This window comes from Ipomoea nil, unplaced genomic scaffold (assembly GCF_001879475.1).
Source record: "Ipomoea nil cultivar Tokyo-kokei standard unplaced genomic scaffold, Asagao_1.1 scaffold1034, whole genome shotgun sequence".
NCBI classification, from domain to species: domain Eukaryota; kingdom Viridiplantae; phylum Streptophyta; class Magnoliopsida; order Solanales; family Convolvulaceae; genus Ipomoea; species Ipomoea nil.
This window is the reverse complement of record NW_017617462.1, coordinates 1,365,490-1,437,578: the sequence shown is the minus strand read 5'-3', so window position 1 is coordinate 1,437,578 and position 72,089 is coordinate 1,365,490. Positions and strand designations below refer to the sequence as shown.

The window sequence follows — 72,089 nt, the reverse complement described above, 5'->3', positions numbered from 1 at the left end:
CCTATTCGGGTCTCTTCTGACCTCGTGGAATCTATGAATCGGGTTTGTTACCCCGCGGATACCTAATCTAACTGATTGCACTAGAGCCCACCACACTGATCCACTATGGTAACGAGTCGTTGCGATGACTCCGCGGTGTATGGCTTGGTTTAGCTATGTCCTTTGAGGACGTAACATGATGAGAACCACCTTGTTAATGATTGTGATTACCCTATCTTGCTTGTTATCCTTATTTCATTATCATTGTCTTATTGGGTTGATTCTATTGATATTCTTGTGTAATGATTGGTATTGTCGAGTGCAACACTCGATGAGTCGAGTACTGCTTCTATTCCTCATGATTTATAAAGCTAGTGTTGCTTAGTGATATACTTATGTACTCCAAAGCCTCAAAATGGTTTTTATCTATAAAATATATGATTATGTATTTCAACGCGTTGGAGTTGGGTTGCTTAGTATTATCGCTAACGGTTGTCTAACCTTATGTTTTCATGTGCAGTTAGTGACCCGAGAGCGCGTTAGATGGAGCCCCAACTTAGACTAGCTTATCTTTCTAGTTCTAGATGTTCTGGCCTGTGAGCCATTTGGATAATGACAACTTTGGATTTGTAGTTAACCTTGTTTTAGCCTGTGCATCTAGGTTGATGGCCTAGATGTGGCATGACATCCCCTTACACTTATGTTAGCTTCCACAGTTTTTATATATTGATGGTTAGACTTTATATTATTTCCCTAAGTTTGAATGCTTTAAATTATGTCTAGTTTTGGTGGTGTTACAAAAACTAACGAAAACACCTTTCAAATCGGTTGAAAGGCAGAGTGAACCACTAGAATTAATCCTTAGTGATTTGTGCGATTTTAGATCGATACAAACGAGAGGTGGTAATGCGTATTTTATCACATTTATCGACAATCGCACTCGATACTGCTATGTGTATTTGCTTAAGAGCAAAAATGAAGTCGTTCATAAATTTCATTCTTTATAAGAATGAAGTGGAAAACCAACTTAATCGGAGAATTAAGAAGGTTAGAAGCGATAGAGGTGATGAGTACGAAGCACCTATGGGTGACTTCTGTGCAAGTGTAGGTATCATACATGAGCGTACGACATCTTATTCACCTCAATCGAACGGTGTTGTCGAACGAAAGAATCGTACATTTAAAGATATGATGAATGTGATGCTTATAAGTTTGGACCTACCTCAAAGTATATGGGGCGATGCGATTTTGAAAAGTAATTACCTTTTAAATAACGTACCCCGCGAAAAGCTCGATAAGACTCCTTATGAGCTGTGGAACGGTAGGAAACCTTCCTACCAGTACTTGAAAGTGTGGGGGTGTCTTGCCAAAGTTTTGGTGTCAACACCTAAGAAAGTAAAGATGGTCCTAAGACGGTGGACAGTATCTTTATTGGCTATGCTCATAACAGTAGTACTTATCGGTTCTTAGTACACGAGTCTCATAATCCAGACGTACATAAGAACACGATAATAGAATCAAAGAGTGCATCTTTCTTTCAAAATGTATTTCCTTGTAGGTCCAACGAGCGACTGAGCACGTCAAAAACGAATGTTTGACGAAACTATGGATAATGATAGTGGGAAAACTGAGAAAAAACCCAAGCTTGAGCCGAGACGCAGTAAGCGGGCAAGAGTTGAAAAATCATTTGGTCCTGATTTTCTAACTTACTTGTTAGAGTATGATTCGGGTACTCTAACTTGTTAGTTTATTAGAAAACGAACCCGATTTTCTATCTTGTTTGATAGAAAATGAGCCTCGAACATATGTAGAAGTTGTGACTTCTACGGAAGGACCAATGTGGAAAGAGGCTATAAAGAGTGAAGTGGATTCCATTCTACAAAATCACACTTGGGAACTTGTTGATCTTCCTCCATGTAGTAAACCCTTAGGATCCAAGTGGGTCTTTAAAAGGAAGATGAAACCGGATGGTTCCATCAAGAAGTATAAGGCTAGGCTTGTAATCAAGGGTTACAGGCAACACGAGGTCCTTGATTACTTCGACGCGTATTCTCCCGTGACGAGAATAAACTCCATTAGGATGATACTTGTCATAGCCCGTTGCGGAACTTGGAAGTTCATCAAATGGACATTAAAACTGCTTTCCGAAATGGCAAATTAGATGAGGAAATCTATATGGAACAACTCGAAGGGTTCGTGGTTCTGGGTCAAGAAAGGAAAGTGTGTAAGTTAGTTAAATTGCTATATGGTTTAAAACAAGCGCCTAAGCAGTGGCACGAGAAGTTTGACCACGCGATGTTAACCAATGGGTTTTAAATAAATGAAAGTGACAAATGTGTCTACGTTAAGGAAATGATAGCCGGCTATGTCATTCTTTGTTTATACGTAGATGATATGCTCATCGCTGGTAGTAATGATCGGATGATCAAGTCTACCAAAAACATGTTAAATGCGAAATTTGACATGAATGATATGGGTTTGGCTGATTAATCCTCGGGATTAAAATCATTAGAAGACCTGATGGTCTTGTGCTGGTCCAATAACATTATATTGACAAAATCCTTGAAAAGTTTAACAAGGATGATGATCAATTGGCTAGAACACCATTTGATACAAACGTTCATCTAACCAAGAACCACGGAGGAGGTATTTCACAAGTGGAATATGCTTGGGTTATTGGTAGTTTGATGTATCTTATGAGCTGTACTAGGCCAAATATTGCCTTTGCGGTTAGTAAACTCAGTAGATATACGAGTAACCCCGGTGTTATGCACTGGAAGGCAATAGTAAAGGTTATGAGATACTTGAGGTATACTCGTGACCTTGGACTGCACTACGAGAGATATCCTACTGTACTTGAAGGGTATAGCGACGCTAACTGGATATCTTATATTAAGGACTCTAAGTCCACGAGTGGCTACGTGTTTACACTAGCTGGTGCAGCCGTTGCATGGAAATCCTCTAAGCAAACCGTGATAGCTAGATCCACGATGAAATCTGAGCTGATAGCCTTGGACAAAGGTTGTGAAGAGGCTGAATGGCTACGCCATTTTCTAGAGGATATTCCTAATTGGGAAAAGACCTGTACTTCCAATATGTGTGCATTACAATAGTCAAGCCACAAGTGGGAGAGTACAGAGTCATATGTATAATGGTAAGTCTAGACATGTGCGTCATAGGCATAATACCATTAGACAACTTCTCACAGCTGGTGTTGTCTTGATTAACTACATAAAGTCAAAAGACAATATAGCGGATCTGCTAACCAAAGGGTTAGGCAAAGACGTTGTGGAGAAGTTGACACGAGGAATGGATCTAAAGCCCTTGGACTAAAAAGTTCTATAGTGGATACCCAACCTAGCTGGCACCTAGGTTCAATGGGAGAACTAAATTATGGAACGGAGCATGTCACTGTAGGGGTCTCGGACTCCCTACCACTCCTCGTTAAAACAGTGACTCCCGCACGAGGCTAGCACGCTGATGCTTTAATGATTCGAATGTCGGTTGACATATGTGAGTATGTGGGATACCCGGGAAAGAATCACCTATGTAAGAGAGAAGTAGGGGTCGCTTCAAAGGAGAATTGATGAGCACAATTCTTTAGAAACTCTCGCAGAACCAGGAATGGTGACCCACGACCAAAATGGCCACAGTCATGAGAACAGAGCAGGGTTGGGAGGTTCATGTGTGAAATATGTTATCGTGTACACAAACGGCAGTCGGTTCAAAGACATCGCGTTCTACCGTACATCCAGTACATCCAGAAGGCTCAAAGGGTGCGGTAACCCCTACCTATCCTATGTAGGGATCGACCGTTGAACACAATTGTTTCCGATTTCAAAATACCCTGAAAATCAATTTTTCATTCATGTGAGGTATTTTTGGAAAAAAATAGCTCAAAAGGCATAAAATGACATATTAAGTGGTTATTTTGTGGTACAATTATCTGTGGGGTCCACTTCCAATTTGGCTCGGGTCAAAGTGGATTCGGGTTCTTCGTAGTGAGACGAAGAGATTGATATATTGTATGCTCAAAATCGATAATGGGTGAATGAGATATTGATTCTCAAAGTAGACCCATTTGACTTGGAAAAGTGAAGGGAAAAAGCTTGGGAGTAGCTTTTGTCCCACATTGATTTGGGAAGTGGATTTGCACCACTATTTATACAAAAGCTCTTTTAACGCTTATTGAATTGTATAGCATAGATGCTCTCTCGCGTAAGGGGGGTGCAAATCAAATCTCAAAATGAGACTGGAAATGCTTGATTCAAGCTTGAATTCGTGTATGCCAGCACGAATGTCGTCTCTTTTCTTGCTACTGTGTTCTAAGCCTTGCTCTTGTTCGCCGGGTTCAAAGTTTGGGTGCTCAAACGTTGAATCATAGCACATTTTATCTTGGAAAACCTAGGCTACAATGCTCCTAGCACTTGTGGGAGGTAACAAATAAGGTTTTAAGGAAAGAGTGATTCACTCGACTCGTGCTAACAACCTACACCAAACCCGAGCCATATCTCTTCACTCTTTCCTTCCCAATTTTCCCATAAAATAATAATTTTTTTTTGTAGGATTATTATTGGGTTTTACCAACGAAATATCCAACAGGTACTTTGACCTAGTATTTTCTATGCACAATGCGCAAAAAATAAGTGTCCAATATTAATATTTTATATTAAAATTTTAGATTTATTTAGATTTTAGATATTTAAATTATTGTAAATAATAATAATAATAATAATAATAATAATAATAATAATAATAATGTAAAACATTTTAATAAATTTGATATTTATATTTTAGGAAATAACTAACATGTAACTTCAATATATAATGTGTATATATTATTATTATTATTATTATTATTATTATTATTATTATTATTATTATTATTATTGAAGAAGAAGAAGAAGAAGAAGAAGAAGATTAGAAAATATATATATGGTAGATGCATGTGCATGATAATAATAATGGAAAAGATAATAGAAGTTATAACTTATAACGGTGGGGGTATGTTTGTCTAAAATATTGTATAGTACAATTTTTATAGCATAATGTATTAAAAAGCATAACAAAAAAACGGACATAAATAAAGGGTATAACCTTCATTCACTATTATTATGTTTTTAGATTTTGGATAATGCTCCAATAATATTCTATGCATAAAACAAAAAGGAAAAATTATATTTAAAAAAATAATGACTGCAAATAATAGGTATTTTAAATTTCAAATAAGCATATTAAAAACTGAATTAAACTAAGTATAAATAATTTACTCCCCACAAATTAATTTCCAATCTGATAATAATATTATTATATATAAAATATAACCCTTAATATTAGTAGTAAAAAAAATCAGGCCCAATGCAGAATTCGTAATTCATTCAATCGTTATACCCTACACCACGGTGCGCGTAGCACTGTGCGTCGCGCACCTCCCAAAATGACGTCATTTTGGGAGGCGCGGTAGGGAGTTGCTATGATTATGTATATTTGTTCATACAATTATGTATATTTGTTCATACAATTATGTATATTTTTTATTATGTGCATTTTTTTTACAATTATATACATTTTTTTATACAATTATGTACATGTGAAGCAGGAAATTTGTGTGTATTATGTTAAGAGTTGATGTGTATTATGTTAAAAGTTTATGTTTATTATGTATTATGTTAGATTATGTGTATTATCTTTTAAAAAATAGTATGTATATTTTGTTATACAATTATGTACATTCATGTATACAATTATGTACATTCATGTATAACATTATGTACATTTTTGAACATGAGATTTTTTTTTTAAGGAAAATTAACCGCCAAACACTGGGTAGCGAAATTTCAAAAAATAAAAAATAAAAATCGAAACGACGTCGTTTTGCATCTGGGCGCACAATGCAACGCGCGCTGTGGCGCAGGATATAAATTGCCTAATTCATTGGAGCGTTATACGGTTATGCCCAGGACCCGTGTCCATCATATACATGGTGGACACACTGTATATTCATAATTTCTATACTGTAGATTCATAATTTCTATACTGTAGATTCATAATTTCTATATTATTGATTTATAATTTCTATACTGTAGATTCATAAAATTTATAATGTAGATTCATAATTTCTATACTACACATTCATAATTACTGTTAGATTCATAATTTCTATACTCCACATTTATAATTTCTGTACTATAGATTCATAATTTCTATAATGTAGATTCATAATTTTTATACTGTAGATTCATAAAATTTATAATGTAAATTCATAATTTCTATACTGCACATTCATAATTTCTGTACTATAGATTCATAATTTGATAACTATGTGTTCATAATTTGATAACTATACAGTTTAGAAATTATGAATCTATAGTACAGAAATTATGAATCTACATTAGAAATTATGAATCTACAGTATAGAAATTATGAATCTACATTATAGAAATTATGAATGTATAACGTGTCCACCATGCACATGGTGGACACGGGTCCACAACATAATTTGCCGTAATTCATTCCCTCTGTATTGTATCTACATTATCTACATCTATAATGTTAGGCCCTTTAACTGGAACAAAAAAAAATGTTGGTGTAATTGTTTCTTGAAATGAATGGTTCATATTATTTTAATTTTAATATTTTTTTATGATTTTTCTTATTTACCCTCTATTATATTATTTTCTTCCCTTAAATAATCCTGGATTCCGTTAGTATAAACTTTATTAGCAACAGAATATTTCGTTAACTATTTATTATTCTTAACTTACTCATTAGTTTCTATAAAAAGGTCTTAGGTTCGAACCTCATCCCAAACAGAGTTGGCATAATTATTAAATATATACTACGAATATGTTAAAATATACAGAATATTAAAAAATAAATACAATATAAAATTTAACATAAACTTTGGTCAAATAATGAATCCAACTAAATACAAAACATTCAAAGTTGAGCATCAAAGATTATAAATCATGAACTTTGAAAATTATTTTCTTGTATTTAAAAAAAAAATTAGATTAAGATTTTTTTTTTCGTTTAAAATTAATCTTCTTTTGATTATTTAGAACAAAACTAAATATTTCAATTATGCTTTTGCATTATTGAAATGATTTAGGTCATTATGGTATTAATATTTTTTATATGTATTTTTATAACGGTACAATTGTACATTACTTTACAAATATTATACTATTATTTTTTTTATCGGGCAAAATTGTTCTTACATCTTTGTCAGACTTGCGCGACCTAATTACAAAGTTGTTGATCATAAATACAATTACACCTATATTCTAAAATGATAGGACCATTTTTCGAAGAATTGACAATGTTACATCCCACTCGCTCAAATAATTGAACAAGTTTACACATTATTCTTAGAATTTTATCAATGTATGAAAGCTTATAAAAAAAAATTTGTAAGTTAATTTTTATTATATCATTATAACAATATCTATTGTAACCATATATTTCAAATTATATATTATCATCTTCTATTGACATCAATTGTAGCAATTATCATTGACAAACACCCAAAACAATTTGTCTCAACAACAAATGAAATTGAAAAAAATCAATAACTTTAATATTGTGGATAAAAAGTATGTACGCCACTTTTTTACTCTTATTAAATTACTAGTTTCTTTTACGCACTTTGCGCGAATGAAATAATGCGCAATGATTATTTTTAAATAAGTATTTCAAAGTATATCAATGCAATATTATATCGGAGATCAGATGTTCATGCACAGGTAAATAAATATTATATTTTTTTATTTAAATCGGTAATTTAAAGTATATAAATGCAAGATAATATATGAGAGATTGATTTTATCGTCACTAAAATAAATGTTTGCAACTTTGTAATAACGTCAGTCTAAATACTTAATCTAAAAACGATAGTCTAAATAAATACTACTTTTGGTTTAAATTTTTCTAATTTTTCTTAATTCTCTTTTGGGTAGCATTGTCATTGCCTTCATCTGCAGTACCCGAGTGTTGCAAAAATCGGGTCTAGGCGCCGATTAATCGGCGCCTAGGCGCTAGGCGGTTGGCCACCTAGGCGCCGATGTATCGCTCTAGGCGCCCTAGGCAGTCCCAGGCGCCTAGCGATTTTTTCAACCTTGGCAGTACATGTCCTTTTTTTTTTATTGGTAGTGTGTTATGTGCAATTGGGTTACTGGTGGTAGCATATTATGGTGTAGGAAGCTTTAGATTTGTCTTGTTGTGTATATGATGAGATCTTAGTTGTACTATTAACTCTTTATCTCAAGCACATATTGATATTTGGTAGTGGTAGTTTTTCCCCTACATGTTTCATGCGTTGTGAGATGTGTGTGGTAGGTTATCATGTGAAAATATTGCACAAAATATTAATATTTATTATATTTGTATAAAATACTTAGTAAATAAATATATATTAGATATTTTGTATTATAACTTTGATATTTAATTACAAGATAAGGTAAAAATTAAAGAAGACAACGGACAATGTAGTGAATATAATAAATTAATAAATTTGAAAGTAATGAATCTTTGAATTGTAGAAAATAAAGATAATATAACTAATGAAAATATACCTCTTTTTAATTTTTTTTTATAATGAATAATTTTTTAAATAAAGACATTATAGACATCTAATTCTAAATTAATTAAATGCATATGTATTATTTTTTGTTGTAGCTACTACTTTATTTATAATTTAATAAGAGTAATAAAGTGGCGTACATACTTTTCATCAACAATAATGAAATCATTGATTTTTTTTATATATATTTACATTCGTTGTTGAGACAAATTGATTTGAGAGTTTGTCAATGACAATTGTTACAATTCCTGTCAATAGAGGATGATAATAAATAATTCAAAATATATAGTTACAATAGATATTGTTATAATGATATAGTAAAAATTAACTTACAAAATTATTTTAATGTTTTCATGCATTGATAAAATTCTAATGTGTAAACTTGTTCAATTGGAGCTAGTGGGATGTCAACATTGTCAATTCGTTAGAAAATGGTCCTACCGTTTTAGAGTACAGGTGTAATTGTATTTATGATCAACAACTTTGTAGTTAGGTCGCGCAGGCCTGACAATGATGTAAGAACAATTTTGTGCGATAAAAAAATAGTATAATATTTGTAAAGTAATGTACAATTGTATCATTATAAAATATATACAGAAAATATTAATAACATAACGACATAAATCATACCAATAATGCAAAAGTATAATTTAAATATTAAGCTTTGTTCTAATCTAAATAATCAAAAGATGATTAATTAAACGAAAAAAAAAACCAGGACTATGTGGTCTAATGGTACCCGGGTTGGACTTCCATTTGGAAGGTTGTAAGTTCGAGCCTCAATGAAGGCGTTATTAGCTCGTTGTGTTTCAGTAGGTTGAGAAAGTATATGAACAGATACATTACAATGTAATAGAGCTAGTAGCATTCAAAAAAAAAAACTGAACCTAAATTTGTTTTTTTTTTTTAAATGCATAAAAATCAAATGATTTTTAAAGTTTTTGATTTATAATATTTGATGCTTAACTTTGAATGTTATGTATTTAGCCAGACTAATTATTTGAACAAAGTTTATGTTAAATTTTATATTTTATATATATATATATATATATATATATATATATATATATATATATATATTAACATATTCGTAGTATATGTTTAACAATTATGCCAAATCTAATTGGGATGATGTTAGAATCTAAGACCTTTCTTATAGAAATTAATGAGTAAGTTAAAAATAAAAAATACTTAACCGAATATTCCGTTACTAAAGTTTATACTAACCGAATTTATGTTATTTAAGGGAAGAAAATAATATAATAGAGGGTAAATAAAAAAATCATAAAAAAAAATACTAAAATCGAAATAATATGAACCATTCATTTTAAAAAAGAATAGCATCGATATTTTTTTTTTATTTCAATTAAGGGCCTAACATTATTGCGTAGATAATGGTAGATAGATTATAGATAGATACAAAATATGGTCCACGCGGCTTGTTTGCAATCATTATTGTGTGGACCATGGTCTACACAAGTTGTGTAGACCATATTTTGTCTACTGTAAAATAATGTACATTTAATACAATAATAATGTACATTCAATACAAAAATAATGTACATTGTATTCAGGGGATGTACATTATTTTTGTTCTGAGTGTACATTATATTGTATAATGTATATTCAGTACAAAAATAATGTACATTTAGTATAATAAAAATGTACTTTTTGTTATGGTGCACATAACACTGTGTGGACCATGGTCCATACAATAATTTGCCGCTTGCTTGTGTAGACAATGGTCAACACAATAACGATTGCACTATAAATCCCTTTGACAAATCCCCAATTCAACACTTCAACCCAGAAAAATCCCTAGATTCAGTCTCTCTGTTCCAGGCTTCATCGGTATCTCATTCTCACAATCAACCTTCGCCACCCGCTCTTGGCTCTTGGTCAGTCGGCGGCTCGGCCCATTGGCGTCTTCCCCTTGCTCTTCACCCTCTTCAAACTTCATTTTGCTGTTCTGCCCAAGTCACTTCCTCACAGACTCGCTCCAAGGTAAGGTATTTTGTTTTGGTGACTGCACTCATAGCCGTCTTCTCTTTGATCTTGGAAATGGTTGGAACTTGGAATTTTAGAGTTTTGATTTTGGATATTGATACTGCTAATTATACGTAAGCAATATGAAATAACTCGAGACCAACTAAAGCAAGTAAATGTCTTTATTGATCACGGTAGAGGCCCTAAGTACAATCTACTTGGTTGCTCTGAGTGCCGACTGGCTGCGGTCGAGATTCTCTAGCAACAACCTATCGATCGTCCAAAAGTCCCCTACACTGTAGCTACTGTGGGTATTTATAGCCATTATGCCGGGGACAGGATTCCAGCCGTTCGGCATGTCCTCCACGTAGCCACCACGTGTCATCCTCCCGAGTGCCCTGTCTGTCGTCGTAGAGAGTCGCCACGTGTCTTTCATCAGCTCTCTCGCCAAAGGGCTACCGCTCGGCGGTCGACACCGTCGCTCGGGCAACTCCCGGTCGGACCCCGACCGGGTTCTTCACAAGGAGCCCGACCTGTTACCTGCAAAAACAAAGAGAAAAGGACAAAGGCATCTCGGTCGTGGTGAAGCTATGTCGGTCGGGATATTCCCTACCAAGAGCCCCCCAGCCGGGCCTTTTTGATCGTCCGGGAAAAAATGGGACGGGATGAAGAAGCCCAACCGTCGGCCACTAAACCGACCGGCCAGCTGTCATTCCCCTCCTTGCCACGTGTCGGCCACTGCCGGCCTCGGAATCAGTGCGGGTCGTGTCACGCAAGTGGATTGGTTTCCCGCCTAAATGCTTTCCTATAAATAGGCCCTTGAGGCCTCCATTTGAACTTTCCTCAATCCACTGAAGCAGTCGGTACCCTCGGAGAGTCCCGAGCAGAGCACCTTAACAAGGCAGTCGAGCAAGGAAACCTTCAAGCTTTCAACCGCAAAGTTCCTCCATTCGGTAAATTCTCAACCCCTCCCTTTACTTTGCGCTTTCATTTATAAGTAGAACTGATAGGCCAACTAACTGTCCTAGACGTCTCAAGTCCCTTACTAACCCCGACCGACCTTTAGGTAGATCGAAATGACGGATTCTGACAGCCAGAACGCCTCGATCGCGGACTATGACGAGGAGGTCGAGTACCTCAGCGAGGAGGTGGACATCATGTCCTACTCCCCAGAGGTCGAACGACGACCACAGCCCACTCCCGACCAAGCCCACGAGCCAGCAGGGTCATCAAGCTCGTCAGGGACCTCGGGGTCGAGCTCCAGCGGGTCGGGGAGCGAAGAAACGTCCACGAGCGGACGAAACCTCCCGGACGAAGGCGTTAGGGAAACGCCCACGAGGGTAATAGGGGATTACCCTCGAGCCGAGCATGAGGCCGGAGACCGGGCCATCGAGGCCGAAGGGGACGAAGAGGACCCGACCGGGCCGGCGCCGCTGGGCGGGGACGGGTTTGCGTTCCTCAATAACGAGAGCGTTGAAGGCCAGAAGAGCTTGCTGACAAAAGGAGAAGCAAGCAAAATTGCGGCAACTCTTGCTGGTCGGGTCGAATTTGATACCAGCAGACAGCTCGGAAATATCATCGAGCGGCACCAAGGGAAATGGATCGGGCTGCATTACGATTCGCTAATGGCCCCGATCACATTCCCCTTTTCCAGCCTTCTCACAGCATTCTTGGGCTATTACCAAGTTATGCCCGGGCAGATTTGCCCGAACGCGCACCGAATAATCGCGTGCTTCCCCCAGATCTGCCGTTGACACGACGTGGCCTGCACCATGGAACTCTTCAACTTCGTCTACCAAGTGAAGGTGCTAGCGGCCGCGTACGGGGGAGGTTTTCTGATGATACAATCCCGAGCGGATAGATGCTCGATCGAAGGGCTGCCCGGGAACAACCGGGGGTGGAAGAACCGGATCTTCTCCGTAAAATACGATCCGTGGATCCTCCCGGTCGAGAGGGTTTGGAGTCAGCGTTTTCGAAAGCAAGTCACGCCAGTCGAGACCCCGACCCTCATCGATGCCGTGACCAAGATCTCGGGCGAGATCTACGAATACCACATCTTCAAATCGCCCGAGTGCTATGAAGCGGCCCGGCTACCCGATCCGGTCTACGACCAGACCGAGAAGTACAAGCCCGAGCCGGCAGGTGTAACGATCGCTCGGATGCCCGCTCGGGGCAAGAGGAAGGGTAAAAGCTTGAAGCTAACTTCTTTCCCGATCCTTAGCATTCTGTGCGTACATTCTCTATCGTCCCGAGTTGACTAACTTTCTTCTTTGTTTGCAGCCATGGCGGAGTTCGGAGACGAAGATGCCCCCCTTCCCCCGCCCGCCAAGATCTCCCTTGGCGGCAAGAAGAAAGCGAAGGTGAAGACAGCCGGGGAAAAGGAGATCCCGACGGCCCGACCACTAAGTACCTCGACCGTGATGACGGGCGAGGGCTTTATCGTCGAGCCCTCCGACGTTCTGATCACCCGGGTGGAAGTCGCCCGGGGCAAGGAGAAGGTCCCCGACCGAGGCGTGACCGAGGTGGGCGGCATGAAACATCGCCGCGAACAACGCAGCCCGAGCCCTTCGGTCGGGCGAGAAAGGGACGCTACGTCCATACTGGCCCGGATCGGCAACGCCGGGCCAGCTAAGGAGGATTTGGGGAAGATGACCCCGACCCAAGTGGCCGAGAAGATTGGCTACGATCTGGCCGAGGTAAGCTCTCTTCCATTAACTCTCTTTTATATGCAAGTTTCTTCGACCGGGCTAACGCCGAACGTCTTCTTGTACTGCAGATTTCCCGAGCGGCCCAACTCCTTCAAGGTCGGGCCATGCTGGCCGAATAAGCCGACCACCACAAGAAAACGGCCGCTCGTCGCTTGAAGGAAATCAAGGACATCCAGGCCGAGCTGGAGAAGGCCCAAAAGGGCCTGAAAAAGAGCGAGGAGGACCGGGCCCTCGCAGAGAAAGTCGCCCAACGGGCGATCGGGGAGGCGAAAGAGCTGAAGGCCCGGCTCGATAACCCGAGCGAGCTGGTGCAGACTGTCTTCAAGGACAGCGAGTCGGGCTCAGCGTTTCTCACGGCGGCCCGGGGAACTAAGGTCGGAGAGGACCTGATCGTCTCCTTCGGCCGATGGGCGTTCAAGTCCGGGCAACGCAAAATGCTGGAGCGGGCCCGTACCCGGTTGGAGCAAGCTCTCGACGGAGAGGATCTTCAGCTGGTCCTGTCGGCTTTACCCCCGGACCTAGCCGACCCCGGCCCCTCCCCCTTCGCTCCCAAGGAAAAGGCGGCCGAGCCTGGGGCATCGTCGGCGGCCACTTCGAGCGGGAAGGAGGCAGCTGCCGGAGCTCGGGAATTGAAGAAGTAGAATAGGCTTCTTCTTTTTTGTAGAAACACTGATCGGGAGCCCGGTCCCGAATTTGTACCGGGCACTCTTTTTTCAATCAATGAAACTCGTTTTGTTGCACTTATACTGTTCGTCTTTCTTTCTGCTTTTTTACTTTTAGTCGTGCACATGCCGACCCTTAATGCTCGACCTCATGGCCTTTTGGCCCGGCCCTGCACTACTCGATCCGTTCGACGCCCGACCTTATGGCTTTATGGCCCGGTCGTGCATCCGAGATTTCGACATCAAACTGGCCAACCTGATCGGGTTTACCCGGTCTCCAGGCCTTGTCAAAATTCTTGAAAATAAGTAAGCCTCTACGGTCGGGATACTTCCGAACGACGGGCCTGTAAATACTTCCTTCATCCCAGCCCCCACACTATTGTGCTCTCGTGGCACGAGTGAGTGCAATAGTGGACAAGAAGTGATCAGGTCGGGGTATTATGCTATGTGCTCCTGGCTTCCACGACCGGTGGCGTGACTCGAATGTCCGCCGATGTGGAGCGCATCTGACCGGTCGATAAATTCGCCCGGTCGGTGTAGCTTGATAAATTGATCTGCGTGCACCGAAGGTAAAGAAAATGACCGACCGGGCCGCCGCATGCAAGCGGTCGAGCAATCACCGATCGTATATACATTAAAACCTTCCCGCTCGCAGGCGGTTAAACAAGTATTTACAATCATAAAGCTTAATTACAACCGACGACCGGGACCTACTCGCAGGTCAAGCCCCCACTTCGTCAAAAGTTACAAAAAATAAGCTTAATGCCTAAACATAACGAGGTGCTCGGAATTCCAAGTTCCCTCGATTACCCGACCAGTTGTCGTCTCCAGTCGGTATGTACTCGGCCGTATGATCGCGCTGATGATGTACGGCCCTTCCCAGTTTTGAGCTAGCTTTCCGCCCTCCAAAGGTTGACTGGCCTCCCTTCGTCGCAGAACATAATCTCCTACTTGAAAATAACGAGGGTTGACCCGAACGTCCTTCGAACTCTTCACACGCTTCTGGTACTCAGCTATACGCCGAGCGGCTAGCTCTCTTTTTTCTTCGACCCCATCGAGATCCACTGCCATAGCATGTTCATTCTCCTTGGCATTGTAGGTTCTTTCTCGATCGGTCGGGATCCAAGCCTCGATCGGGAGTCGGGCTTCAGCTCCGTAAACCAGGGCGAAAGGGGTCTCCAAAGTAGCTTCCCTCTGGGTCGTCCGATAAGTCCATAAGACATATGGCAACTCATCGGCCCAACTACGACCAGCCGAGTGTAACTTCTTTTTCAGACCTTCCAAAATCGTCCGGTTCGCGTTCTCTACTTGACCGTTTCCCTGCGGGTAAGCCACCGACGACCGAACGTGAGTTGTCCCGATCGTGGCCAAAAAGTTCTGGAAATACTGGCTTACGAATTGGCGGCCGTTGTCGCTGATGAGATGCACGGGCACACCAAAGCGGGAAACCACATTGCGCCAAAGAAAACGAGCACATTGCTGAGAGGTAATCGTGGCTAAGGGCTCGGCTTCTATCCACTTGGAGAAGTAATCGATGGCGACGATCACAAATTTTCTCCGACCGGAAAGCTGAGGGAAGGGGCCCAATATGTCTACCCCCCACCTAGCGAAAGGAATTGTGGTCGTGACTGGCTGATAGAAGGTTGCCGGTCGTCCAGGCATCCGGGCGAACAGTTGGCAAGTCTCACATTCCCGAGCTAACTTTTCACAGTCTAGCTGGAGGGACGGCCAATAGTACCCGATTAGCATGATACAACGGGCAAGCGATCGGCCTCCTTGGTGCGAAGAACAAATTCCCGAGTGAAGCTCCTTCATGACTAAATCTGCCTCAAATGCGGTCAAGCAACGCATGAGGGGGCCTCCATACGATCGCCGATATAGACGACCGTCCAAGACTTGGAACCTCGGGGCTCTCAACTTAGCTTTTCGAGCACGCTGGGGGTCGTCTGGGAGTCGACCGTGCTCGAGGAATTCTTTCAGATCGGTGATCCAGTTGTCTTCCACCGGTTGGATTGGATTGATCGGTAGGCGATGGATACTGTGTCTCGGGATCACCAAGATCCGAACTATCTTCGACATGTGTTCCGGGGCGTCTTGAGCTAATTTGGACAAGATATCTGCATCGGCGTTATCCAATCGGGGTATGTGCCGGACGGTATATCCCCGGAACTGAGCGAGCTTCTCCATGGCAAGGTCTCGGTATAGCTGCAAGCGCTCACCATTGACTTCATAATCTCCGAGAACCTGCCCAACCACGAGGGCGGAATCGGTTTGAGCCCGGATGTATTCAGCCCCCAAGTCCCGAGCGCACTGTAAGCCGTTAATGAACGCTTCGTACTCGGCTTCGTTGTTGGTCGGGTGGAACTGGTACATGAGAGCAAAATAGACCTTGAATCCTTCCGGGCTTGTGACCATCACTCCTCCTCCTGCCCCTTTCTTGCTACTTGACCCATCAGTAGCCACCGACCACCACTCAGCCTCGGGATCCGCAACCTCAGGAGGTCGGGTATCCCGGGCGGTGCACTCGACCAAGAAGTCAGCAAGAGCTTGACCTTTAATAGCCGGTCTCGGTCGGTATTCGATCGCTTATTGGGTCAACATTAACGCCCACTTGACGAGGCGGCCGGATGATGAAGCGGTTCGGAGGACTGGCCCGATCGGCTGATCTGTCAACACGCGAATTGCTCGACCTTGGAAGTAGGGAGCCAACTTCTTCGCGGCAATGTACAAGGCGTAGACAACCTTCTCTAGCCGGGAGTACCGGAGCTCGGGACCATGTAGCGCGTGGCTTACATAGTACACCGGTCGCTGGACCCCTTCCGGATCGGTTCGGCACAACACTGCGCTTACTGCACGATCGGAGACGGCGAGGTACACGTCTAGCTCTTCTCCGGGCTCGGGCTTTGAGAGCACGATCGGTGACATGAGATATTCCCTTCAGCTCATCAAAAGCCGCTCGACACTCTTCGTCCCAGACGAATCCATTAACCTTCCGCAATACCTTGAAGAAAGGTAAAGCGCGCTCGGCTAGCTTGGAGAGGAACCGGCTGAGGGCTGCCAACCGACCGGTCAATTGCTGGACTTCGCGAACGGTGGAAGGTGGTTGCATGTCCAGAATCGCTTTTACTTTGGCCGGGTTGGGCTCAATTCCTCTCTTGGTCATCATATAGCCGAGGAACTTGCCGGTTTGAACCGCGAACGTGCACTTGGTCGGGTTCAACCGTAACTGGTACTTCCTCATGATCTGGAAGCACTCCTGGAGGTCTCGAGTGTGGTCGGATCGGTCCCGACTCTTGACCAGCATATCATCGATGTAAGCTTCCATCGTTCGGCCCAATAGATCGGCAAAGAGCATGTTGACCATCCTTTGATAGGTCGCTCCTGCGTTCCGGAGGCCGAATGGCATCACTCGGTAACAATACAGCCCGTCCGGGGTTACGAAGGCTGTCTTGCTCTCATCTTCATGGTGCATCATGATCTGATGGTACCCCTTGAAGGCATCCATGAAGCTCATTAGTTCGGCCCCGGACGTCTCGTCGACCATCTGGTGAATGCTCGGTAGAGGATACGGGTCGAGCGGACAGGCCTTGTTGAGGTCCGTGAAATCGATGCACATCCTCCATGCTGGGGGCTTAGGAACAAGAACGATATTTGCCACCCATTCGGGATAGACCACCGGACGGATGTGCTCGATCGCCGCCATCTTTTTGACTTCTTCTCTGACAAATTCGCGGCGATCGGAGGAAAGGTGTCGTGTCTTCTGCACGACCGGCTTTGCTGCGGGATCGACGGCTAACTTGTGACAGATGACCGACCGATCGATTCCGGGCATGTCTTCGGGCCCCCACGCAAAGATATCAGCATACTCCCTGAGTATGGCCAAAACTTCCGCTCGAAGCTCGGGGGTGTGGGCTCGGCCAATCTTGATCTTCCTATCCGGGCGGTCCTCGGATTGGGGAACTTCTTCTATTTCTTCGGAAGGCTCAGGCTGCTCCTTCCGTTCCTTAGCCTCCTCTTTGGCTATGGTGTTCACCCGGGAAGACAGACCGGAGTCACGTCTATTAACCGCTCGGGTGTAACACTTCCGGGCGGATTGGACATCGCCACGGACCACGCCGACCCCATTAGGGGTGGGGAATTTCATGCAGAGGTGGGGCATAGAAATTATCCCACCGATCTTCATAATGGCGGGTCGGCCCAAGATAATGTTGTGGACGCAATGGAGGTTGACCACAACAAATTCCAGCTCCGTCTTGATTGACTTTGGTGGTGTGCCGATCTCGACCGGGAGCGTTATCTTTCCCTCGGGGTAAATGAGAGCCCCGGTAAATCCTGACAGTGGTACACCGACCGGAGTCAGCTCCTTCCTGTCGAGGCCAAGCTTCTCAAAGACGTCCAAGTATAGGACGTTCACACTGCTGCCCGTATCAACCATAACCCTCTGGACGTCTGTCCCCTTAACGTCAATCGTGACCACGAGCGCCTCCATGCCGTGGTCACTGCTGCTAGGTTGATCTTCGAGGGTGAAGGTTATGGGCTCCATCTTCTGCCTCTTCCCGGTCTCCCGGGAATCCACTATTGCGACCGGGCAATTAGTCCGCGGTCGGGAAGCATCTTCCAGTCCACCAAAAATGACATGGATGGTAGGCTTTCCGGACGGGCGGCTACCAGACGGAGGGTCAGGGCCCCGTCGGTCATCATGACGATCGTCCCTTCGATCGTCCCTTCTGTCTTGCCCTGACCGATCAGAGCGGTGATGGGAACGTCTATGATCCCTCCGATCGGTGTTCCTCTTGTTGTCCTCTCTCTTCCCCACACACTTGTCCAATTTTCCCATGTTAAGCAGATCTTCCAACAATTGGCGTAAGTGGGTACACTCCTCGGTGTCATGCCCGGCACATCGATGGTAAGCACAGTGCTTACTCTTGTCAGGGCCGTCTCGATCGGGATGGGGGAGTTTAATGAGATTGCAGGACTGGGCGTATTGCATGGCCTCCGCTGCGGATCGGTTCAAGGCCGTAAACTCGCCAGGCCTGGTGCGGGATCGGGGATTGTCATCTCCCGACCGATGTTCCGCCCGGCCGGCCGGTTTACGGGACGAAGAGCCGACTTCCTGCAAGCGCTTTACGGCGTTCGCCTCGCCGGCGTTGGCATAATCTGTGACCCTCCGAAGGGCCTCCTCGTAACTGGTCGGGGGGTGTAAGATGAAGTCTTGATACAAATGTCCCGCCCGGAGAGATATGTGAAGCATATGGGTGGCGGTCGCATCGTCCATAGGCTCGACCTCCCCGACCGCTGCTTTCCATTTGATGAGGAAATCGGTCAAGCTTTCCCCTTCTAGCTGCTTGGCCTTCTCGAGATACATGTAGGACTTCCTCACCACTTTGGAAGTGATGAACTTCCTCACAAATTTGATCGCCAGGGTCTCAAATTTATCGATCGACCCCGGTTGCAGGGTACGGAACCAATCTGCCGCCCGACCGGTGAGGGTCGAGTAGAAAGCCCTGCACATCACGGCGTCTGAAACGCCCTTCAGCATCATGTTGCTGAAAAAATCATTCACGTGGGCCTCAGGGTCTGCCCGTCCGTCATAACTCTTCTCTCCAAAGACCTTTAAATCGAGCGGGTAGGGCTGGGCCATTACCGCTGCTGTGAAAGGCGTCTGGTGCAGGGTCGATTGGTTGACCGGGGGTGTTGCAGGGTACGCATTCCTGAGCTGCGCAACTTTCGCCTGGAGGTTATAGAGCAATCCTCGGGTTTCGTTGAGCTCGGCAGCTTGAGCGGCTTGGGCTGTATCCCGAGCACGTCGCCGTCGGTGAGATCTCGACCCGCTATACCCAGATGAAGCCTCCTGACTAGCCTCCTGCATCTGTACGTCTTCTTGCCCGCGGTTCGGGTCTTGGGGTCCCAAACGCTGGCGCATCTCCGGTCGAAGACGATCAAAAGCTACCGCTCGGGCAACTTCTTCAGGGTCCTCCGCTTGGACGGCCTGAGCTGGTGCCTCCATCGCATCAGCACCCCCCGACCCCAACCGCGAATGAGCCGAGCGTCGAGCCCGGGATGCGGACTGACGCTGCGGCTCTACCTGTGCGGTCGGTTGTACTGGAGGGGCGGCGGCTGGAGCTGTATAAGCAGGCGTATATGGTGGATAACCAACCGGGGGAGTGTAGCACATCGGTTGGCCTGGCCAATACCCATACGGCGGAGGTGGGACCGGGTACGGATACTGGGCGGGATACATCATCGGCTGCTGTTGGTATGGCAGACCGGGTGTTGGGTATCCCGGTTGTATGTAATTCACCGGCTGTTGGGCGGCCGGGTATGCATTTGATGGATGCGGTGGTGAGAGGTTGAGGTTGAGGTCCATCGTCTGACCCTGCTGTTGGGTAGCATAGTGGTCGGAGGAGCTCGCCGCATCCGCCTGGTCGTCGGCAAAGTTGTTGTGTGCCCACAGATACATGTTGATATAGAGACCGGGTGCTCGTCAAGACGTTGGTTTCTTGAACGGGTCCCCACAGACGGCGCCAAAATGATACTGCTAATTATACGTAAGCAATATGAAATAACTCGAGACCAACTAAAGCAAGTAAATGTCTTTATTGATCACGGTAGAGGCCCTAAGTACAATCTACTTGGTTGCTCTGAGTGCCGACTGGCTGCGGTCGGGATTCTCTAGCAACAACCTATCGATCGTCCAAAAGTCCCCTACACTGTAGCTACTGTGGGTATTTATAGCCGTTATGCCGGGGACAGGATTCCAGCCGTTCGGCATGTCCTCCACGTAGCCACCACGTGTCATCCTCCCGGGTGCCCTGTCTGTCGTCGTAGAGAGTCGCCACGTGTCTTTCATCAGCTCTCTCGCCAAAGGGCTACCGCTCGGCGGTCGACACCGTCGCTCGGGCAACTCCCGACCGGGTTCTTCACAAGGAGCCCGACCTGTTACCTGCAAAAACAAAGAGAAAAGGACAAAGACATCTCGGTCGTGGTGAAGCTATGTCGATCGGGATATTCTCTACCAGATATAAATATGAAATAGAGATTGTAATGGGGATTATGCTTGGAAATTAATCAATTGTTATCTCTTTACTTTCAATTCTCTCTCCACCCTCTCTGCACTTATTCTTCCTTCTGCATATTCTTTTTTTCTTCTTCTTTCTCTTGCAATTCTGTTTGCTATTCCCTTTTCTCTGCTTTTGTTCAGAGCCCTCATCCATGGCAACTCAAAACCCTACCACCATGGAAGCTGGAACAGACAAGGTGGAAGCTCAGAGGGTGGAGTTGAACCGCATAATTGATACACGATTTCAAGCTATTCAGGAGCACTTAAGGGTTGAGCTGTCCAGTTTCAAAGACGAGGTGATGGAGGCTCTTGATCCCCGCAGATCCGCTCCTATGGTGGATCAAACCCCAGGGTTATCTTCAATCCATGGACAAGACGTTCAAATTCCAAGCGAGGAGGAGCATGTGAAGATCGCTGGAGATTCCGATGGAGTAAAGACGGCCCCAAAAGTTGAGGTAAGTGACTGGGCTGCTCCTTGCTTAGTTGCTAATGACATGCATAAGAATAGATAAATTGGAGGAACTTAGTGATATTAAAGGAAAAATTGAAGCTATTCTCAAATTGTAGAATTACCAGCCCTTGTTCATTGAACTGCGATACAATTGTTGGGGTGGATTACGTGGTTTTTGAGTGGAAAATTCCCAGGAGTGACATTGACTATGCATCTGTTGTAGGAATAGTGAGAGTTGATTTGGAACAGTATGTTTTACATGTTGGTCCTAGAATGCCATTGTGCAATGGAACCACTCTTGATCCGGGAGGAATGCTTAAGATTATAGTTCCAGGGTTGGTAATCTCCTTAAATCCTAAAGATATTGATGAAATAAAACATGAAGCATTGCTTGAAGATGGAACATTTGTTTATGAATCTCATAAGGAAGCTTTCAAGAGGAGAGAAATCTGTGGGTCAAATGAATTTGAGAAGCATGAGGGGTTGTTGTGATACACTAGTGAGGATTTTGCTGTTGAAACTGGTAGAAGTAAAAAAACAAGTAGTAAGAACACCCCGAGGAAATGGAAGTAAAAAAACAAGAGGCAGAAGAGGATTGGAACCGGTAGAAGTAGTAATAATAAGAACAACATCGTTTCACTCCCTGAACTGTTAAGTTTGTTGTTGAGTTGTTATCAGATATTTTCCTTCATAGTATAAATATGAAATAGGGATTGTAATGGGGATTGTGCTTGGAAATTAATCATTCAGAAATAAGAGAGATGTAATTGTGTAGGTTGAAATCAATCAAGTGCCTGCTGATACAAGTGATGAAGACGAGATTCCTGAGAGCGACTTCTTTGATAGCTTTTGTCAAGGAAACCATTACCAATACGATACTGCTCCTGCATCTGTGACAATATGCAACATATGCCATCTTGATATTGAAGCTGGTCAAGGCTGGCAATGTGAGGTTTGCCCAGAATATGATGTCTGTATTGCTTGTTATCAGAAGGACGGTGGAGTTGATCATCCTCATAAGTTGACTAATCATCCATCCATCGCTGCACAAAATAAAAAAGCTCGGCTGCGCCTGCTACGTGCTTTACAGGTAATAATACTTGGATTACATTTAAGCTCAGCTCATGAAATCTTCAATTTCTATTTCATTTATGTTTCTTTTGGCCAAACTTATTAAAGCGAAAAAGCGCACTAAAGCGACATGGCCGGGCTTTGCTTTAAAGCGAAAGCGCAAAGCGAAGCGTTGCTTTTTCATGAAAAGTGACACTATATATAGTGAAAGGTTCCCGTGCGGTTGTGCGGTTGTGCGGCATATTAAGCATAACACTCACGCACATTAAGTATAAACCTCACGCACATTAATCCACCGCACGGGAAGCAACAAATGCACCTGATCCCTTCCCTATATATTTATATATATATATATATATATATATATATATATATATATATATATTATAGTTAAAAACTCCCATTTAATTATTTGAGAATTAAGATTGAATACAATGTAAATATGTAATTGAATTTAAAATTTTAGTTATAATAATAATAATTTTATAAGTAACAAGTCAACTTAATTTATGAAGAGGAAAAAAAAAAAAAATTGCCTCACTGGACAACTGGAGTCACATAAAAAAAAATAACTCTTAAAGTCAGCTGTCAGCTAGCTACTGCCTTCAAGTTCAACAATGATAATGAACAATCAACTTATCAACCATTCAACAATATGTTATAAGTCAAAAGTCAAGGCTTCAACAATATTTTCCTTCTTTATGGAAGAGAAAATGAAAAAAAAAAAAAAACAGAGAAGAAGAAGTGAACGGCTGATTCCAGCGAGGAGGAGGACAGGGAGCTGGGCTGGGGCCTGCGGTCGACGAGCAGCGAGCAGGGAGAGGCGGTCGGAGTCCGGCAGTCCGCTATCAGCGATGGTCCATGGTCGGAGTCGCGTAGAGAGAGGTAGAGAACAGAAGCGGCGAAGATGGTTTGCGAGTGTCGGCTGCTCCCAAGTCGCGATATTAGCTTAGGTTTTTGTTTTTGTTTTTGTTTTTTTTTTTAAAGTTATGACCGTTCCCATGCGCTTAAGGTGACAAAGCTGCGCCTTTATCCGCTTCACCGCTTCACTGCTTTGACCTAAAAGCGCGATTATGCGCTCGCTTTCTCACAACCCTTGGCGAGGCGATACAGCATCGCTTTTGCGCTTACCGCTTTTAACAAGTTTGCTTTTGGCTTATGTATTTTCTCTGCCATTCTAATTTTCTTTTAATTGAAGTTGAGTCCATGTTAGACTTTGTCTCTGACTTGTAAGGTCTGATGTTATTTTCATTTTGACTCTGCAGCTTAGGAAAGTGCTTGAACTTCTGGTGCATGCTTCACGATGCCGTACTCCTAAATGCCTGTATCCTAATTGTCGCAAGGTTAAAGGGCTTTTCCGACATGGGATCCAGTGCAAAAGAGGAGCTTCTGGGGGTTGTCTTCTCCGTAAGAAGATGTGGTATCTTCTTCAGCTTCATGCCCGGGCATGTCAAGAATCTGTTGGATGTCATGTTCCACGGTGCAGGTTGCTGTCTAATGTCCCTCACAAACCTAATTGCTTTGTCTTGAATTTCCTAACTAGTACATCTTATTCATGTCTCAACAATGACTTTCAAACAGGGAAGTGAAAGAACATCTAAGGCGGCTACAACAACAGGCTGAATCACGGCGCCGGGCTGCTGTAATGGAGATGATGCGACAGAATGCTGCTGGAAATTCAGCATGATGAAGTTATATATAGTGCAAGTGTGAGTGAGGTACGTGGTAAGCTCTGGTAATGGAGAAAACTGGGTGTGAAGGCTGTAGGGGCATAAGAATTTAGTTTTTGTTGTCTATCCATGGGCATGGATATGAAACATGTCTGGTCAAAAGAAAAACAAAAAATAGGAAAAGAAAAGAAAATGGTTTCACTGTCCATGGATACCTTTCCTCCTCAATCTGGTTGTTTTTGTAGATGGATCCCTCATTCTATTTATGCTTGTTGGAAAGCAAGGTCAGAATGCATGAATCTGAATTTTACTAATAGAATGACAATCACATGAATTAAATAGTTTTCATTATTCTATTGCTGTTTAGCCATAATTTGGCCATAAAGAAAAAGGCTTAATTGGGGCATACATCCTTAGTGAAGTTTTATCAATCCTTTTAACTCTGGAGTCCCAACACAGCTTGTTTGGTGTCAACAAATGCCATACATCTGTTTGGCTGAGAAACAACAGTAGATAATAAAATCATCAACCAATTTATATGTTTGATTATTCTATACTCATGAACAAGGGCAAATTTGGAAACCACAAATATGGCACTTGAGCAGATTCTTCAACTGATATATATATATAACTTTATTTCTTTTATGTAACCTGTTTTATGATGGATATCCATTCTCTAGTTTTGGGCACTGTTGCAAAAATTGATCTAAGCGCCCGCACCCTAGGCCGTGAAATAGGCCAGGTCCCTTGTAGGGGCCTATGTCCGGGCTTAATTAAGGCCTAGTTAGGCCTAGTTCGTTTAGTAAAAAGGCTAGGCTTGAGTCAATTTTAAAAGCCTATTAAACTAAACAGGCTAGACTTATATATACTAGACTCGGCCTTCAGGCTTACAGGCCTGGCCTATATATGTGTGTGTGTATATATATATATATATATATATATATATATATATATATATATATATATATTCTATTTTATACCTAATATATATTTTTATATTTACAATATAACCCCAAGTATATATAATTATTACACCCCAACCCCCCACTTCCAAAATTTCATTCTAAATTATGATTCAAATATAAAATTGCTGCTAATCTTGCTGTAAGTGTTTTTATTGTTTAAGTTTTTTATTAACTGTTCTTACGTCATAATATTTAATGAAATGTTGCAACTTAATTATGTGAGTTGATTGTTAATTATTTATGAGATTATATAGGATAACAAACAATAATACAATTGAATTTAATTCTAAATAAGTTAATGAGCATGCTGAAGTCGTGAATTGTTTTATTTTATTTTATATTATATTTTAATGCTATTATTTTTGCATTATGGTGATATACTTATGTAATTATGTATTAGTTTTGTATTAGGTATATTTCTTAAATTATTTAGATATACTTATTAAATTTTTTAAAAAGTCTTAACATGTAGGTTTTAAATAGGTTCAAAGTAGAATTTACTTTGAAGCCTTTTTAATGGCCTAAATATTAAACAGGCTTTTAAAAAGGCTTCAGGCCAGGCTAGACCAATTGTACCGTCGTTATATCGTGGACCGCGGTCAAAATGGCGCCGTTTCTTTAAGTAAAGAAACGGCGCGCCGTTAATTTTAACGGAATGCGCATTTTTTTTGTATGTTAATTACCAACTGACACTACAGTATATCTAAACCGGCACTGTCTCACGTATTATTTTTATATTATCAAATGAAACTGCCGTTATATCAAAATGATACTGTAGTTGTAGTGAAATGAAACTGCAGTGTATATACAATGAAACTGAATACCATTTCACATATTTGAGTGTATATTGTACGATGAAGCTGTAATTATATCAAAATGATCATGTAGTTGTGTTTTAATAAAACTATGGTGTATATATATAAAATTAAATTAAATAACATTTTCACATATTTGAGTCTATAAATATCGAATGAAACTGTAGTTATATCGAAATAAAACTGTAGTTGTATTGAACTGAAACTGCAGTGTATACAAAATGAAACTGAATAACAGAGTTACTTTTTACGGAAGGGTGCGGAACAGCAGGAAACGGATGCCGCAAAATGAAACTGAATAACATAATTACTTTTTGCGGAAGGGTGCGGAACAGCAGGAAATGGATGCCGTTTCTTTTCATTAAACAAAGCGACGTCATTTTGATGCGCGGTGCATAATTGATTATGCACCGCGGTGCACGATATAATTTGCCCCAATAGTAGGCTCAGGCTTGAGCCTAACAAAAAGCCTATGTACACGCTCAGGCCGAGGCCTAATTTTCTAAATCTCGGCTCGGCCCGGCTCGGCCTATTTCCAGCCCTAGCTGTGGCGACCAACCGCCTAGCGCCTAACTTGGCCGAATTTGGCCAAGTTAACTCGTCCATTTCGATTCAGTTAGCTAAATTAACTTGGCCGATTCAGTCTTGTTAATTGTTTTCATTATATATATATATATATATATATATATATATATATATACACTCACACACGTGTACTGACTTTTTTTTAGTTAACCACTTAGACCGCCTAAGCACCGTCTGGACCGCTCGATTAGCGCCTAAAGTCTACTATAACTATGATTTTGGGTGAGATTTTTTGCTTAGCGTAAACCTCTATCTTCCAATGATGACCTCTCCATTCTAGAAATTGGTTATTTCGGCATTTACCTTATTTCCACGCCATTTGGTGGCATAGGGAACATTGGGCTTACTTGGACAACTATTGAGGAACCTTTAGGTGGCATATTTGTTTTAATTTTAATTGGTATATCCTTTTCCTCTTTCATGTGGATTAAATTGTATATTTGTTGTCATTTTCTGCATCCAAATGGTACAACAAATAACATGTGCATGTATTAAAGGACAACCTAATGTGGTCTATACATTTTCCATGTGGTCTAATGGTATTCAAATCGACTTCCATTTAAAAGATTGTGAGTTCGAGCCTCAATAAAAGTGTTATTGGCTCTTTGTGAGAAAATATATGAACAGATACTACATTGTAATAGAGTCATAGTTAGTGTTTGGTTGACAATTTTTTAAAACACAACTATGAGATTTGATTACCCCTCCAATTAAAAAGTCTATTCCCTAATTAAAAAATGTATGGTATTGGTAATATGATTTTTAAGTTTGGATTAATATTTTTAGATTTTTGTTTTGATTTTTTTGTTCATATTGGTGCTTTGGATGTCATTATATTATGACCAATTGCCTTATTTTTTTGTTTTTGTATTTTTAAAACCTTTATTCCCACTATAAGGTCATACATAACCAAACATCAATATTGGTAATCATTTCAATTCCATCCTATTACCAAACATGCAAAATACTTTCACCAAAACTCATACCCATGGTTGCAGTAGGCGCTGGGCGCTAGTCGAGCGCCCGGGCAGCGCCTAGCGCCTAAGCGGCCTAGTCGGCGCCTAGGCAGAATCTAGGCGGTGCTAGGCGGTCGCGAAAAAAACAGTAGCAGACTTGCAATTTGACAATTTTAATGAGGCTGTTTTCAACATTCAATCAAATAACACATCCAAATAAATGACATAATGACAATTCATAAGTCATAACATCAAAAGAATATTAAAAAAATAAAAACTCAAATGAAATACCCAAATACTTCAATCATCCAAAGATTGAAAGTATCAAACTAGTCTACGAGTATATATATGTCATATTATATGTATTTGTAATATAAATGGAAAAAAATTAGCAAGGTCGAGTTGGTCGGGTTAACTCGACTAACTCGACAGAAATTGACGAGTTAACTCGGCGTAATCGGACGAGTTAGGCGCTAGGCGGCTGAATTAGGCGCTAGGCGGGCGCCTAGGCGGCCGGTCTCCTAGGCGGGAGCCTAGGGCGGAAATCGCCACGGCCTATGGGCGCCCAGCGCCTAGGCGCCGATTACTCGGTGCCTAGGCGGGATTTTTACAACCCTGCTCATACCATTACCAAGTATTTGATTCTCATTCCCATTTCGATTATCATGTGCGAACCAAAACACTCTAAGAATCTTTTACTGCCAATTCACATTTTTTTAAAACTTGATAACAGGTAATTAACTGTAAATGTTTGTAGTGTTTATAGAAATTGAAAGCTTATCTCTATCACTACAAGAATGAAGACATTTAGTGACAAATCTTTTGTGACACTTCATAATTTAGTCACAAATAATACGCTTTTTGTGACCAAAAAAATAAGTTGACACTATTCTGTGAGATAATTGTGATAACTTTTTTTTTTTGGCACGGATAGTATGGTAATTGTGACAAAAAAGTATTTGTTACGAATAAGTTGTCACTATTACTAGAATAATAGTGTCATAACATACGTTGTCACTATTTGTTGTCACTAAATGTATGTGCATTTTGGCTGCATTATAATTATGGCGGAACGAATGTAATTGTGACAAAATATAATGTGGACACAAATGTTTGTAGTTTTTGTGACAAATAATTGTGGGTCACTCTTGTTTATAATATTTGTGACAACTTTTTTTGTCAATAAAAATAAAATTGGTCAGTACCATTAAAAATGAGAAACAATTGTGAGAAAAAATATTATTGGCACTAATAGTATCACTTTTTGTGATGAAATTGTTAAAAATATTTGTGACGCTCTATAATTCCGTAACAAAAATTACTAAATTGAGACAATATTTATGTTGATTTCAAATTTTGTCACTAATTTATGATAATTGTGACGAGTAATGTGTTGTTACAATGACTTTGTCTCTATAATTAAATAGATGAATATTATGTGAAATTATGTTGTAATCAATGTTTGCCACTACAATTGCATTCAAGTTGGTGTCAAGTAATTTGGGGTGAACTAGGTATTAAATATTGTGGGCACTTAAAATGCAACTATTTAGTGCCTCTTAAAATGAATATAATTGTGAAAATACATTTTATATAGGGGTGACTGCGGTTCCGTTCTGGTTCGGAACCGCCGGTTCCAGTTCCGCAAATGGTCAAACTTGAACCGGAACATTATAGTAAGGTTTCGGTTTCGGTTCCAACCGGATTTATTTATTTTTTAAAAAAAGCTATATATTTTTAATTTTTTTCGGTTAGGAACCGGAACCAGCGGTTAGAAACCGGAACCGAAACCGTACGGATGGTTCGGTTTTGATTCCGGTTCAACAGTGTATGGTTCGGTTCGAACCGAACCGTGGTCATGCCTAATTTTATAATCACACATTTTTAAACTTTTTTGTGACAAATAAATTCACTATCATTTATTTTACTAACTAGTATTTGTCCCGTGTGATGCACGAAAAATATGTTATAAAAAATACCCTATATGAGGTTTATTCATATATAAAATTTTTGTTATTTAATAATTATTATGTGTGAATTCCTATGATAAAATTATGAACATAAATATATTTACAATTAAAATAATATTTAAGGTGAGTGATTACTACAAATCTTAAACTATATTAAAAATTTAGTACATAGTATTTAATATTACAAATTTTTAAGAACTTAGTAAACTACAATAGTAATTGAATTACAATTTTAGAGTCACCATGGATCAAATATTTTAGACCTTTGAGATTTCTAACTCTAGATGTAGCAACATACAATTGACCTTTAAAGACCAAACAATCACAATCTTAGTTCGAACATTGATTTTTTCTTCCAAATACTATCGAATTAAGTGTGTAATCAATAAAAGATGAGAACTAATAATTCGATAATATAATCTTAATGTTACTAATCATACTTCACGTCAATTAAGTTGGAGAGTGTTGTTGGATAGTATCCGATAAATCCACGAATAACGCATCTTTGTCTCCGTAGTCCTCGATATGCACATCAACAATCTTAAATATTAGGCCGCCTAGTTATGCTATATATTAATTTCAAACTTATGGACTTTGGGGTTGCACGTGTGGTGTGCATGCATGCTTCTTAAAGCCATATGGTCTTGTGAAAATTAAATGTTGTTAATACCAACATTTAACCATTAATATCAACATTTAATTTTCACAAGATCATATGACTTTATTATAATTAAGATTTGTCACATCAATTCCTATGAATTGCTTGTTCTGCTATCAATGTGGCATCTTCATCCCAAAGTTTGATTCAAAATTAATCAAAGAGTTAATACCCAAAATAGTCCCTCGACTATGTCGTAATTACCAATTTGGTCCTCGACTATCATTCTTACCCAATTAAGTCCTCAACTATACAATTTTTACCCAATTTAGTCCTTTGTCAATTTGACTGTTTGTTGACTGTCAAAAGTGGAAATCAAGTTGTAATTTTACAAGTTTTCTCCTTCCTCATCATTTAGCGGCGCCAAACCATGTAGCAATAAGCTCCGGTTGGGTTCTAAACCTGTCAGTATCGAAGTAGTGGTTATGCATCGGATAGCCCATGAATTTGATTTCCAACGATTTTTTGACGATCGAAATCTGATCGGAGTGTATTGCTGCATGGTTTGGCGCTGCTAAATGGAGAGGAAGGAGAAATCTTGTAAAATTATAATTTTATCCCGACTTTTGACAGTCAACAAACAGTCAAATTAATACAGAGGACTAAATTGGGTAAGAATTGTATAGTTGAGGACTAAATTGGGTAAGAATTGTATAGTTGAGGACTTAATTGAGTAAAAGTTACATAGTTGAGGACTTAATTGGGTAAGAATAGTAGTTGAGGACCAAATTGGTAATTATGGCATAGTCGAGGGATCATTTTGGGTATTAACTCTTAATCAAATTAATCGAATGACTATCCTAACGACATTAGTCTACTATTTGTACATTAAGAGATATCCAATGTAACGTAGTACAATTTTTACAATATGGTTGTATCACATATATAATATAAAATAAATTATATATAATAAAAATTATAGTTATTTAGACAAATTAATCAAATTAGTTAAAGTATAATTTAGTTTAGTTGATTAGATAACAATTTCTCAAAATGAAAATTCAATTAGTTTGAATCAAACTATGAAAGAGTGTGATACCCGTTTTTTTCTAGCCTTTCTACATTTTTTTTTTCCAATTGATCACCCATTTCCTTTCTGATCAAGCCTTTTTAAAAATAAAATTACATCATCTTTATCCTATTATTATTATTGTTGTTGTTATAAATAAATATATAATAAAGTATGTATAATTATAAGTTTAATTATAAGTATATGTGCATTATTTTGAAATACAAAATAATTATTTTAATATAAAATGTGTACATATTATTTTGGGTCATATAATTGTATATGTATATTTTTCATACTTATGTATTATATTATATGTGTAACGACGTATGCACATATATTAATTATTTGTATGTAACATATATTATTTGTATGTAAGTAAAAAATATATATAGTATAATAATTAAGTATATATGTGTGTGACGTGTTATATATATATATATATATATATATATATATATATATATATATATATATATATATATATATATATATATATATATAAGGATGCACTCAGGTGCGAATAAGTGCTCAGGAGGGAAATGCGAACGAATCAGTGCGCGACACGTGTCCAGATCTAATAACTTAAAAAAAACGCGGTGGCATTTTCGTAAATAATTGAACATCGAAATGCAAGTAAAATCACTTACAAGTGCACCTACTTTCAACTATAAGTGCATGTAATTTTACCTTGTTAGCATTCACTTTCCGCAAACATTAATGCACCTGGGTGTGCTTATAACTATATATGCAACTATTTATAACTATAGGTGCAACTATTTATAACTATAGGTGCACCTACTTTCACCTATAAGTGCATGTAATTTTGCCTTGTTAGCATTCACTTTCCGCAAACATTCATGCACCTGGGTGTGCTTATAACTATATGTGCAACTATTTATAACTATAGGTGGACCTACTTTCACCTATAAGTGCATGTAATTTTGCCTTGTACATTCATTGATCTAAGTTCAGAGGGTAGTAATACCCCTGAAAACCACTCGCAAACATTCATACACCTAGGTGCAACTATTTATAACTATGTGTGCAACTACTTAGAACTATAGGTGCAACTACTTATAACTATAGGTGCAACTAAGTATTGATGCTCAGTGTAAATTTTTACTTGCACCGATAATACATTTTACATGCACTTGTAATACATTTTACTTGCACTGCGATGTTCAATTATTTACGAAAATGCCACCGCGTTTTTAAAAAAAATCAGTATTTCTCATCCATTAGATCTGGACACGTGGACGGATAGAATCCATTCCTATATATATATATATATATATATATATAATATGTAGGATAATATTTGATATAAATATATGATGGATTTAATTACCCGGGGTAGACCCGAATCACTAAATCTAATAAATGATAAATAGGAAAAGACAATGAATGTGTGTGTCATGGGGACAACCGTTGCATTAATGATCTTTTGTAGGGGAATTACAAGGAATGTAGTAGTGATATGGAATGTAGATGTACTAACAAGACAAGGATATGTCCTTTTATACTAAATAATCCTCCCAACCGACCCCAAGAGAATAGGGCGGGCGGTTGAATCTTAGTTGACCGAGTCACGTGGGGAGGCCCCGCGTGACCGCCTAACCTCGACTGGCTGAGGTCGTCCCCCAACTGGGGTCCACGTAGTAGGCCTCGCCTGAGGTCCACGCCGGAGACCCCGTTGGGGTCTCCAAGGCCTCTCGTATCACGCCGCGACCCCCGGGTCGGATTGCCCTGAATCCATTCTCCTAATATATCCATCATGAGTCCCCCACTCTCTGAGTTGCGAGTCTTCGTCAACAAAAGAGAGTAGTTTGAGTCGAAGGTCCCCTTCTCAGCCGCAACAACACCATGCAGGTGGCTCCCCATGAGTGCCTCGGAGACCCCACGCGTCACGTCCCCTCTCTCCCATGTCACACCCATCAACTTTCCATCTTCCCCATGTTTGACTTTTCTCTTCCCTTATCCCATTTTCAAATTCAAATCCCATCAAATCCTCATAAATCCCTTCAAATCCCCATAAATCCCTTCAAATCCTCACCCCAAATCCTTATCCAATATCTTTTTCCCTACTTAAACCCTTTCCCCTTCTCATTCTCTTCATCTTTCACTCACAATCCTCTCACTCTCCCATTCTCTCTCGCCGGCCCTACCCCACACACACGGCCCTCCGAAGACGCCATTAACCTCCCTCACGCACTCGGCAACCCCGAGGACGTCGCCGCCCCGAGCACCACGACCACACCGCAAGGCCACGGTCCCCCTCGCCGTCCCCTTCCATCTTGCATGTCCATTGAGCTCGAAGCCCTACTTGACTCCCTCGACGACGAGACGCTTTCCATGGACCTCGACGATGATAGCCTTTTCGGCCTCCCCCCATCGACAGCCGAGGCCCGTGCCGGCTCCGTCCACCCGGTTGAGGTCCAATCTCTACAAGTCGTGCCCGCGTCCGTCGCCTCTTCATACCGTAAGTTAATTCGTACCAAGCTTGACCCCGCTATCCCCCTTTCTACTTATCCAAATATAACCGAAAATGATATGGCCTTCGTGAGGGCACACGTGGGGCCGGACGTGGAGATCCGTGCACCACTCCCTCACGAGAACGTCACCGAACCCCCGGAGGGTCGGTTCTTCGACATCCACATTCTCTCCCTTATTTTGGGTTTACAGTTTCCCCTCCACCCCTTCGTAGTTGAGGTGCTAAACTACCATGAGATCACCCCGGGTCAACTAGTCCCCCACTCCCATTCCATACTAGTAGCTTTTCTCCTCCATTGTGAGGACGTTGGGTTTAGGCCTACCCTCGACCTCTTCCACCATATTTTCCAAGCCGGTCACTCCTCGGGGATCAAGAGCAAGGGGTTCGTGTCCTTCTCAGCCCGCTCCGGTATGAAAATTTTCAAGGACCCTAAGTGTGGAGAATGGATAACGAAGTTCGTGTTTCTTTCTACTGGCCCCACGCTTCCTTTCAATGCCCCCGCGTGGAGTGCCCACTTCCTTAAGTGCCCATCACCCCCTACCTCCCGTCCCTAGTTGCTAGTGCCCGAAAGTTCATAGGCAATAAGGACGAGATTAGTGTGGGGACCTTGATGACCACGTAGATAATGGCGGCTTTGGGCTTCACGGGTGGGTCCCCCACACCTCGGGGCGCGTCATTGTCTTCGGCCGAGGTCGGGTCCGAAGAGTCCCCCGGGCATGCTGGGGTCCTCTCGGATGAGGCCGAGCCCGTAGGGGGGGGGGGGGCGATTTTGAGTCCGTATTATCCGCCACCGAGTCTGAGGTCGAGGCCATCCCGTCAGAAGTTGAGGTCCTCCCGCCCGAGGTTGACGTTGGCCCCCACCCTGCCGAGCTAGGAGGTTGTCCCACCTTTTTTCTTCCTTCTTTAAATACATACGTTCCCGTTACGTTGTTTTTTTTCTTTTGTGGGTACTTACTTGGACATTCGTCAATTGTAATAATCTTGCCTTAACCGCAGGGGGTCCGACCGCGATGGTTTCTCGTGGGGAGTTGATACGTCGTGCTGCCGCCGCCCGGGCCCCGCATCCAATAGAAAGAGGGTCGCGCCGGGGGCCTCCTCCAGCCGGGCTCCTCGCGCGCCGCCCGTTGATACACGAGCCGGGGCTGCCCGGACTTCCGCCAACGTCAGCGTTGTGGGGACCTCCGCCCCTCCACATCTTGCTCCCCCTGGCGATCCGGCCCCGGTTTCTCTCGGCGAGGCGGCCCATCTTCGTGACACTATCTTGGGCATGCTCGGCCGTGGGGCGACGTAGTCTTTCCAGGCGAGCGGGTTGCCCTCACTTCTCCGTGATACCCTCGCGGTAATTCCCGCGCCTTGTCCTCTAAGTGTTTGCCCGTGATATTGTCATGTGTTTCTTACCCTCCTTTTTTGCAGGCTTTTCTCTGGAGTTCTCTTGCACTTGAGGAGCTCGGGTTCGCGAGGTCGCAGTCGCAAGAGGCCAACAAGCAGGCGAATGAGTTGAAGAGGGCCTGCGAGGCTAACCAAGAGGAAAATCGCAAGATGGCGCAAGACTCCGAGGCTCTGAAGAGGAGGCATTCGGAGGAGATCATCCATGCCGTCCGCAACTACAAGAGGTCTGAGGGCTTTCGTCGCGACTTGAAGGCCTACACCAATGAGCATTTGGAGACCATGGTGACTACGTGGCTTGCCTCGGGCCCGGGCCAGGTGAGGTTAGTAGAGGAGGGGGCGTTCTCCTACAACCTGGGTTATTATACCGCGCAGCGCGATATCTATGATGTTCTTCGTCAGCGGGATGAGGCCTTTGCTCCCGAGGCGTGGGGCTTACCAGCTGAGCTTATGGACCCCGAGGCCGAGGAGCCCAGGTCGGACTCCCAGGGGCAGGTACGAGCTGAGGTTGATGTCCCTCCGGACCCTGTGCAGACTTCCATGGCCGCCGGATCTTCTCACACGGGGGACCCCTCGGAGGCCCTAGGGGCAGAGCGCTCAGAGGCCACTCACACCGAGGATGCTCCTTAGTCGGGGTGTAGATCCTTCTTTATTTTGAGTTTTTGCTATGTACGCCGAACTTCTTCGTTTTAGGCATGGGACCGTCACTTTGTGGATTTAATTTGCTTGCTTGGGATATACATATTGTGTTCGCATATATATATTGTTGTTTTTTTTTTTTTTTTTGTGAGAGGGGTGGGGGGAGGGGACTCCATCGAGGGAACCCCTCGGTCGGGTGGTACGCGAGGCCAGGCCTCGTGCCCCCCAAAGGGCAGCCCGTCGGCCCCAAATCATCGGACTTGGGCTGTTGGACTCTTCCGTTGGGGTTATTACGCGAGGTCGGGCTTCGTGACCCCTTAGGGCCGTCTGTCGGCCTCAAATCACCGGACTTGGGCCGTTGGACCCTTCCGTCGGGGTTAGTACCGAGGTCGGGCCTCGTGACCCCTTAGGGCCGTTCGTTGGCCTCAAGTCACCGGACTTGGGCTGTTGGACTCTTTCGTCGGGGTTAGTATGCGAGGTCGGGCCTTGTGACCCCTTATGGTCGTCCATCGGCCTCAAGTCACGGGACTTGGGCTGTTGGACTCTTCCGTCGGGGTTAGTACGCGAGGTCGGGCCTCGTGACCCCTAAGGGTGGTTGGAGAGACCGGATGGGTACCCCCGCCCCTCCCCGGATAGCAGGGTACGTTCATGGCGAAACATTTATTGCATTTATTGATGAAAAAAATAGGGGGGGGGGGTGCGCCTTACATAATAAAGGAATTACTGAAAATACTTGAGTAGGTGCTCGGAGTTCCAGACTCTATCTATCGCCTTGCCTTTTCGTGTCTTGAGTTTGTAGCTGTCGGGACGGACCACGATTGCCACCACATATGGGCCTTCCCATTTTTGGCGAACTTGCATCCCTCGAGGGGCTGACTTGCCTCGCGCCTCCTCAGGACGTAGTTTCCAACCTGGAAAGTAACGGGGTCGGACTCGTTTGTCATGATAGGTCTTGGCCTGACGTTGGTAATTTTCGGCACGGATAGTCGCGGCTTCCCTTCTCTCATGAATGAAGTGGAGCTCTGTTCTGTGGTTGTCCTCATTTTGGGCGGGGTCATACACCTAGGCTCGATATGATGGTATGGCTACCTCGGAGGGGGCCCGGGCTTCGAAATCGTAGGATAAGGAGAATGGGGTCTCCCCCGAGGCCCTCTTCGGGGTAGTGCGGTAGGTCTACAGGACGACATCAACTCATCTACCCACGCGCCTTTCGCTGATTCGAGATTTTTTTGGAGACCGTCTACAATGGTGCGGTTGACATTCTCGACCTGTCCGTTGGCATGGGGGTAGGAGACAGCCACACGGGTGTGCGTTATGTGCCATTGGGCGCAAAACTCACTGAACTCTTTACTCTCGAACTGGTGACCGTTGTCCGTGATGATCTATATCGGGACTCCGAAGCGGCACAATATGTTCTTATATATGAACTGCTTGCACTTGGCACTTGTGATGCTAGCTAAGGGTTCGGCCACTATCAGGTACTTCCTCTTTCCGGAACCCATGGGGAGGGCTCCGACCAGCTCGACCCCCCACCTGGAGAAGGGGATGACTGAGCTGATCGGGGTATAGTTGGTGGCCGGTCGGCCCGGGCCACTCTGCCATTGTTGACAGGTTTGGCAACTCCTAGCATAATCCGCGCACTCCTTGCCCATCTTGGGTCAAAAGTAACCTTGTAGGATCGCTCTCCGGGCCATGGTGTAGGGCCCCTGGTGGGCGGCGCAGGTACTCTCGTGGATTTCCTCCATGACCGACCTTGCGTCGTCGAGGTACAAACAGCGAAGTAAGGTGCCATTGTAAGACCGCTTGTAGAGTATGTCCCCGACGAGTAGGTAGGGTGGGGCCCTCTTTTGCACACACTTGACATCCACCTCGTCTGGGGTAGGGCGCCCGTCTTCTTGTATTCCTTGAGGTGGTCTAACCAACAAGCAGGTCGGGCCTGCACGGGAAGGACCGGGTAGGCCTCCAGGCTGGACTTCGTGAGGTCCTCCACTCGGGCAATCCTGGAGACGTGCTCGGGGACCCCCTGGCCGAGCTTGGAGAGCATGTCCGCGTCTGTGTTCTGCTCTCTCGGCACCTGTAGGACCTCATGGTGTATCAGATGTCCCAGGAGTTGTAAAACCACGTCCCGGTACCTTCTCATCCTGTCCTCGTTGGCCTCGAACTCGCCTGTAACCTGGCCCACCACAAGCCTGGAATCACACTTTACTTTTAGCTTCTCAGCCCTCATGCTTAGTGCGAGCCGAAGGCCCCCCAGGAGGGCCTTGTACTCGGCCTCGTTGTTCGACAATTTGAAGTGCAAACGGAGCGCATAGTAGGCCCTGAAGCCCTCGGGGGTTATGAGGACGACCACGCCTCCGCATCCTTTGGCACTAGAGGACCCGTCTGTGGATAGGGTCCACCACTCTTCTTCTTCGTTTCGGGCCTGCTCTGTGGCCTCCAAGGCGGTGTACTCTACTATGAAGTCGGCAAGTGCCTGCCCTTTGATAGCAAGTCGTGGATTGAACTGGATGTTGTACTGGCTTAAGTGCATAGACCACCTCACTAACCTGCTAGATGTAGAGGTGACCACGGTTCCGGTTCCATTTCGGTGCTCGGAGTTCCGCCTTACATAATAAAGGAATTACTGAAAATACTTGAGTAGGTGCTCGGAGTTCCAAACTCTATCTATCGCCTTGCCTTTTGGTGTCTTGAGTTTGTAGCTGCCGGGGCGGACCACGATTGCCACCACATATGGGCCTTCCCATCTTTTGGCGAACTTGCCTTCCTCGAGGGGCTGACTTGCCTCGCGCCTCCTCAGGACGTAGTTTCCAACCTGGAAGTAACGGGGTCAGACTCGTTTGTCATGGTAGGTCTTGGCCTGACGTTGGTAATTTTCGGCACGGATAGTCGCGGCTTCCCTTCTCTCATGAATGAAGTAGAGCTCTGTTCTGTGGTTGTCCTCATTTTGGGCGGGGTCATACACCTAGGCTCGATATGATGGTATGGCTACATCGGAGGGGGCCCGGGCTTCGAAACCGTAGGATAAGGAGAATGGGGTCTCCCCGGTGGCCCTCTTCGGGGTAGTGCGGTAGGTCTATAGGACGACATCAACTCCTCTACCCACGCGCCTTTCGCTGATTCGAGATTTTTTTGGAGACCGTCTACAATGGTGCGGTTGACATTCTCGACCTGTCCGTTGGCATGGGGGTAGGAGACAGCCACACGGGTGTGCGTTATGTGCCATTGGGCGCAAAACTCACTGAACTCTTTATTCTCGAACTGGTGACCGTTGTCCGTGATGATCTATATCGGGACTCCGAAGCGGCACAATATGTTCTTATATTTGAACTGCTTGCACCTGGCACTTGTGATGCTGGCTAAGGGTTCGGCCACTATCAGGTACTTCCTCTTTCCGGAACCCATGGGGAGGGCTCCGACCAGCTCGACCCCCCACCTGGAGAAGGGGATGACTGAGCTGATCGGAGTATAGTTGGTGGCCGGTCGGCCCGGGCCACTCTGCCATTGTTGACAGGTTGGGCAACTCCTAATATAATCCGCGCACTCCTTGCCCATCTTGGGTCAAAAGTAACCTTGTAGGATCGCCCTCCGGGCCATGGTGTGGCGCCCCTGGTGGGCGGTGCAGGTACCCTCGTGGATTTCCTCCATGACCGACCTTGCGTCGTCGAGGTACAAGCAGCGAAGTAAGGTTCCATTGTAAGACCGCTTGTAGAGTATGTCCCCGACGAGTAGGTAGGTTGGGGCCCTCCTTTGCACACACTTGGCATCCGCCTCGTCTGGGGTAGGGCGCCCGTCTTCTTGTATTCCTTGAGGTGGTCTAACCAACAAGCAGGTCGGGCCTGCACGAGAAGGACTGGGTAGGCCTCCAGGCTAGACTTCGTGAGGTCCTCCACTCGGGCAATCCTGGAGACGTGCTCGGGGACCCCCTGGCCGAGCTTGGAGAGCATGTCCGCGTCTGTGTTCTGCTCTCTCGGCACCTGTAGGACCTCATGGTGTATCAGATGTCCCAGGAGTTGTAATACCACGTCCCGGTACCTTCTCATCCTGTCCTCGTTGGCCTCGAACTCGCCTGTAACCTGGCCCACCACAAGCCTGGAATCACACTTTACTTTTAGCTTCTCAGCCCTCATGCTTAGTGCGAGCCGAAGGCCCCCCAGGAGGGCCTCGTACTCGGCCTCGTTGTTCGACAATTTGAAGTGCAAACGGAGCGCATAGTAGGCCCTGAAGCCCTCGGGGGTTATGAGGACGACCACGCCTCCGCATCCTTTGGCACTAGAGGACCCGTCTGTGGATAGGGTCCACCACTCTTCTTCTTCGTTTCGGGCTTGCTCTGTGGCCTCCAAGGCGGTGTACTCTACTATGAAGTCGGCAAGTGCCTGCCCTTTGATAGCAGGTCGTGGATTGAACTGGATGTTGTACTGGCTTAAGTGCATAGACCACCTCACTAACCTGCTAGATGTAGAGGTGACCACGATTCCGGTTCCGTTTCTGATTCAGAACCGGAATTATTAAAAAAAAAAATTAAAACACTATAATATTTAATTTTTTTCGGTTTGGAACCAGAACCGCCGGTTCCGGTTCTAAGATTTTACAAACCTTAACCGCAACCTTATAAGGTTCCGGTTCGCACAGTCACGGTTCCGGTTCGAACCGAACCGTGGTCATCTCTAGCCTAAACGGTCCCGAGGCCCTCAGCACGGACTCCAGGGGCTGATTTGTCAAGACATGGACGGGATGAGCCTGAAAATAGTGATGTAGTTTCTTCGCGGTCACGTCCACTCCGAATATGGCATTTTCTGTGGGGGAGTACCTGAGTTCGGCTCCTCGGAGGGCTCTACTCGCATAGTAGACGGGGCGTTGTATGCCCGCGTCATCCCGGACCAACATGGAGCTGATCGCGGCCTGTGATATGCCCAAGTACAGGTATAAGGGCTCCCCTCTCTTGGTTTGGCCAGCGGGGGTAGTGACATCAGGTAGGCCTTGAGGTCGTCAAAGGCCTTCTGGCAGTCAGGGGACCACTCGAACCCAGTACTCTTCCCGAGGGCCGCTAGCCTGCCATTTAGGCGTTGGACCTCCCGGAGAGACCTTGGAGGCTCCATGTCCAGGATGGCCCTAACCTTGTCGGGGTTGGGCTCGATACCCCTCTTTGAGACCATGTAGCCCAAGAATTCCCCCCCATGCACCCCAAAAGTGCACTTCTTGGGATTCAACCTTAAATCAAAACGCGACATAATGGAAAATACCTCGACGAGGTCGCCGACGTGGTCCTCTACCTTCGCGCATTTGACTATCATGTCGTCCACGTAGGCCTCCATGTTGCTGCCCAGGACCTGTTTGAAGACCTTTGCCACCATCCGCGTGTAGGTAGCCCCGGAGTTATTGAGCCCAAAGGCCATGACTCGATAGCAGAAGACTCCTTCGGGGGTCGTGAAGGCCGTCTTCTCCTCGTCGTCTTCGTGCATAAAGATCTGGTGGTACCCCCGAAAGGCGTCCAGGAAGCTCATGAGGGCGCAGCCTGTCGTCTCGTCTACCAGCTGATCAATATTTGGCAGTGGGAAAGGGTCCATGGGGCAGGCCTCGTTGAGGTCGGTGTAGTCCACGCACATCCTCCAGGTGGGTGGTTTTGGGGCGAGGACTACATTGGCTAGCCATCTGGGGTATAGGACCTCCCGTATGTGCCCGATCTCGATGAGGGTGTTAACCTCATTTCTCACGAACTCCCTCCTCTCCGCGGAGAGGTATCTCTTGCGTTGTTGCACTGGCTTGATCGTGGGGTCGACGGTGAGCTTATGGGTGATGACGTCCCTACTGAGTCCCGGCATGTCCTCGGGTCCCCACGCGAACACCTCCTTGTAGGTTCTGATGGCGTCAATGATGCTGGACCGAAGCTCGGCGGGGAGTCCGGTTCCCACCTTCACCGCGCGATCAGGGCGGCTGAGGTCGAGGACGACCTCTTCGGTCTCTACTACGGGCTCGGCTCGCGGGCGCCCCCCTTCCTCCTTTAGCACATTTTCAGCCATGGTGTGTACCTGGAGATCCCATTTGCCTATCTGTCTGCACGCCCGAAGGTAGCAGCTCCGGCTGATTCTTTGGTATCCTCGGGCGACCCCGACCCCAGTTGGTGTAGGGAACTTGAGGCACAGGTGTTCCATGGAGATCACGCACCTGAGGTCCTCAAGGGCAGGTCGGCATAGGATCACATTGTGGGTGCAACTGATTTTAACCACCACGAATTCTACCTCCCACCTCTTGGTGTGAGGCGGGGCGCCTATCTCGACCGTGAGGTTGATTGACCCTTCTGTCTCTATGGAGTCCCCCGTGAACTCGGATAAGGGGGTCCTCACTTGCCCCAATTGCTTCCTCGATAGCCCCAACTGGGTGAATGTGTCGTTGTACATCACATTCACCGAACTGCCTGCGTCCACTAATACTCTATGCACGACCACCTCATTGATCTCCATCTTGACCACCAAGGCATCCCGGTGGGGGGAGGGGGTCGTTTGGAAGGTCGTCGTCGGTGAAGGTGATGGGCTCCCTCCGGGGCCTCTTCTCGTGTGGGGGTCGTACGACCTCGCCCACATAGAGGCTTCGCGCCCATTTCTTCCTCTCTGCGGGCGTGTCCCCCCGCCCCCCCTCTGGTTTCCCGAAGATCACATGGATGGCTTGTTTCTTCTGGGGTTGGGGGTTGTCTAGCTCTCTTTCTTCCTTGTCAGTGAGCTGGCCGAGCTCCCTCTTGTGCGGCGAGGAGGTGGAGGGCTCGGAGCTGCCTCCCTTCCTCCACACGCGGCCTTGATGCTGCCCTTGGCCCTGTCCAGGCTATTGCACGAACTGACCCAAGTAGCCTCTCTGGATGAGCTCCTCGATCTGGCATTTGAGAAGGATGCACTCGTCCGTGTCATGCCCTGACTGCCGGTGGAATTTGCAGTACTTGTTGTGGTCTACCTTCGGGGATTTCTTCATGCACTCCCCCGGGTACTCCACAATCCCTTACCCTTCCGCATGCTCCAGGATTTTGCTGACGGGTTGCGTCAGCGGGGTGAGAAAACGCGTGGGGGTCAACCTGGGCCCCTCGGCGTACTCACGGCGGGGAGGCCTGGATGCCCGGCGGTCCTCTTGAGGGGCCTCGCGTCGGGGCGGCCTCGAACATCCAAAGGCTCCAGGAATGGGTATTAACTCAATATTTATAATTAATATGATTGAGAGTACAACTTAAAATATTCTCACATTAAATTACTACTATATATTTCAAAAAAAAAATAAAAATACTACTATAAGTTGACTAAGGAAGGATGATGACCAATATAATTATTTTTCCTTCTTCTTTTTCCCTACCTTGGTTCTAGCAACAGAAAAAAAAAAAATTCTCTTCTTCCTTTCTCTCCATTTCGGCACTTTTAAAGAAAAAAATAAATAAATTTCTCCTATTCTTTTTAAGAGTTGAAACAATCCACTCAAGTCTACAGGGGATTTGAATACCGAGGCTCAGGAAAAATATTGGAAGGGGAATTGCTTAACCGGTAAGTGGTTTTGTCCTCCATTACTTTGCCCTATTTTTTTTTCAAAATATATGAATTTTGTTGGTTAATGATTATGAAAATGTCTTAGTATATGGAATGATATAGTTTTCTTATGTGATTATTTGGAAGTATTTGTTGTAATACCTGTGATAAATTTCTTTGTATGAAATGCATGAAGAAAAAGAAATTTTAAAATTTATTTGTTTGATTTATTATGTATTATCGTATGTTTAGAAAAAAAAACTATATATATATATATATATATATATATATATATATATATATATATATATATAATAATGATGGAAAGTTTAAAATTGAAGTTAAATTTTGGGGTGATACAAAGAGTGTTGTAAATATTATTTTCATCTTTGTCTTGAAAAAATTGTTAAAATAACCTACTTAATTGTTATTGATTGTACATGTAATATGATATTTTAAATTTTGAGTTTAAAATTTAATCTTGTTCTTATATATAATAGAGTAAAAGACATTTTTGGTCCTAGACTTATAGTGGCTTGGACAATTTTAGTCCTTTATAAAAAAAAATTGTCATTTTATGGACAGAGTTATTGTGGCGAGGACATTTTTGGTCCTCTGTCTATATTTCTGTTAGATAATCGTATGAGAGAGGGGCAATTACGTCAATTTAGGCTATTTCTTTATTGTGAGATGGACGATTTTGGTCCCACAATCATGCCTTTACTATGATCCTCATTTATTTGTAGTTTTGCACTACGAAATGCTCTGCCCACAACCATGCCTTTACTGCAACTTGGACTCTCCGACTCCTTCGAATTATGACCGAGAAGAAAACAAAACACACATAGATATAATAGATAGAAGGAGATAGCCTAAATTGACGTAATTACCCCTCTCTCAGACGGTTATCTAACAAAAATATAGACGGAGGACCAAAAATGTCCTCGCCACAATAACTCTGTCCTTAAAATAGCAAAATTTTTTAGAGTTAATTACCAAAATGGTCCCTTGACTATAGCGAAATTACCAATTTGGTCCTTGACTATTTTTTTTTAACTAATTAAGTCCCTCAACTTTAAAATTTTTAACCAATTTGGTCCTCCGTTTGTTTGACCATTAGTCAATCGTTAACTTGGGACTAAATTGGTAATTTCACTATAGTCAAGGGACCATTTTGGTAATTAACTTTAGGGGTGGGCAATTCGGTTTAGTTTTCTCGAATCGAACCGTACCGAACCAATTGGTTCAGTAATTTACCGAACAACCGAATGGTATTGGATACTTGTATACTGAACGGTTTGATAAAAAACCGATCCGAATTGTTCGGTAAAAAATTGAACTGAACCGAATACTGTTTGATTTTTTTTTTAAATATAATAATAATAATAATAATAATAATAATAATAATAATAATAATAATAATAATAATAAATAAATAAATAAATAAATAAATAGATAAATAAATAAAAATTAAATCAAATTCCATTGCTGCTTGCTCTGCCGTTCAACTCATATTCTCACGGGTATCTCTCGTAAATGTTTGATTTGATTTCTTTATGGTTTGTTATCAAAAGTTCTCAAGAATCTATTACCGTTCGGTTGTTCGGTATATTACCGAATCTAACTAGTTTGGTACGGTTCAGTTCAAACAAACTAAATCGAATTGCCCACTCTTAAAGTTATTTACCAAAATGGTCCCTTGACTATAGAGAATTACCAATTTGGTCCCAAGTTAACGGTCAAACAAACGAAGGACCAAATTGGTTAAGATTTTTAAAGTTGAGGGACTTAATTGATCAAAAAAATAGTCAAGGACCAAATTGATAATTTCGCTATAGTCAAGGGACCATTTCGGTAATTAACTTATTTTTTTATACAGGACTAAAATTGTCCAAGCCACTATAAGTATAGGACCAAAAATGTCTTTTACTCTATATAATATTATATATTTTTGTGTTTTTTTTTTTTAATTTTATTGCAGGAAAGAATTTGAAAGAAGAAATACGCTACAAAATTTAAAGAAATTGCCCCCAAAACGTCCTCTGCGCCTCTGCGGCTTTGCTCTGCGCCTGCCTCGCCACCGCCCACCACTCGCCACCACCAGACTTCCTCCTGCCGGCGCCTCTGCCTCGCCAGCCAGTCGCCACCGTCTTCACCCTCAGTCCCTCAGGCTCACCGCCTCACTGAGTCACCGTCTCAGGTTCGTACTTCGTAGTCTCGTTCTCAACCCTTAGACTATAAATCTGAATTTCAATAATTTGTTCAATTGTTTGCTTTTGCGTTTTGAAATTATACTTTTGCCCTAATTTCTCTAATTTTTTTGTTTTCCCTAATTTTCTTAATTTCCCTAATTATGGTTTTGCCCTACTTTTGTTTGGTGCTGGTTTAATTTTTGTTGCTGCATGAATGTCTTCTATGAATGTTGTTCTACAGTTCTAGAGTCAGATGTATGAATGTTGTTTTTCCAGATATCCCATCGGAATAATTAGTTATTTCACTTTTTTGTCTGTTGCTCAATGTTAGTTATGTTAGTTGCTTACTTGCTTATATAATTTGTTTGCTGAAAATGTTAGTTTCTAATTTGAGTGATACAGAGCTCAGAAAATTGCAAAATAAAGTTCCATTTAGTTGGCAAGCAAATGTAGGACTCCATGGAAGATGGGAAGAAAAAGTGATATGGATTGCTACCATTGTTTTCTTTTTTTAATTATATTACTCTTATTAATTTGTAAGGGCATATAGGTCTTTATACTCGTTATTCCCTTACAATTCCAAATCTAACCAAACAATAGAATTAGTATTCCCAGTAATTCTTTTTCCACCAACCAAACAATGAAATTCATCTTCCTAGTAATTGTTAGTAATTGTTTTTCCATGGAATTTCAATTCCACTCCCCTTAAAATATTTTCCGCGAACCAAACGAGCCCTTAGAAATTAGAATCACATGAATTATATGTTAACCATGTTTTCTTTGTTTTGGACTTCCTTAATTAGTGAGTTAAAATATCATTTGTTATTTGTCTTGAGTTTCCAATTGAGGAGTACTTGCATTTTCCTTTTTCAGAAATTAGTTAATGTTACTATGTTAGTTGCTTATTTGGAATAATTAGTTAATGTTAGTTGCTTATGTTATTTGTTTGCGGGATATTTGGTTCAGTTATTTGTTAGTTGCTTATGTTATTTGTTATGGACATTTTACCTTTGCTTCTTCGCCCCCACGCAAAGTAAATCCTGGCTCCGCCCCTGGCAGAGACAATGTGTAACCATAACAATCTTTGTTATTCCAACAAATTCAGTACATTTACAAGGCATATATATAATTTTATTACAATAATAACGGAAAGTAATAATGGCAGACATAAGTACGAGGACCATTACAACCGTTACACAATCCAATCATAATGTCCATACTTTAATAATATTTATAACAATTTTTAATTTTTAATCAAAGTTGACTTGTTAGTTGTTTTATTGTTTGATTACTTGAAATTAGTTGCTGATCAAAGTCATTTTATAAATTGAATTAGTCAGGCACGATTTTATTGATTTAATCATTTAATTCCATCAAATGTTATCATTTTTATGCACTTGACCTCCTATCAACCACATGGATTGACACTGAAATTTTCACTTAATCTATAAATCTTACCGAATCGATATAAGTGTTTGAACACAAAATGTAAGTGCAAAGGTTTCTGTGTTGAACTAACATGCTGCAACAGCCAACATGGACATGTGGAGAACTACTTGTCTCGGGGTTCTAAAATTACACTTTATTTATTTATTTATTTTGCTGCTAAAACATTTCATGTTTAAGCCCTTTGACTTCATATAAGAGACTTTTGTCAACTAGTTTTAGCCATTTTAGTGAGGCTATAATCTTTATTTTGCTTCGTATTATGCAATTTAAATATTACTATGAACACTTTGTCATGAATTTAGTGAGGTTATGTTATTATTCATCCTTGTAGGACAATTTGTTGCCATTGTTTGGGGTATTGTAAATTGTTGTGCACATATTTATCAATTATATTGTAGATATTCATTAATCAATTAAAGTTGTAATACATTGTATTTGTTGTTTCTAGAACAATAACAAAAGGACTTTTATTATGTAACGAAATATACTAGGGAAGAAGCGGAGTTACTTCCAGTAAAAAGTCTTTCCATTTGCACTCTGAGTTCTCATAGCCAACAAGGCAACAACTTCCGCTTTCCCGTAGTCTCCGGCATTGTTTGCAAAGGTTGAACTTCTCGGCTGATAAGAGTGAATTAGTAATGTTCTATCTGAGCGAAATTGAGCATACTTTGAGATTACCTCCCCATCTCCTCAATCTTCCACTTAATGAAGCTATCAAGGGAGAGCTTGAGGGTCTCTTTGTAGACAAGGTTTCCATTTCTTCTATTTTTGTCTTGGTTATTGCACAATTCATGATTCTATTTTCTTCTTATTTATTGAGAATTATGGTATTTAATTTAATTTATGCAGGTTATTGCACAATTAGGGCTTTGTATATCTGTATATGATATTCGCTCCATTGATGGTGGTTTTATTTTCCCGGGAGATGGCGCCTCTACATATACGGTATTATGTGTTGATGAGCGATGATTGAATTTTATTTTTCTCTATCTTTGTTTTTTTGGATAATAGTTTTCTAGATTAATTGAAGTACTAATTTATTTTGATTATGTGATATCAATTTGGGTTTATGCATTAGGAATTTTTTCCTAGGAATTATCATTACAGTAATACATTCTAGAAGATATTGAGAAATGGTAGGAATATACTTTTAGCATGATGATAAGTGATGTTAATAGATTATCAATCTGTAGCTAATCCTCTGTCCTCACCATTTAGCTTTATTTATTTATTTATTTCTAAATCTGTGATCATAATAAACATGGTTTTGTTGCAGGTGAAATTCAGATTGATAATCTTTCGCCCGTTTAGGGGCGAGGTAATAGCAGCAAGGCTGATTGAATCCAAAGAACATGGTTTACGCTGTATGGGTTACAAACGCATTAACAATATGATTCCATTCTTATTGCATGCGGATATATGTTACTTTACTTACAAAATGGTTGCTACTTTATTTACGGATCGACTCATTGATTCAATTTGATAATGTTTTTCTCTTTCAAGGAAATTTCTTTTAAAAACATATGCAAAAGTATATTACTTATATGGTCTATATGTAGTGTCTTAACCTATGCTTTCTACCTTGCTATTTGGAGATATGTTTTGAGCCTGGCAATTACTTCTAAGGGAGCTAGTATTCTAATGTGTATTCTATACAATTGTGTTTTGTAGTATCGCTCGGATTTTTTGATGACATCTATGTACCAGCCATTTTGATGCCGAATCCTTCACATTCTGAGCCTGATCCTGAAAGCAGGTACATATTTATTCTTTGAAACTATCTTGTAGGGTGATCTTTGGAGTGCAAAAATCTGATCAAATAATAAAATATTCTTTTGTTGATAATAAACTATATTTTCCATTTTACCATTTTAGGAACCAGGTCAGGTGGATATGGGAGTATGAAGGAGAAAAATATCCTATTGATGGTACAGATGAGGTTGTGATACTATCTAATTTGATGCCTTCTTTACCTCCCTCATTTGTTATGGAATTTACATGAATAAAATTGATTATTATTGCCACAGATTAGATTTCGAGTTCTCGAAATTAGCTATCCATCATTACCTTTAAATCAAGATAAAGATGCGAAGCCATTTGCTCCTATGGTGATCACGGTATGTCAACTACGAACTAATGGACTACCACCCGCCATTTGTTCTTTAGTGTTTGCCAAACTTGATTTTTGTACGTTGACTTGATGTTACAACTTACAAGTCTAAATTTGAAAAAGAAATCGCAACCTATCTAGTCTAGGAATAACGTTTTCCTTGTTGAAGTGTCAATGATGTATTAATTTTAGTGTTTATTTGAAACTGGCAGGGATCACTTGATGCGGATGGTCTGGGTCCCGTTTCATGGTGGGTGTGAAGTAACGGATATAGGAAAGGTTTTTTGAGAGGATTGATGATCTTCCATTTTCCATGCGATTTGAGAGCATTCCCTTTTAAGTTTAAAATGGAGGTTGTCGTCATTTTAGATAGGGGTGTCAAAGTGGATCGAAGCCCGCAGGTCGATCCTAAACTGCCCACAAAGGCCCAAGAAATTAGCTAATTGGTTTTAGGTGATCGTGGTTAGGAAAATTATAAATCTAAACTTGACTCCTAGGTAATGTGTTTTGCATACCAAATCAAAATGTCTGCAATTTACATAAAGCTCTTATTCTTCTAAGAACTAATGACAGCATAGTTGTATGCTTGTACCGAAAGTTCCTGGAAAGCTGATTACCAATCTCTATGATTTGTTCTTACATTCAATGATGCATGGCATTATGCCTTTGGGCCTTTTAGTTTTATTTGATTGCAGGAGCCTTCTGCTATAATGTTTTCAAGGAACAGGTAACATTGAAATGAAAATTCATCATGTAACCCCAACTTAATTCTTGGGTGACAAGGGAAATCCTCATCTACTATTGGTAAACCAACCTAGGTTGTCCCTAACCTGCTTAAACCAAAAAGATATAGGTTATTTCTATTGGGAGTCGAACTTGTAATCTTGTTGTTATCAAGTCAACTAATTTGACCAACTTAGCTAAGGTTGCTCCGACATCAACTTTATTTTGAGACTACAATTAGTAGTTTGCAGGTTGATTTGCCAATAGGCAAAACTGTAAATATGTTGGTGAGGTTGGGTATCGTGGTTGCTGAAAATAGTGTGGATGGAGATGAAGTTTTGCGCATTATCCCTTGCCTTCAAGCACGGTTAGATTCTTAAGCAACGTTGAAATTCCTTGGTTCGTTGATCCTTCTTCTTACCTCAAATACTGCCCATTAAACCATTGAGCTAAGCCTTTGCGGGTACGTTGATCATTCTTTTTTGCTTATCATATCGTTATTGCTAGTACCGTCAAAGTGGGCCGAAGCCTGCGGGTTGACTTGCCCTTGCCCCATGGTGGAGTGGGTTAGGGTTATGAAAAATAAGCCCGTGAAAATGCGGACCTAACGGGGTGGGCCGGAATTGACCCGCAACCCACGCGGGTTAGTCCGCGAGCCAAATCAGTTAACACTTACGGATACGGCATACGGAGTAAGTAAGATTGTGGCTTCTTATTTAGTGCACTCGTTAATATATATATACATATATTATTATATATCATATATTTGTTAGTTACTACTGTCTAGTGGCTTACTACATTCAATCCATTCATTATTATATATAAATATATAAATTAATATATATATATATATATATATATATATATATATATATATAACTTTGAATTATTTAAAAAAAAAAAAAAAAAGTCCGCGGGGCCGAGTGGGTTAGGGTTGCATGAACCCTAGCCCACGGGCCTATCGGGCCAACCCGCAAAAGCTCGTTAGAAATTAGGCCTGTGGTGGGGTGGACGGGCCCGCTTTGACAGTATTAGTTATTGCGTTACGGATTTCAGGTGCATATGAATCCCCTTGTAAACTGTTGAAGCACAAGTAGATTACTATTGAAGCACAAGTAGATTACATATGAATCCCCAATGGCTTACTATTAGCTAAATAGCCCAATCTGCCCAACACAGCAAATTTTACTGTGGACTACGGTCCACAATGTATTGTAGTCCAGACATCAAAACGATGTCGTTTTGTTTAATGAAAAGGAATGGCACCTGTTTTGCGTCGTTTTGTAAAAAATAATTCTGTTATTCAGTTTCATTTTGTATACAATGCAGTTTCATTTCAACACAACTACAATATCATTTTTATTCAGTTTCATTTTGTATACACTGCAGTTTCATTTCAACACAACTACGGTTTCAGTTCAATTCAATTGCAGTTTCATTTGATAATATAAAAATAATACGTGAGGTAGTATCAGTTTAAATACACTGTAATTTCATTTGATAATTAACACATAAAAAATACGCACTCCGTTAAGCTGTAACAACTGCCGTTTCTTTATTTAAAAAACACGATGTCATTTTTGGACAATGATCCACAAAGCTTTGTGACCGCGGTCTACCGTATAATTGCTTGCCCAATCTATCTATATCTATATCTATCTATATATATAAAAGTAAAATCCTCCTAACAAATTTTTTCCCCAAAACTTTTGTAGTAAACTTATTTGGTAAGTAAATGTCAAATGGAAATTAAATAAATAATCTATATATATATATATATATATATATATATATATATATATATATATATATATATATATATAAGTAAAATCCTCCTATTTCATTTTTCCGCCCAAACTTTTGTTGTAAAACTTATTTGGTAACCAAATGTAAAATAGAAATTAATTAAAATTTATTAATTGATAATATTGTTTCCATATTCACGTATTAACCTAATTGGTAAATCTATTAATTGATAATATTTTTTCCTTATATTCATTTATTCATTCTTTTATATTGAGTAATTATATATAGAGATATAGATATGTATACTAACATACAACTATTACGGCTTCAATGTTTATTCTTGCCCAGGATATTTCTCCATTGAAGACTGGCAGAGCTATTAGACTGCAATTGGTGTGCACCTATATGAAGTCACATAGAGAAAGGGGAGTGAATCCGTAAAATCTAGAGAGTGCATGTTTCACGATCAAGAGGTTTTTTTTTTTTTTTTTTTTCTTTCAATTTTGTTTTTTTATACGACTCCAATGTTTATTATTGCCTAGGATATTTCTCCATTGAAGACTTTCAGAGCTATTAGATAGTGATTGGTGTGCACCTATATGAAGTCCCATAGAGAAAATGGGGTGATTTCATAAAATCTAGATAGTGCACATTTTCCTATCAAATGGTATTTATTTTCGATTTTGCTTTTTTCTAGAACTCGTGTTGTATATGAAATTGGGAAAAAGATGCATTACAAAGCTGCTTCCTATACTGCAAAAATAAATTACAAAATAACAATTTTCTTTTTTACCAAGGGAACATGTTGGTAAATACTGTAAGCTTTTCAAACAATGAAAAGTTTATGCCATTAAAAATTTTATGGTGATAAGTAATTTCTATATTTTCAAAAAATGCACTCATTATTTTATGTTGTAATTTCACTATGCTACTGTGGTTGTTCTTATGCAATTGTGTAGAGTTAAGAATGATACGAAGAGTTAATCTAAACACAAGTGTTTTAATTTTTCTTTATATTTGAAAGTGTTTGAATAAGGACAAGTAATGAATGTTCTTTTTGATTAGCCAGTTATGTCAAGATATGTAACTCTTGATACACAGTTCCTTTTCAATCAGGATTTCCAGAGTTTTATGATTTTTTGGAAATGTAAATTTATTATGTCTTAATCATTATCATAATGTTTTTATCATTTATTTTTGTACATATTTTGTTTATGATTGTCATTTTTTTTTTCAGTTTATGTGTTGATTAGACCCCTCTAATAAAAATTATGGATATTTATGAGATGATCGAGGTAAACAATAGCAACAATTTTTTTTTTTAAATTGATACAGTGGCAACAAATTATAAAATCATCTTTTGCCACTTTTTAAAATGATTTATTAGTATAAATTGTCACACTTTAAAATGTATTTTTAATGTTAATAAATAAATTAGCTTAAAATAATACATTAAAATCTAAAGGATAAGCAAAGTATAAAATAAAGCCAAAGTTGTACATGTTTGCAAAGTGATGGAGCACTGTAATAGTCTTAGTGCATCCAAATAAAGGCATCATTTAACTGATTATTTCTTTCTTATCTCACACTAAAGGTTCAATACTGCAGATATATATAAAGTATTAGTAATAACATTGGTACGGCTAAATGTGTATATAACTAATTATTTATTGATTTAGGATTAAAGAGTGCCCTATATGATCTTCCAGATATATTAATTATATTCTTTAATATAATAATATTTTTGATAACATTATTGTTTGCAAATTCTCCGTATTTTTTTATATATTTATAATACCGTGTAGAAAAGACATTAATTAATTAGGTAATAACATAATAGCATAATTGGTAATATTATGTATGGTATTACAGTGTAGAATTTTTGGATGTTTATCACCAACTAATTTAATACAACTTATTTTGTAAGCAAATGTAAAGTAGAAAGCAACTAAAATCTTAGTAATATTGTTTCCATATTCAATGCTCTCACGTAACATAATACCCTATATAACAAATTTAAACAATTTATAATATAGCCAATTCATCATCATATATGTATGTTACAACCTCACGGTCAAATCTATACTATAATTAAAAACAAAATCCTATTTACTTGATTTCCTGTCCAAACAATAGTAAATAGTAAAGGTAAATTAAAAAAATGAAAAAAGGAACATAAATATTTCACAATAATATTCTACATCATCAATTAAAAATGGAATGGAAATTAGGTAAATTGGAAAAAGAAATGAATATTAATAATTTACTGAAAATTAAAAATGAAAAAAAAGGAATTGAAGTTAGGTTAATTGGAAAAGGAAATGAATATTAATAATTGACTGAAAATAAAAATGAAACATAATTGACTAAAATGGAAAAGGAAATGGTCAGATCATTTCAATTTAATTTTTCACAATAATATTATATAGTATAATACATCAAATCACAATTATGTCATAAATCTTTCACAATTTTAAACAATGAAATGAAAATTAAAAATAGAACAAAAATATTTTAATAATAATATTCTACATCATCAAGTAAAAGTAAATTAAAAATGAAAAGGAAATATTTAAATAATAATATTCTACATCATCAATAGTAAATGCATATTTTAAACAATAGTAAAGGTAAATTAAAAATGAAACTGGAATATTTCAATAATAATATTCTACATCATCAATTATAAATGGAACGAAAATTAGGTAAAAATATCATTGCATCTGATATTCTAATTGACTAATTGAATGAAAAAAAAAAAGAATAATTGGCTGAAAATGAATATGACATTACAAATTGACTGGAAATATAAAAAGAAATGAATACTAATAGTTGACTGCAAATAAAAAATGATCCATAATTGATTAATATGAAAAAAATAAATGGTTAGATCATTGCATTTTAATTAAAAATGGAACAGAAACTAAAATATGACGGAAATATTTTAATAATAATTCTACATCATGAATAGTAAATGTATATTTTAAACAATATTAAAGATAAATTAAAAATGGAACGTAAATATTTCAATAATAATATTATACATCATCAATTAAAAATTGAACAAAAATTAGGTAAAAATATCACTGCATATGATATTCTAATTGACTAAAAATATAAAAGAATAATTTGCTGAAAATGAATTTGATATTACTAATTGACTTAAAATATAAAAGGATCGCTAATTGACTAATACTCTACCATTATATATTTTCACCCGAGTCACCTATCCTGAAAGACTGAAGGTGTTAGCTCTATACGATGATGGACATGATTGCGTTGCTACAACCGATGTCATCTACAAACAGGTTTCAATAATGTGTAAATACAATCGTTGATATTATGTTTATTTTTTAAATGGCAAAATTGCTATATATCTAGACAAAAATATATATATTCCATACAAATGAATTAAGATATCAATTCATTCCTATAACTGAGTTGCTAGAGAACGAACACATTTGCCTAATTTAAAAAAAAAAATACTAAACAATGATAAATAAAATCTCCAAAGTTACAGCATCGCATGCGTACATTTACACATAAGCTATTAATTTGAGCAATTATTTGCTCAAATTCAAACAATGATAACATCAAAACACATAAATAATTCAAACATATCTTCCATTGCACTGTATAATATTTAATGTTCTAATTTAAATAATTATATATCAATCCAAATATTTTTAATATATTATAACAAATCTATCACGTGCATCGCACATGCGAAAATACTAGTTATAATAATAATAATAATAATAATAATAATAATAATAATAATAATAATAATAATAATAATAATAATAATAATAATAATAATAATAATAATAATAATAATAATAATGTTATTACCTTAAATAAATAAATGATTATATTTTCCCTTAAATAAATAAATTATTATACTTTCCTTTTAAATTAGTATTTTCTACCTATAAATACAAGAGCTTCTTCAATCAAAGAATCTCAGACTCATCTTTCTGCTTTCTTTTTGTATGAATTTTCTACATTTTTCAAACTATATTCTCACGTACTTCAATATGTTTTGCAGTTTGGACATCATGAATAGCTTCATCAACGATATCTTCTTGAAGCTCGCCCAAGAGGTGACTCGCTTGGCCCACTACAACAAGAAGCCGATAATCACTTCCCGCGAGATCCAGGTCGGCATGAGATTGGTTCTTCCTGGCGAATTGGTAAAGCACGTTGTCTCTCTAAAAACACTAAAGCAGTCACCATATTTACAAGCTCTTAGATGAAATCATTTAAATCTATGTTTCGTTTTTATATAATCTCAATTAGGGATTAATAGATTTAAAGTAACTTGGATTTGAGTTTAATTTCATATTATTCTTCCAAAAGGTTTAATTTCATATTATAAGTATTGGTATCTACCTTCAACTATCAGTGAATCGATTAGCATTCTCAAAAAAATAAATAAATAAATAAATTGAATGTCTATATCTACGTGCATTTAAGATGCAACATGTGTATGATTCATTAGGCTTTGAGACAGGAGAACATATCTGGGTACATTGGTGGATCTGTATCTCATTGCAAAAAAAAATCCATACAATTAATTAATTATATAATTACAATTATCATTATTCTAATTCAAAAAAACTAAAGAATTAATTGTAGTAATGAAATTTGTTATTAATATTCTGTTACTAATTGACACATAAATCAGACTAAAAGAAAAACAAAATTAATATTAAAAATGGACTCGAATTAAAAAAAATGTGCTTAGTAAGTAAATAACTAATTTGCTAGACTGAAAATTAGGGTAAAGAAAAAAAATGATTATTAAAAATTGTACCAGATTGTTTTTATGATTGAAAATGAATATTACAAACGTACCAGATTGTTTTTATGACCAGAAATAAGAATGAATTTTACACATGAGAATCTATTATTAATATTCTGTTATACTAATAGGCATGGGAATCATGCCAAATGAAAAAAGGATTTAATATTAAAAATTTATTGGAAATATAACACAGTTTTCCCTACGAAAAAATTAGTAACCACCAAATGAAATATTAGGAAAAAATTATGAAGAAAAAAGAAATGGAAACAAATATTAACTCTTTCTATGAATGAAAAAAGGAAATGAATATATCCATATTTCACTTAAAATATAATCAGTAATTATATTATATTATTATAATTATATTAATTATTTATGAAGAAAAAAGGAAATGAATATGAAAGGAAAAAAAATAAAATTTAGACACGAAAATCTATTATTAATATTCTGTTATACTAATAGACACGGGAATTAGGCCAAATGAAAAAAAAAAAAGGATTTAATATTAAAAATTTATTGAAAATATAACACCGCTTTCCCTACGAAAAAATTAGTAACCACCACGTGAAATATTAGAAAAAATTATGAGAGAAAAAGAAATGGAAATGAATATTAACTCTTTCTATGAGTGAAAAAGGGAAATGAATATATTCATATTTTAGTTAAAATATAATCAACAATTATATGAATATAATTATTATAATTATATTAATTATTTATGAAGCAAAAATGAAATGAATATATTAATAGTATACTGGAAATATAATCAGTAATTATAGTTTTTATAATTATATTACTTTTTAATTATGTGGAAATGAATATTAATTCTTTTTATGAACGAGAAAGGAAATGAATATTTCACAAAGAAATCTGTTATTAATATCATGTTACTAATCGACATGGAAATCAGGCCAATTAATCGACAATTATTAGAAAAATGAATAAAAATTAATATTAATTCTTTTTATGAAGGAAAAAAAAAAGAAATATATATATTCAAAAGGAAATGAAATATGAAGAAAAACGAATGAATATGTTTATATTTCACTTAAAATATAACACAGCTTTTGGCACAGAAATCAGACCAAAAGAAAAAAGAAATTAATATTAAAAATGGACTCGAATTAAAAAAAATGTGCTTAATAAGTAAATAACTAATTTGCTACACAGAAAATTAGGGTAAAGGAAATGATTATTAAACACGTACCAAATTGTTTTTGTGATTGAAAATGAATATTACAAACGTACCAGATTGTTTTTATGACCAGAAATAGGAATGAGTTTTACACACGAAAATCTATTATTAATATTATGTTACTAATAGGCATGGGAATCATGCAGAAATGAAAAAAGGATTTAATATTAAAAATTTATTGAAAATATAACACAATTTTCCCTACAAAAAAAATTAGTAACCACCAAATGAAATATTAGGAAAAATTATGAAGGAAAAAGAAATGGAAACAAATATTAACTCTTTCTATGAATGAAAAAGGAAATGAATATATCCATATTTCACTTAAAATATAATCAGTAATTATATTATTATAATTACATTAATTATTTATGAAGGAAAAAGGAAATGAATATGAACAGAAAAAAATAAATTTTACACACGAGAATCTATTATTAATATTTTGTTACTAATAGACACAGGAATCAGGCCAAATGAAAAAAAGATTTAATATTAAAAATTTATTGAAAATATAACACCGCTTTCCCTACGAAAAAATTAGTAACCACCACATGAAATATTAGGAAAAAAATTATGAAGGAAAAAGAAATGAAAATGAATATTAACTCTTTCTATGAGTGAAAAAGGAAATGAATATTACTCATAATGAATAAATATATGAATTATTATACATAGTAGCATGGAATTAATTAGTAGGACAATTATATTAGGTAATCTAATTAATAATTTACTTTTTAAATTATATTCCCTTTTTAATAATGAATATTTTCTTAAAGTATATACACAGATTATGCTTATCAATATAGAATTAAAAGTGTATAGATGACATTCAAAAAAAAAAGTGTATAGATGTATAATATTATTAGTATAAAATCAATTATACTTGCCTTAATAATTAATTATTAATATTATTGCCTAATAATTATGTGTTGTCGCCTTTTTCGAGGTAATTATTATGGTAATTTATATACATATATATTTTTATACTTAATGTATAATATTATTGGGCACAAAATAAATATACTTAGCATTATATATATAGATTATTTTTAATATAATTTCCTAATTTATTAAAGGTAATTATTCTCATAATTTTTCTTTCCTTCTTTTGTGTAATTATTATGGTAATGTATTTAAATATTCGAAGAGAAAAAATTTTATAATTAATATAATTAATGAAATTATTATTGTAATTGCCACAATATTTGGTAATTATAAATAATATAATTAAGAAATTTGAGAAATATAAGATTTCTTCCGTAGAAATATTTGTGACAATTTTATTAAATTATAATTAATAAAATATGAAATATAATTAAAGAAATAAAATTATAAAATTAACAAAACATGAATATTTATAATTTTTTTAAATATACATACATACACTTTTTAAATTTCTAAATATAATTTTTTAAGTATAAATCTATCAATATAAATTAAAATTAATGAAATTATATTATAATTTTCCTATATACATATTAATAAATATTATGTGTATATACAATGTATTATACCATCATATAAGGATATGCGTCCGATTAGAATTTATATTTGTTCATACAAAATTTAGAATTTACATTTTTATTGATTTCTAAGTACAATTCTCTTAGTTATTATTATTCATATTTTTAGAATTAATAATATATATATAATACAATTTGGAATAAATCAACTTAATTATATGAATTTTTTCTATAAATTTATCTAAATATGTACATGATTAGAGATTATATTAACCATACAAAATTTAAATTTAAATTTTGTATGTTATGAAAATTGATACTTGACCAAATATATGAAAGTCCAACTATATTATTATATTGTACATTTTAATATTTTTTTATTTTTTATTTTAATTTTAAATTCATAAAAACAAAAAAACAAAAAAAAAATCCGTGCAACACACGGGTAAAACACTACATTTAAAAAAAATACAATTTCATAAATATCATAAATTAATTAGTACAATATCATTTATATTTATAACAATTAAAGAAAAAAATAAATAATTTCAAATATATAAACCAATAATTTCAAAATGAAACTAATATACAGTTACAAATAAATATAGCATGATTAGATTTACTTTAATTAGTTTTAATTCCCTTATGGGCCGTTTGGTTCACGGAATCAATTTGGAGGGAATAGGAATGATATTCCAAAAGGAATGGAATATGCAATGAATAGAATAGAAATTGTATTATGTTGTTTGGTTCGCTGATGGAATAGACTTTAGGAATTGTATTTCAACGTTTGGTTGGTTAAGGAATAGAAATGGAATATATGGGTAAAAGACATAAATGCCCTTGTACAAAATATATTATTATTATTATTATTATTATTATTATTATTATTATTATTATTATTATTATTATTATTATGATTCAGAATTCAAATAAACTATTTTATAAACCATAATTTTACCTAAATGTTTGGGCTCAAATAAACTATTTTATAAGTCATAATTTTACCTAAATTTTAGCCCAAACTATTGGTTCATCTTCAACCCCTCCTTGTGTCTCTCTCTTCGTTCAATCTAGCAGACGCAACAAGCCACCACCGTGAACTTGGACGACCCTCTGTCTCTCTACCTTGAACAAGCCACCACCCTCAATCTCTCTACCTTCTTCCCTCTCTTGCTTCCTCAATCAGCGACGGCGGCGATGGTGGAGCTCCGGTGACGGTGGATTGAGACAGCAACGAGTAGATCGGCGAAACTCGAAGGCGGTTGACCTTTTTCCGGCGTGAATTGGACGATGAGCAGCAGATCTGGACCAAGTCCTCCTCTCCGGCGAACTGTTGCGGCGGCCTCCGGCGTGGGCAGTGGCGTCGTGGCGGCAATATGGGTGTTTTGATGTATGTATGTATATAATTAATATACTTATTTATAAAAAAAATATAATAAATAGAGGAGGGAAAGAAGTAACCCAGCAGTGGGAACGGGGAAGATGACTGGGATGATGATGATGTCAATGATGATGCTTGGACCTTCAACTTTTGTTCACTGTTTTTATCAATATTGTTAGATATAATATGTGGCTCAAATTGTGTGGCTCAAAATCATGAAGACCACTCACCATGAAACTAGCATCCATGTTTCACATCTTCACCTAATTTCTTGGGTCTTCTTACAATCACCACATTTGTCTCTAGTTTGAAATGTATAAATAGGCTAGAATTCCTTTGTAATCAGGCATCAATTTTAATTCATTCAATTCTTTATCTTCTCTCACGTAGAGTATATATTTAATATATATATATATTTTCTTTGTATTCTCTATTTAGAGATTAATATATATATTTTATAATCTCCCAAATTATCAATTGCCTTATTCTGTCATTTATATTATTTTCCCTATTATTTAACTTCTATAATTCTCAATTTTTGATTCTTCGCTTCCGCATTATTCCGCTATATTCCTAACAAGTGGTATCAAAGCGGTTTATTTGAGAATTATTTTCAAAGATGTCGACTGTTACCAAGTTCGATATCGAGAAGTTTGACGGGAAAATTAGCTTTTCTATCTGGAAGGTTCAGATGGAAGCCGTTCTAACCCAGAACGGTTAGAAGAAAGCGCTAGCTGGGAAGAAGAAGAAACCGGCTACAATGACAAATGTAGATTGGGAAGATCTGGATGACAAGGCACGTTCAACCATTCTTTTGTGTCTGTCTAAAGAGGTTCTATGTGAGGTGTTAAGTGAGACGACTGCGTCAGATTTATGGTCCAAGTTGGATACGCTTTACATGGCCAAAACTCTGGCGAACACGCTACGCCTGAAGGAGCGTCTGTACACAATCCGTATGACGGAAGGTACTTCTATTAAATCTCACTTGGATGAATTCAATTCTATTTTATTGGACTTGGAAAATATTGATGTTATAATTGAAGATGAGGATCGCGCTGTTTTATTGCTTGTCTCTCTCCCTAGATCATACACGCATTTCAAAGAAATTATGCTGTATGGTAATAGTAGTGATACCCTTACTTTCGACAGTGTTAAGTCAAACATATTGTCCAAAGAAAAGTTTGACTTTGAAATTAAGTCTGAGGACAAAGGTGAAGGCTTGACTGTAAGGGGTCATTCACTTGAATCAGGGAGTAGCAATAAAAATTCTAGATCCAAGTCCAAAGGACATAAGTCCAACAAATCCTGTAAGTACTGCAAGAAGCATGGTCATGATGTGACTGAATGCTTCAAGTTGAAAAACAAGCAAGAGAGAGAAAAGAAGTCCGCTGAAGCTAGTGTTGTTGAAAGTGATTCAGAAGGCGGTGTTTTGTTATCTGTTAGCTCCGGTTGCAAACGGAGCGAAACCGAGTGGATTCTGGACTCTGGTTGTACATTCCACATGTGTCCTCACAAAGACTGGTTCGTCTCTCTGGAACCGGTTGATGGTGGAGTTGTCTTGATGGGTAATGATACCCAATGCAAGGTTAGTGGAATTGGAAGTGTGCAGATTAAAACTCATGATAACGTTATCAGGACTCTTACCAATGTTCGGTATATTCCTGATTTGAAACGCAATCTGATATCGTTGGGCACCTTGGAATCTCTGGGGTACAAGTACATAGCTGAAGGTGGAGTTTTGAAGGTCATAAAAGGCTCTGTTGTTCTCATGAAAGCTTCTCGTTCTGGAAGCGTGTATGACTTGCATGGCAGTACTGTGACAGGTTCAGTAGCGGTATCCTCATCGGTGTCTGATGCGAATCTCACTCAGTTATGGCATATGCGTCTGGGGCATATGAGTGAGAAAGGCATGCATATCCTGAGCAAGAAAGGCCTCCTTGTTGGTTCAGGTACGGGTAAATTACAATTTTGTGAGCATTGTGTTTTTGGGAAACAAAAGAGGGTTAGTTTCTCTACTGCTACACACCGTACCAAAGATGTATTGGAATACATACATTCCGATTTATGGGGACCAACTAAATTCCAGTCTATGGAAGGTTGTAGATATTTTATGTCTATTATTGATGACTTTTCTCGTAAAGTCTGGGTCTATTTCCTGAAACATAAAAATCAGGCATTTTCTATTTTCAAGAAGTGGAAAATACTTGTTGAGACTCAGACAGGTAAAAAAGTCAAGAAGCTCAGGACAGACAATGGCTTGGAGTTCTGTGAGTCAGATTTCAATGACTTTTGTGCGGCAAATGGAATCGCCAGGCACAAGACCTTGCCTGGTAAACCCCAGCAAAATGGTGTTGCCGAACGTTTGAACAGGACTCCATTGGAAAGAGCTCGTTGTATGCTCTCTAATGCTGGGTTATGAAAACGGCGTGATTTTTGGGCCAAGGCCGTTTCTACTGCTTGCTATTTGGTAAATAGATCTCCACATTCATCCATTGATTTCAAAATTCCAGAGGAAGTTTGGTCAGGTAATCCCGTTGACTACTCTATCTTAAGAGTTTTTGGATGTCCTGCTTATGCTCATTCCAGTACGGGTAAATTAAACCCGAGAGCTGTCAAATATTGCATTTTCCTTGGTTATGCCTCGAGTCAAAAGGGTATCGTCTATGGTCTCCTGATTCTCGGAAAATCATTCTGAGTCGAGATATCACTTTTGATGAAAATGCACTACGTTCTTCTGGAAAAGTTCCCAGTACAGATGAGACGCAAAGTACTGGTGAGAAGGTGGAGTTTGAGTTCAGGCCTATTGATAGTGTTACTACTGCTGATGGTAATACTAAAGATGATGCATCTACTAGCACCGCACCTCTCGTCGAGCCACAACGAGAGTATTCCATTGCTATGGATCGTCCTAGGAGGACAATTAAAAAACCTGCTAGGTATGTTAGTGATGATGAAACCAACTTGGTTGCTTATGCTCTTTTAGTCGCACAGGAGGTTGATGATGATCCATCCTGCTATTATGAGGCTCTTCCTGTTGCTAAGTTCAAGTAGTGCTTGAGTTTAGTCGGCTGTTCCAATTGTTAATTCTCACAATGAATTTGATCCAAGGTGGAGATTGTTAGATATAATATGTGGCTCAAAATCATGAAGACCACTCACCATGAAACTAGCATCCATGTTTCACATCTTCACCTAATTTCTTGGGTCTTCTTACAATCACCACATTTGTCTCTAGTTTGAAATGTATAAATAGGCTAGAATTCCTTTGTAATCAGGCATCAATTTTAATTCATTCAATTCTTTATCTTCTCTCACGTAGAGTATATATTTAATATATATATTTTCTTTGTATTCTCTATTTAGAGATTAATATATATATTTTATAATCTCCAAAATTAGCAATTGCCTTATTCTGTCATTTATATTATTTTCCCTATTATTTAACTTCTATAATTCTCAATTTTCGATTCTTCGCTTCCGCATTATTCCGCTATATTCCTAACAAATATGGTTACAAGTTCTGACAAAAAAAAATAGAAAAATTCATATAAAAATTAAAGAAAAGTAAATTTTAGATTTAGTTGAGGGGTAAAATAGGAAATCTTAATTGTAGGCTATTCCTGACAACTTAGGAATAGCCTAATACCTAAGGGGGGGGGGGGGGGGGGGGGCGGAATCTCTATTCCCCTTACAAGGGGAATAGGTCGTTTCCAGGAACAATGTTCCCGGGAATAGAAATTTCTACCAAACACCGTAATAGGCCTATTACTGGGAATGCTATTCCATTCCAGGCCTATTCCGTGAACCAAATGGACCATTAATGATATGACTTTTCTTAATCAGTTTTTTGTGGGAGACTAAGGGAGCGTTTGAGTTGCTGGAAATTATTATTATTTTTTGAATACTTACTAATAAATAAAAATTAAAATACTTTTTACCCCCCTCCCCTCCCCCCCCCCCCAATAACATGTGTAAATCTTATATTTTTTAAAATTACAATTTGATAAATATTATAAATTAATTAGTAGAATATCATTTCCGTTTATAAATTATAATAATTAAAAAAAATTCATATATGTGAACCAATGATTTCAAAATGAAATTAATATACAGTTACAAATAAATATAGCATGATTTGATTTACTTTAATTAATTTTAATTTCATTAATGAAATGGCTTTTCTTTTATCAGTTTTTTTATGGGAGGCTAATGGAGTGTTTGGATTGTTATAAAATATTTTAAAATAAAAATTCATACTAATAAAAAATCATTTTAAAATATTTTTTTTAACACCTCATAACATGTGTAAATCTTATATTTAAAAAAATACAATTTGATAAATATCATAAATTAATTAGTACAATATCATTTCTGTTTATAATAATTAAAGAAAAAAATAAATAATTGAAATATGTGAACCAATTATATCACAATAAATCTTTCAAAATTTAAAACAAAAGAACGGAAATTAAAAATAGAACGAAAATATTTCTATAATAATATTCTACATCATCAAGTAAAAGTAAATTAAAAATAAAAAGATAATATTTCAATAATAATATTCTACATCATCAATAGTAAATGCATATTTTAAACAATAGTAAAGGTAAATTAAAAATGGAACGGAAATATTTCAATAATAATATTCTACATCACCAATTAAAAATAAAACTAAAATTAGGTAAAAATACCATTGCATATGATATTCTAATTGATTAATTGACGGAAAATAAAAAGAATAATTGGTTGAAAATGAATATGATATTACTAATTGACTGATATTTTACGATGATATATTTTCACCCGAGTCACCCATTCTAATGGACTGAAGATGTTAGCTATAGACGATGACGGACAAAATTATGTTGCTACTACTAATGTCGTCTACAATATGAGGTTTTAATAATGTGTAAATACAATTGGTGATATTATGTTTTTTTTTTAATGACAAAATTGCTATATATCTACACACAAAAAAATAAAATTTTTTTAAAGCAATTTAGACAAAAAAAAATATTTTTTATACAAATGAATTAGGATAGCAATTCATTCCTATAACTGAGTTGCTAAAGAATGAGCACGTTTGCCTAATTTATAAAAATACTAAACAATGATAAATAAAAGTTTCAAAGTTACAACACTGCATGCGTATATCTACACATTAGCTATTAATTTGAGCAATTATTTGTTTAAATTCAAGCAACGATAACATCAAAACATATAAACGATCCAAACTATATCTTCAATTGCACTATATAATATTTAATGTTCTAATTTAAATAATTATATATCAATCCAGATATTCTTAATATACTACAACAAATTCACGGGCGAAACCATATCTTTAATTGCAATATATAATATTTGAGTTATTACTGAAAAAATCAGTCTTTAATCACGGTTAATTGTATGTTACTTTTTTCCGAGTCACCCATCCTGATAGTCTGATAGTTTTAACTTTAGACGATGATGGATAAAATTCCGTTACTACTAACAATGTCGTCTAGCTATAAAGAGATTTTCAATAATGTATAATTTAAGCCATTGATATTATGTTTTTTTTTTATATACAAAAATAACAAAATTGCTATATAGCTGATCTACATAGAAAATATATCTTCCGTATAAATAATTTATATAACTGAGTTGCTAGACAACGAGCTAATTAGCCCAATTAATACAAATTATAAACACTGATATATAAAATCTCTAAAGTTGCAACACCGAATGCGTATATCTACACATTAGCTATTAATTGGGCAATTATTTATTCGAATTCAAGCATTGATAACATCAGAAAACATAATCGGTGCAACTCAATTTTCTTCAATTATATTATATAATATTCGACTTTATAATTTATACAATTATATATATATATATATATATAAATATTTCTAAAATTTTATAACAAATTCATTCCGTGCAACACACGGCACAAATACTAGTACTAGCAATATAATAATAATCTAACATCCCTTGGACAAATCCCCAATTCAACATTTCAACCCAGAAAACGCATCTGGTTCACAATCGACCTTCAAGGATTCTCACAATCAACCTTCGGCACCCGCTCTTGGCTCTCGCCCAGTCGGCGGCTCGGCCCATTGGGGTCTTCTCCTTGCTCTTCACCTCTTCAAACTTCATTTCTCCCAGACTTGCTCCAAGGTATTTTGTTTTGGTGACTGCACTCATAGCCGTCTTCTCTTTGATCTTGGAAATGCTTTGGAACTTGGAATTTTATAGTTTTGATTTTGGATTGTAAGTTGTGTATTTATTTTTTTTCTTTTATTTATTTTTTATTTTTTATTTTTACAGAGGTAAGTTGTGTCTTTCTGTTGCAATTCTGTTATGCTGTTCCCTTTTCCCTTGTTTTTTCTCAAAATTTCAAATGGCATCAAGCCTCAGGAACTCAAAACCCTACTACCATGGAAGCTCGAATGGACAAGGTGGAAGCTCGAATTGACAAGGTGGAAGCTCAGATGGTGGAGTTGAGCCGCATAATTGATAAAGGATTTCAAGCTATTCCGGAGCAATTAAGAGTTGAGCTCTCGAGTTTCAGAGACGAGGTGATGGAGGCTCTCGGTCTCCGCAGATCCGCTCCTATGGTGGTCGCTCAAACCCCAGGGTTATCTTCAATCCATGGGCAAGATGTTCAAATTCCAAGTGAGGAGCTGGTGAATATCACCAGAGATTCTGATGTAGAACAAGAAAAACAGGTGACTCACGTTTTATTCAATGAAATATATATGATTCATGAAAAGTAGATGGAATATATGATGTAATAGTATAATTTTATTTCTATTTCATGTAGTCATTTGTCTGATGTTATTTTCATTTTGACTCTGCAGCTTAGGATAATGCTTGAACTTCTGGTCCATGCTCCACGATGCCAATCTCCTGAATGCCAGTATCCTAATTGTCGCAAGGTTAAGGGGGTCTTACGACATGGGATCAAGTGCAAAACACGAGCTTCTGGGGGCTGTCTTCTCTGTAAGAAGATGTGGTATCTTCTTCAGCTTCATGCCCGGGCATGTCAAGAATCTGAATGCCATGTTCCACGGTGCAGGTTGCTGTCTAATGTCCCTCGCAAACCTAATTGCTTTGTCTTTAATTTCATCTTATTCATGTCTCAACAATGACACTTTCAAACAGGGATTTGAAAGAACATCTAAGGCGGCTACAACAACAGGCTGAATTACGGCGCCTAATGGAGATGATGCGACAGAATGCTGCATGATGAAGTTGTACATATGCATGCCACTGTGTTCTCAGTACATGGTAAGCTCTGGTAATGGAGAAAACTGGCATGGGTGTGAAGGCTGTAGCCTGTAGGTAGGGGGCATAAGAATTTGCATGTGCTTGAATTTTGCTTCATTTGTTTGTGTTTCTCTTGATTTGCCCTCTTTAGTGGACAATTGTGTCATAAAGAGTCACCTTATGATAGACCTTCTTCACATATGTAGAAGTGATCAAATCAGTTAAAGAAACTGCCTTCCTACCACTTAAATTATGCAGCATCAATCTCAGATTATAGTGTGGGTTGCCACTTGCTTGGCACTCAGAAAAAGGGTGAAAATGAAAGTTATTGGAAAGAAATGATTGAACAGATGCAGCAATGACCCCTATACTGGTGTCCTCTGTATTAGATCAATTGTATTGGGCAAAGATAAAGTACCATTTTAGTGAGAAACCGCAAATACAAACCAACTTTTCAAACAATTATAGTAACCACAGAGATAAGGACATCCTAGAAAGTTAGAATTTTTGGCATTTGCAACATTTTCTCTATCTTATAGGAAGTTTACTAGGTGCTTCATGTTAAAACTTTCATTATTTTTGCTGTCTCCTATTGATGTGAAAAAGCAACCCTAGTTCCTCACATCTTGACTAAACAAGGCTGACCGACCATTGAATGATCCAATTGATCAGCTACTGGTGGCTGAAAGTTGTGGAAAAGAATGCCATTGAAGCATTCATGGCCTGTTTGGTTCACCGTAATTTAGCTGTAGTTGAATTGGAATTCAATGGAGGCCACAATTACGTTGTTCGGTTGGAGGGAATTGCAATACCATCGAATTGCAATTCTCTCCATTTGCTGAATTAGAATTCAGACCTCCCCCAAAGAATTGCAATTCGGTGTTGGATGGGAGAAAAAAAGGAGCGTGAAGACATTTTTGCCCTCACTTATGCGCAACAACTGGAGGCTAAATTTGATTGCTCAGCTCTACGCCTCTACCCAGTACGCAAGTTGCTTTCATGCTGCACTCGAGTTGGAAACCAAACAAACCCATCAATATTATTATTATTATTATTATTATTATTATTATTATTATTATTATTAGTAGTAGTAGTACATAAGGACATTTTAGTCATTGTATCACTTCTTTCCTTCAATTTCTTGTAATCTTATTCTTGCGTACCAAATACTGTGATTTGAATTCCTACTTTATTCTCACCTTATTCTTTTCCCACCGAATTATAATTCATTTCCCCCCTCTAATTCCTTTCTTCCAACCAAACGCCCTGTCAATGGTTGGGCAGCCTTGTTTAGTCAAGATGTGAAGAACTAAGGTTGCTTTTTCACATCACCTATATGCATGCTAGCTTGTATTAAATATCTATATTAAATGTTCTTTTACCATTAAAAAAAAATTGGTAAATTTTAGGGTGTGTTTGGTTCGCACATGGGAATCGGAATCGGAATCGGAATGCGTATCAAATACTTGGTAATGGTAATGAGTTTTGGTGAAAGTATTTAATATGTTTGGTAGTAGGGTGGAATGAGAATGATTACTAATAATAGTGCTTGAGAATGAATAAAGGAATGAAACCCTTACTTTATTTGGGTATGTGTTTTGTAATTGATGGGGTATTTGAAACACATAATAGTGCTTTAAAAATCTATCAACCAAACAATAACAATCACTTTCATACCCATTCCTATGGGCAAAACCCATCAACCAAACACACCCTTAGAGTTTTTTTAAAGCAAGTTAGTGCTTGTGAATTGTTATGTCATTGGTTTATCATCATTTTTTGGTATGCTTGTCTCCCTTGTATATGAGATTGTTACTAAGGAATCAATATGAGTATATGACAGTATTGTTTGCAAGCAATATATACACTATATACAGTGCTGTTCCCACCAAAAGCTTTCATTCTTTTCCACAAATTTCAGCCAACCAGTATCTGGGAATATACCAAGAACACAGCATTGCCATAACCCTTAAGACAAAAATGTTGGTTTGAAAAAATTTGTCGATATTAAAAGAACTCACAAGGTTGAAGAAAATCGGGGGGAAAAGTTGCATTGAAGTTCATAAACAAAGCATAATTAATGCAATAAACAATGGGGGAATTCAGGCTAGCTATAAGACAACTGAACCATATGCACAAGCACAACATGGAAGCCATAATAAAGGTTGTAGACCAAGTGACTGGGACGGAGCCAGGAAGTCTGTTGAGGGGGGCGAAATAAGAATGGATTCAGATTTTTTTTTTTTTTTCAGTAAAGGCGAAACATTAAAATAAAAGAAATATTTAAAAAATAAATAAATAAATTACCTAAGAAATATATGTGTAAATATTATGGGATATGAGCGAAAAATAACACATCGAAACTTTATAAAAATATTCATAACAAAATATGAAACATAATTAATTAAAAAAGTTGTTTGACAACCATAGAATTTAAACTCCTAACCTTTATCATAATCTATCACATGCTCTACCAACTAATCACTTCTAGTGAGGCTCGAACTCACAATCTTCCAAATAGAAGTCCAACCTGAGTACCATTAGACCACATAGTCCTGGTCAATAGTTTTTATATACTAATACTGAAACATGTACTATATAATATATATACATATATACATACAAAGATTATATATGGGGTGGAGATGGGATGAGGGGCAGCTGACCCCCTGCCCCCTTTGGCTCCGGCCATACCAAGTGAGATGCCTAAACACTTCTTCATTGGAATTGCAAATGAATAACAACTAGCTATAAACTATAGCTACATTCTCTCTCATGGCAACCTTTTTCTTTTTTGGGTAAGAAGGTGGCGACACATTACTAGTGGCAGCAGTCGCGGCGGTGCTCAGAAGATTACTGGGCTGTTGAAATCCGCCACCGCTGGTGGAGCTCTCGCCGGCGATGTTGTACCGGCTCTCCGGTCCTTGGTCGTAGAGAATCCCTTTGAACACGTGCCCGGCTATGTTCACTGATACTGATCCTCCCCATTGTCCACAACGCTCACCTGCCGGCGATGTTGTACCGGCTCTCCGGTCCTTGGTCGTAGAGAATCCCCTTGAACACGTGCCCGACTATGTTCACTGATACTGATCCTCCCCATTGTCCACAACGCTCACCCGCACGCATCTGACCACCGCCGGAAAATTCTTGTCTTCGGCACCTTCAAAGCGCAACCCAAGAAAGAACTAACACATCGAATCAATTATTCCACCCCGGTTCCTGAACATGCTAGCTCTTATCTATTGTCTTAATCTCATTTGTCTTAGAAAGAACTAACACATCGATCAATTATTCCACCCCGGTTCCTGAACATGCTAGCTCTTATCTATTTGTCTTAGAAAGAACTAACACATCGATCAATTATTCCACCCCGGTTCCTGAACATGCTAGCTCTTATCTATTTGTCTTAGAAAGAACTAACACATCGATCAATTATTCCACCCCGGTTCCTGAACATGCTAGCTCTTATCTATTTGTCTTAGAAAGAACTAACAATCGATCAATTATTCCACCCCGGTTCCTGAACATGCTAGCTCTTATCTATTTGTCTTAGAAAGAACTAACACATCGATCAATTATTCCACCCCGGTTCCTGAACATGCTAGCTCTTATCTATTTGTCTTAGAAAGAACTAACACATCGATCAATTATTCCACCCCGGTTCCTGAACATGCTAGCTCTTATCTATTTGTCTTAGAAAGAACTAACACATCGATCAATTATTCCACCCCGGTTCCTGAACATGCTAGCTCTTATCTATTTGTCTTAGAAAGAACTAACACATCGATCAATTATTCCACCCCGGTTCCTGAACATGCTAGCTCTTATCTATTTGTCTTAGAAAGAACTAAACACACAATCGAACATCAGTCATTATTCAGAAAAACTAAATCCACCCCGGTTCCTGAACATGCTAGCTCTTATCTATTTGTCTTAGAAAGAACTAACACATCGATCATTATTCCAGTTCCTGAACATCTAGTCTTATCTATTTGTCTTAGAAAGAACTAATATTCCACCCCGGTTCCTGAACATGCTACTCTTATCTATTTGTCTTAGCTAATATTCCCCCGTTCCTGAACATGCTAGCTCTTATCTATTTGTCTTAGAAAGAACTAACACATCGATCAATTATTCCACCCCGGTTCCTGAACATGCTAGCTCTTATCTATTTGTCTTAGAAAGAACTAACACATCGATCAATTATTCCACCCCGGTTCCTGAACATGCTAGCTCTTATCTATTTGTCTTAGAAAGAACTAACACATCGATCAATTATTCCACCCCGGTTCCTGAACATGCTAGCTCTTATCTATTTGTCTTAGAAAGAACTAACACATCGATCAATTATTCCACCCCGGTTCCTGAACATGCTAGCTCTTATCTATTTGTCTTAGAAAGAACTAACATCGATCATTATTCCACCCGGTTCCTGAACATGCTAGCTCTTATCTATTTGTCTTAGAAAGAACTAACACATCGATCAATTATTCCACCCCGGTTCCTGAACATGCGAGCTCTTATCTATTTGTCTTAGAAAGAACTAACACATCGATCAATTATTCCACCCCGGTTCCTGAACATGCTAGCTCTTATTTATTTGTCTTAGAAAGAACTAA

General features: G+C 39.0%; 2 protein-coding genes across 3 annotated transcripts; both read left to right on the top strand.

Annotated features, from left to right (window-relative positions):
• Positions 1-20,942: 20,942 nt before the first annotated feature.
• On the top strand, positions 20,943-67,720 carry LOC109180803 (histone acetyltransferase HAC1-like). Of its 2 annotated transcripts, none has more exons than XM_019330512.1 (4): positions 20,943-21,431; positions 22,203-22,517; positions 23,764-23,984; positions 67,366-67,720. In XM_019330512.1, exons 1-4 carry the CDS (start codon positions 21,129-21,131, stop codon positions 67,448-67,450), a joined length of 924 nt encoding a protein of 307 aa, XP_019186057.1. In that variant the 5' UTR covers positions 20,943-21,128; the 3' UTR covers positions 67,451-67,720. The 2 variants fall into 2 exon arrangements, with proteins under 2 accessions (XP_019186057.1, XP_019186056.1); XM_019330511.1 differs by lacking the exon at positions 67,366-67,720 and adding an exon at positions 24,080-24,412.
• LOC109180804 (DNA-directed RNA polymerase III subunit RPC8-like) lies at positions 45,215-49,516 on the top strand. The gene is made up of 8 exons (XM_019330513.1): positions 45,215-45,341; positions 47,274-47,531; positions 47,632-47,727; positions 48,059-48,146; positions 48,454-48,538; positions 48,658-48,721; positions 48,810-48,899; positions 49,105-49,516. Exons 2-8 carry the CDS (start codon positions 47,421-47,423, stop codon positions 49,150-49,152), a joined length of 582 nt encoding a protein of 193 aa, XP_019186058.1. The 5' UTR covers positions 45,215-45,341; positions 47,274-47,420; the 3' UTR covers positions 49,153-49,516.
• Positions 67,721-72,089: the final 4,369 nt, after the last annotated feature.

Excerpts from the sequence above, each read along its gene's own strand:
- LOC109180803 (XM_019330511.1), top strand. The coding sequence starts at position 21,129 with ATGGCAACTCAAAACCCTACCACCATGGAAGCTGGAACAGACAAGGTG. Across the intron at positions 21,432-22,202 it reads AGACGGCCCCAAAAGTTGAG|GTTGAAATCAATCAAGTGCC; the intron begins GTAAGTGACTGG and ends GTAATTGTGTAG. Across the intron at positions 23,985-24,079 it reads TGTCATGTTCCACGGTGCAG|GGAAGTGAAAGAACATCTAA; the intron begins GTTGCTGTCTAA and ends ACTTTCAAACAG.
- LOC109180804 (XM_019330513.1), top strand. The coding sequence starts at position 47,421 with ATGTTCTATCTGAGCGAAATTGAGCATACTTTGAGATTACCTCCCCAT. Across the intron at positions 47,728-48,058 it reads ATGGCGCCTCTACATATACG|GTGAAATTCAGATTGATAAT; the intron begins GTATTATGTGTT and ends GTTTTGTTGCAG. Across the intron at positions 48,900-49,104 it reads TTGCTCCTATGGTGATCACG|GGATCACTTGATGCGGATGG; the intron begins GTATGTCAACTA and ends TGAAACTGGCAG.